General features: G+C 41.8%; 3 protein-coding genes across 9 annotated transcripts; 2 read left to right on the forward strand and 1 right to left on the reverse strand.

Annotated features, from left to right (window-relative positions):
* Positions 1-29621: 29621 nt before the first annotated feature.
* Positions 29622-43968, reverse strand: LOC111592597 (homeotic protein spalt-major). 6 transcript variants are annotated; one of them, XM_023304919.2, is made up of 7 exons: positions 43770-43968; positions 34361-37215; positions 33708-33865; positions 31234-31486; positions 30934-31166; positions 30656-30853; positions 29622-30497 (listed from the first exon to the last, which is right to left on the reverse strand). In XM_023304919.2, exons 2-7 carry the CDS (start codon positions 37101-37103, stop codon positions 30072-30074), a joined length of 4011 nt encoding a protein of 1336 aa, XP_023160687.2. In that variant the 5' UTR covers positions 37104-37215; positions 43770-43968; the 3' UTR covers positions 29622-30071. The 6 variants fall into 6 exon arrangements, with proteins under 6 accessions (XP_023160687.2, XP_023160682.2, XP_023160686.2 ...); XM_023304914.2 differs by having other exon boundaries at positions 34361-37218; XM_023304918.2 differs by lacking the exon at positions 43770-43968 and adding an exon at positions 37876-37922.
* On the forward strand, positions 39649-40354 carry LOC111592598. Its single transcript, XM_023304922.2, has 2 exons — positions 39649-39832; positions 39924-40354. Exons 1-2 carry the CDS (start codon positions 39791-39793, stop codon positions 40254-40256), a joined length of 375 nt encoding a protein of 124 aa, XP_023160690.2. The 5' UTR covers positions 39649-39790; the 3' UTR covers positions 40257-40354.
* Positions 43969-63521: 19553 nt separating the features above from the next.
* On the forward strand, positions 63522-64358 carry LOC111592629 (RNA-binding protein FUS). 2 transcript variants are annotated; one of them, XM_023304965.2, is made up of 3 exons: positions 63522-63745; positions 63807-64083; positions 64143-64358. In XM_023304965.2, the coding sequence occupies exons 1-3, from the start codon at positions 63656-63658 to the stop codon at positions 64202-64204; spliced, it is 429 nt and encodes a 142-aa protein (XP_023160733.1). In that variant the 5' UTR covers positions 63522-63655; the 3' UTR covers positions 64205-64358. The 2 variants fall into 2 exon arrangements, with proteins under 2 accessions (XP_023160733.1, XP_023160734.1); XM_023304966.2 differs by having other exon boundaries at positions 63810-64083.
* Positions 64359-72089: the final 7731 nt, after the last annotated feature.

A 72089-nucleotide genomic window follows, 5' to 3' on the forward strand; every position in this document is an offset into this window, starting at 1 on the left:
ATCATTTTAATCGCAATTTATGTGTCGTCGACGTCGTCAACACCACTCGACACGATAACGATGGTAGCAGCACCAGCAGCAGCAGCAGCAGCCACAACAACAACAACTTCAGCGTTGCCTCGCCATTTTGGCCACAAATGAGCACTAAACGAGTAACGGCCTCAAGATTGGAATCGAATTTGGAATCGGACAGAAGAAAGCCAATTTTTGAATTGAGTTTTTCGGGGCACACTCGGGCGGTCTTTCAAAAGCTCAACACCGTACCGCACCGCAATGCACATTCTACCACGCCCCTTCCCCTCCCCACTCCTCCCATTTCCATTTCCACAGGCTGCCGCAGCCATTCATCGTCTCGTCGGTGTCAACGTCAAAGTCGTCAGTGAGGCATTTGCTCCGATCAAATTATGTTTCATAAACGCTCGCTTTTATGGTGTCGGCAAATGGCAACGGGAACGGCAATGTCCAAAGATTTGTTACATTTCTCGGGTTATTTGAACTTTTTGAAGTTTTTCTGAGTGATTGCCAGGCTCTTAAGGCCATATTGGTATTTGGCCATGATTGCCATTAGGGCTCAGTCAAAACTTTGGGTAATTGGCGTTTGGGACATAATCAATGGAAATATGGAAGCAAATTGTAATGCAACATAGAAAGAAAGGAATACATTTATACAAATGTATGTATGTATATATTGACTACAACAGCGAGAGAGAAAGAATATACATATGAATAACTAGATTGGATTCACATTCTGAATATGTGTACACACAATTGTTTATTTTTGTCCATACAAAGTAATTAAAATACAGTTTTATGACTCACGTTAAAAACGAACTGTTCCTTGCGAAAACAATCGGAATCAGAATCAGAATCACATACTTTTCAAGACAGTCAACGCGGACAAGCTGGTGCTCTCGACAGCTGGCTTCACACTAAAAGTAGCGAGGAGAGACTTAGCACTGACTTAGTTATGATTCTTACTATCTCTTTCTTACTTTAATTCAACATGCATCCACTTGTTCTAGACGTTGCATTATGTCCAACAAATATGAGAGCAAAGAAAAGCGCCAAAAAGCATGTTGTGAAATGGCACTTTCGAATTCGAAATATTTAGCAAGTAACTGTGCTATGTACTGTATATGATTTGGTTGTTGTTCTTGCTGTTGTTGTACAGCTCTTACGTTACAAAGTAGCTATAGTTTTCGAAAAGTCAGCGTAGTGATGTTGTTGTTATTGACGGCCATGGCGTTGCGACAAGTTCGATATCGAAATAAAGAGGAAATAATTTGTTGTTGCTGCTGATATACAATGTATTTATTGACGTCACAAAGGAGCGCGAGTAGTCCGAAAAGACATTTGTTGCTGTGCTATGTTAAGCTCCGACTAGAGATACTCTCGCTACATGTTTAGCAGTAGTTGTTTTTGTTGTCGCTGCTTAGCCAAGCAACATATACGAAAATTTATTATCACAATAACAGCAAAATTGAACAATAATATTTGTTAACGCTTGAATAGCGACGCACCCAATAATTTTATTGAATCTGAAATGCAAACACTCGCGTACACAAGCCAACCCTAATTTCAAAAACAAAAAACAAAACAAAATCAAAATAAAATGAGAAAAAAACACAACAAAAGTTGCAGCTACCGCTCACAACAAGATACACAGATACAGATACACATATACAGTAGCGTTGAGAGAGCGAAATTGCTTAGATTTGCTTCGCATGAATTTCGATTTATATAAAATTAATGAATATTTAAATTGTGGGCGCTGTTTCATGCAAAATGCCGCCGGAAACGCGCTTTGCTGGAGCCACCTGTATTTGTGTTTAGGTTTTTTTGTATTTATAGTTTTTATTGCTATTGTTATTGTTGTTGTTGTTGTAGTTATAGTTGTTGTACATGCTGCTGCCGCTGCTGTTGACTGGCCGGATATTCAAGCACTCCCACACCCTGATTGAGGCACGTTCTGATTTGCCATATAAGTATTTTGACCATGGTTTATGCTCTCAGGTAAATTTCGATAATTTTTCTAAACTTCAAGTTGACTGTGCTTGAGTTTCGATTAGTGCAAATAAGGAATACGCTTCTTCATAATTTGAGATATTACAGGTACGCATCAGGTTTACATAGACTTTCGACAAATTTACAAACGGATATTTCAATCATTTGGTGCAGCCCACCCAGATCCCAAAGTAACACTTCGCCTCGTCAGCGTCCCCCTGCACCTGTGTCTGTGACGTCAGCTTCGAGCGGCAGGTGCGTGGCATCCGGGCGCCTGGACAGGGGATGTAGATGGGGCATGGGCATGGGGCATGAGCAGGTATGATGGCATAGATCAATTGTTGTTGTCAGTTGTTGCTCGGTCCGATTTGTTTGTTTACATATTACCCCGTATTGCTCGATCTCTTTATGAATGAATGAAACAAGTGCCGACGGCACAGTCTGCTTTTTAGCAATTTGATGAATTAATGCCTAGACATGCTTCTGCTCTGCACCTGCTGAAGGTGTTCTTCTTTTATCATCACTAAAAAATTTAATTTAGTCTTAAGACTTTACTACCTCAAATGCCAATTGCTTCAAATCTCTTTTACTTAGAAAGCAATTGTGGATGCAGTTTGTGAAGATCTTAATAAGATTAACAGAATATATAACTTCAATATATATGATATATTAGTTGGCAATACTCTTGAATATATTTTAAATGTGATGCTATAAGTTCTTAGATCTTTTCTGCTTTATAAATCAGCTTTGTTGAATGGCATATTATAAATAGTTTAAGAAATTAAGCAATTGCCTAGGTGTGGACCTACATCAGCAGTTAATATGCCAACAATCAAGCGTCTTATATACATAAATATCATATATCGAGCCCATAGATATAGCTACATATCCTTTATATCGTACATGTTAGATGAGACCTACGAGAATATTTTCAAATAACAAACTTTAGTGCTGCAAAGCCCATTTACTTGTTTTTCCCTCCATGAACCACTATGAAAATGTACTGACTATTCGACCATAGGAACTATTAAAGAAGCTTAAGAAATGGCTCTACATCTTACAGGTGAATGAAATTTCCTCATCAAGTGTATCACAGACTTCGAATATGCGAACTGCCCCACCCTTACTCAAACAGTCCACTGGGGCTTCATGGCTGGAGTCAGGTTAGCAAGTCGGCTGCTTAGGTAACTTCCTAAGGACCTCCCAAAAACAATCCTTCAGTGACAGTAAGTCTACTTTTCCACATTCTTAGTCCTGATTAAGAATCAAATATACTCCAAAGCCTCCTTTTGCCTGTTACAAAAATTTTAACTCTGAATTCTCAAGTCTCTTAAGCTCAGTGGGTATTAATTATACGAGCTTAAGCAGAGATTGAATAAGTCTTCATAACTTTACACACTTTACACACTTTATAACATTTATGAAACATGCAGACACTGAGAGAAAAACGTAAATTTCACAAAATTTTAACTCTGAATTCTCAAGTCTGTTAAGCTCAGTGGGTATTAATTATACGAGCTTAAGCAGAGACTGAATAAGTCTTCATAACTTTACATACTTTATAAACTTTATCTAACATTTATGAAACATGCAGACACTGAGAGAAAAACGTAAATTTCACAAAATTTTAACTCTGAATTCTCAAGTCTGTTAAGCTCAGTGGGTATTAATTATCCGAGCTTAAGCAGTTACTGAATAAGTCTTCATAACTTTACATACTTTATAAACTTTATCTAACATTTATGAAACATGCAGACACTGAGAGAAAAAGCTACATTTCACAAAATTTGCTGCTCATATTGCTAGGAGCATTACTAATTCCCAATGCCCGTTGGTCGTGTTGCAACAATAATTGCTAAGCTGCAATTGTTTCACCTTCAGCGCTCCTCCCACTTGCTGTGCCTCTGCCTAGAGACATAAACTTTTTGTTGCCGAACTGCAGCTGTAGAGGAATAGAATTGCTGTTGAGCCTGGACGATTGTTGTTGTTGTTGTTGCAGATCCGTCGCTCCAAAAATGTGTGCAGTTGCTGCTGTTGCCGTTGCCGTTGCCGTTGCCGTTGCCGTTGGTTGGGGCGACGTAGTCCGTGTCGCCAATGTCGCTTAGAGTCGCCTTCGATTGTCTTGTAGACGATGTTGTTCGAATGCAATTCACGGCTTGTATTTTGTTACGTTTCGTATCGCTGGCAACTTTTTGCTTTGTTGCATTTCTTGCTGTTTGGTATTGTTCTGTGGGCCTGGATAATAGTCGCCTACTAATGACAATCTCAAAGAGGTTTCCACAGTTTGTCCAAACTGTTTGTAGCCTGTCCAAACGAACATGATTTGAACACACAATTTTTTCATTTCATTTCCTTTTCTTCTTGCTTTTGTTTTTCTTCTTATTTACTGTGTAATAGAAGCTGCTCAACCTTTTAACCCACTATCTTTGGCCACTAGAGACTAGCGATAATACTGCTTGATCATGTCCTACCCTCGCACTAGCGCCAACTTGGCCAAGCTCTAGCCGTTGCTGTGGCCGAGCATTTAAGGAATTTACACGAGCCGTGTACCACTGACAACAACTTCGCAGCAGCAGCAGCAGCAGCAACTGTCAGCACCACTGGTAACGGCAACCTGCTGACCTGCTGCAGCAGCGCCAATCGTCGCCGTTGGTCAACTTCAAAGCGCCCCGAGTGCCTAAGGCAAAGACCATGCCCTTGCCCTTGGGCTACGCACACTGGGATCAAATCGATTGGCGAACAGTAGCCAAAAGTTGTCGCCGTCGCCGTCGCCGTTGCTGTTGCTGTTGTTGTCTTTGTCGCTTGCTGCACTTTGATTTGAGCCTATTTAAAATAGCTTCTCTAGTGGGCAGTGTGCGACTTGTAGATACCCTGACCTGTTTCAGCAGATATGTTGCTACAATTATTCTAGACTATAGTATATATACACACACATACACACACACACTATATAGTTCTGTATCTGACATAGACATATGTTTAGTTAATATTTGAAAGTTCAAGCTTCTGCTAGAGAGCTAATAATAAGTTCTTATGCAGCTCGTGCTTCTGCTCATAAGTAGACATACTTAAGCTGTCGACCACGCCTACTTCTACATATGTCTTATCTACTACCTCACCATTTTTAAGCACTTTCAAAGGGCCAACGATGTCTTGTGCTATAAACTAAGCTGTATATGGTCTGATCTGTTCAGGCTGGAACAAATTTCATTTGCTAATCATAAATTCGGGTTAATTGTGCTGCTTGAATGCAGTAAAGATTTCGGCCTTTTTATGCATGTTCTGGCCAATACCAATGTAAGATTTCAACCATATTTAAATTATGGAAAACATAAACGAACATTTCTTAAGCGACAAACATGAACAAAATCAAAAATTCCAACAAGTTACAGAAATAACTCGTTGCAGTATCCACTTAAAGCCAAAAGGAGCTGCTATAAAGTGCAACATCAACAACAACAACAACAACCAGTTGCTGTGGGTCTGCGTATTGACCGAACAGGCAGACAGAAATGCAGAAGAATTCGCGCTCATTGGACAACTACAATGGACAACAGTCAGCAGAAGAGAGTAGAGTAGGCATTGGATGGGCTTAAGACTAAGTCTGCGGCCTCTGTCCCTGTCTCTGCCTCTGACTCTGCCTCTGCCTCCGCTGTATCTGTATCCTTTTGGCTGACTGGCCGCGACAAATGAAGCTAACAACTCGGACGGCGTCTGGCTGTCGTTGTTGGCGTTTGCGATTGGCTTTGGGTCGCAACAGCAATTGCACATAGCAGCGACCACGACAACATCGACCCAACAAGAACGGCAACAGCAACAGCAACAAAAACAACAAGAAGAACTCCGGCAAAACAGCTTACAACGACAATTATAAAATGATGACAATAAGAACAACATGCGATGATGCTGGCTAGAGGCATCCTGGACGAGCCAAATGCAATTGCGAATCACTAAGCTTGGATTTCAGCTACAGCTCGATACTCTCACGATCTAGCCGATTGCCAGTGCTGTTTTGGTCCCAAGGTCCCTGGTAATGCCGAGAATTTGCCGAAACAGCCCACGAACTGATCCCAGTCGCCGGAGATGTCGTCGTCGCCGTCGTCGTTGTTGTTGCTGTTGTTGTTGTTGTTGTTTCTTTCCAGCCAGCGACAAATGTGTTTTCGATTGGTGGCCCTCGAACGCACACCGGCGCCAAGAGGCGGCAAGTTTGTTCACAGCCAGCCGGTTTCATCTGAAGCCCTCTGGCCCAAAAATTAAAATTATTCTAGGCTCCAAAGAAGCCAACGATGCTCCCGCCATGCTTTTATCCCAAAGCCACATTCACTTGTCGCGATTTATCGCACAGATCGACGCTTTAGTTAATTTCAGTGTGTGGGTGGCTCCTACTGCAGCTCCAGCTCCAGCTCCAATGCTGCTTCGGCATGATCTGGTTTTTCTTAATTGACGCAACTTTTATGAATTGTCACTGCACCGAGGGCGGAGCTACTGAATTTACATAAGTCGCTGTTAGTAGCCGACTCAGAAATGGAGTAAGAGCCGTTTGCTCTATAATTGGGTAGTTTGTCACCAAAGTAAGCCTGGAAGGATCACTGCTTACAAGCGGGGCTCTTTCAAATGCGAGTTGATAATATAAAGTTTCCTGCTCTGCGGTGCATTGAACTGTCACAATTGTGAAAGAGAATACGTCTTGCAGCCGAGTTGTCTTTCGGCTTATAATAAATAAGCCAACATGCAGAGCGAAGCCTGTCTGGCAGCTACTCTAAGTATCCTTGGTCATTGATTGTTGTTTCGTATGTATAATATTTTTGGTTTATTTAGCATGTTTTTTATCAACCCGATCCCGACGACGAAAACAGCAGTTGAGATCAGTGGGGGGCTGGTGCGGCAAGGCAACGTTCGACGTTGTCGAATGCTATGTTGTCACGATATCAAAGCATTTTAATTGGCCGATTTATAGATTTAATTACGTATTCATGCGAAACATCGAATCCGTGATTCGTAAAAACACACACCGCGCAACGGGCGGAAAGAGAGAGAGAGAGCGAGAGCGAGAGCGAGAGAGTGAGAGTGGAAGAGAACACGCCAGAGATCTTGGGCTGATCAGTGGCACAGCCAACGCAGTAGATCTTAACGATCTTGGAATCTCCTGGCTTGGTTAGAGCTGTCTGGAGACGAGTGCACTGGGGTGGAAGCAACAAGCCAGCGCGAACCAGCAACAAGATCTTCTGGCCACAATCATTACCTGCCTGCCTGCCTGCCTGCCTACCTGCCCCCAGACCAGTCGCAGCTGCAGTTGAGCGCCACACGCCGCCAGAGACGTCCGAAATTTGTACCGAACTGGGGAAAGGGCCGTCGAATGTGACTACGTATACGCATACATATGTATATGTACATACATATTCATTCCGGTTAGCTGTAGTTGTAGTGCATTACGTATTCGAGGCATATGCGGGGGAAAGCCCAAAGGCCATCCTATACGCCGGACGACGAGGCGTGCGCAGTGCCATTTGTAAAACGATTTCGGGGGCACATTTCGTGCAACGTTTTAATATCTTTATTGGTCATCATCGTTGTCATTAAAACTGAGAATAATAAAATCATAAGCAACAGTCCATCGCAGCTTTCTGATGTCGTTGTGCAAAAAGCGAAATTATTAAATTTTTCTGCGCCTGCCTCGCATTTGAAATGAGCAAACGCATTTCATTTTGGTTTGTGTTTTAGTTATTTTTTCGCTCAGCTCACGTAGCATAGCTGGGTTATAGGCCCCAAGACCGGAGGCAGAGGCACACTTAATTAGAATGAGTTCACTTTGCCGGACAGTAGAAGAAACAGTTGCCATCAAGCAGCCGCCATAAATTATGCATAGCAAGTGCGATCCGCGATCCGCGATCCGCGATCTGCGAGCCACAAGTCCAGTCCAGTACAAGCCCGTGGCGAAACTCGGGCCCATAAAGCCGCCGAAATTATTCAATATGACAGCCGTACATGACAGTTGCTTTCAGAAATTTCATCATAAATGTCAAAACTGAATTGTTTGGCTCGTAGATCTTATCCGTGTGTTTGTTTCGCTGATTTCTGCCGCTCTTTTCCGTTTCTGGGACAGGGCAATTGCCAAATGACAGCACACACGCCTCACTACACACATATGCTTATGAGCGAAAATAACGCAGTGATGGTGCCAAATTATAATATAAACAAAAACAGAAACAGAGCGACGCAGTCGGAACTGACGAACTATCAGATACCGAATATCAAGCAGAGTCTATGAGCCAAAGCAGAGCTAAATATGTAATGCGAATGGCTTAACAAAAATGATAATATCTGATCAATAGATCAATAGATCAATAGATCAGATATTATCATTTTTGTTAAGCCATTGATAATATTTGATCAGTAGATCAATAGATCAATAGATCAGATATTATCATTTTTGTTAAGCCATTGATAATATTTGATCAGTAGATCAATTGATCAATAGATCAATAGATGTTAATGGCTTAACAAAAATGATAATATCTGATCAGTAGATCAATAGATCAATAGATCAGATATTATCATTTTTGTTAAGCCAATGCTTTGGCTCATAGACTCAGCTTGATATTCGGGTTTTTCAGTGCAATCAAATAATAATCGATTGCTTGAAACAAATCTGATTTGTGTGTGCTATAGAATGATCTATAATTTTCGAAGTTTCTCACACAAACTGAGTACGAATTGAGGCGCATTTAGCTGAAGGGGTCAGCCACGTTTCCTGCTGTCAGTTGCATACGCCTCAGCAAAACACACATGCCCTGTCTACACAATAGATTCCAGGGTATAAAAACATTCGAGATATATATATATATTTTATTTTATGCATAAAAAGTGTCAACTCGATAATTGTCTTAATAATTTCTCGGCCAATATCGAAAAACACATTTCAACGCGATAAGAGTTATGAAAATTATTTCTGCTCTTTTGTTTTGTGAAAGAGCTGTATTCTTTTCTTATTTGATCAAGGCAACAGGTGCTAGTATTGAGTGTTTGTAGATGAAATAAAACATTCTTTTTGCTACTTGTGCGATGTTTGCTCGTGGAAAGTTGTTTGCTAGTCGTTGGAATTTCTTGTAAATTCTTGAAAAATTTTAAGTTTTTCTAATTATTTTCAATTTGTGAGGTAAAAATGAATCAATTTAACTGCATTGAGGTGCAAAATAATCAAATGTTGTGCCTTTCTCTTATCTTATTTTTATTTTTTTGTAGTGGTTATTTCATGCAGATATAGTTTATAGATTAAGTAAACTTCAAACACAATGAGTCCGCAGTGCACTCTATATTATATGCAAATCTTAACTGAATAGTAGTTATATTTTGATGAACTTAAGATGCAGTTTAAAGAGCTTGTTTGCGAAGCACATTGAGAGCCCATGGAGTTAGTGAAGTTTTTTAATTTTAATATCTCTGACAGGCATCACTAAAGACAAAACTAAATTCATTAAAGTGATACTTTTTGGCAGCGCCTTAAAGAAGCAGTCGAGCTCTCTGTCAGCACCTCTGAGTGAATTTGCGTATCATATGACAGCAGGGAGGAAGGCTGCTAAAGTTGTATTTCCATAACCACAAGCTGCCATCCGAAGCGCTGGGAATTTCGGCAAGTTGTGGCTTCACGAGTTAAGCTGCGTTTAGGCCAATCGACCGCAAACGGGGGCATGCGAGGCTGCCGTAAAGGCATTTAGTTATGCACTCATATTAATAATGATATAATGTAATATATAGTCGACACAGGAAGAGAGCGACAGGGCGAGGGAGGCCTGCAGAGAGGTGAAGCCACACGCATTGCAATGAGCTCATTATACAATAATTACAGTTCAACTTATGTGATTCGCAGTCAATTCTCACCGTTGCGATCGATTTCAGGTGCATCCGGTACGCATCGCCCCCTTTTCGAACCGCAGCGAGTCCAAAAGCTCGTACCCGGTCAGCGGTCAGATATATTTACAATATGCGAGTGTTGAATAGTGTTTTGTTTTTCTTTTACGATACGGATATGAATGCAATTGTTGCCCTGTTGCCCTGTTGCCCTTTTGTTGTCGTTGTTGTTCTTAATGCTTGTCGCTGCTATTGTGAATGAATATATCATATGCATCTATATAAATGCTGGGTGCGGCCTTTAATGTAAATCAGAGCATACATTAATTTCACAACTTGGCCCTAGAAGGAAGTTAAAGACTGGATGGCCTGTAATTGAATATGATATGCGGAAACACACACACGAACACACTCAAGCAGACGCACACTCTGCGAACTGGTAATGGACTCTTGGACATTGGGTTATATGAAAGGTCAACTGCTGGCAGACAATTGGATTTCGCACTGCGAATGGGTTAAGTATAGTTAAGCAGGGCGCGACAATTCCCAACGGAAATCAACGTCTTTGATTTCAGCATATCAATTTCGTATTGTAACCATTTGTGAATTACATGTCTGTGACAGAGAGGGCGTGGTACACTCACACACACACACACAGATGGCTTGAACAACAGACAATGTCAAATGTTTGCATTGCGAATGTCTTATGTTATTTGTCAGCTACGCCGACTGGCTTTATGTCTGTTTAATCAACGACGTCAATTGTAAACAACGGCCAACAACAGTTCTAAGAGGCCAACAGCTACAGCTAAGGAAGAGTGTCACAGCTACAAATATATATATATAAATATATATTTATGTATATTTACTTGCTAGACATTTGCTCATAAGGAGTACGCTTTGGTTCATTTTGGCTGCAACAAACATCTTGGCTTTTTGAGGTTTACTAGGCACAAATATTTGTGCTCAAACAGATGAAGAAATCCAAAGTTTACAACATATGCATAAATGTGCATCAGCATCTTGAAATAAATGGCTTTGTGCATGGCTAAGACCTGCTTGGAAAAGTGGAAGAGTATATTGGGCTTGTGCAGTGTTCATCTTCATGTCAGACTGAGCCTCTGAATGCAAAAGCATTTGACTGGTATCGAAGACTGACATAAAATATTATAACTACATTTTTGACAACATAAGAGAGAGAGAGAGATAGATAGGCAGTATATACTGTACTTTTGTCACATCAAATTAATAAGGGTTTCAAGCATTTGGTCAAAAGCAATCAGTTACTTCTAGAGCTCTCAAATTTTGCAAGTGAATTACCTTTGAGCGCGTCTAATAAACTATATCTATAATATTTTGAGAAAAAAATATTATCAGATTGACTTAGATAGGGCCGGGTATTGCATAGTCGGTTGCGCTCGACTACAATGAAAATAAAATTGTCGAATTCAGCATCTTCAGTTTTTATGGTTTTTATTTTGTAGTTCTTTTCCTGTCACATTTAAAGCTCGAAAGTTATTTTTGAATGCAAATTTATGCAACATTTTAGATTATATGCTGCAACGCAAACAAATGGAAAGTTAAAAATATATATTGCTTTGAAATGCAACTATGATTGAACACCATTTGATATCACTGGCATTTCGAGCAATATGAGTATCAGTCATAAAAACGAGAACGAATAATATTAGATTCACACTCGTTCGACAATTGCAGCAATTGTTGGGCTATTACTACTGATTGCTCCATTGTGGTCTCTGTGTGTGTGTGTTAGATATCCACACAAAGCACAATAACAACAACGGCAAGCAACAGCAATAACAATAACAACACGCACGACACAAGAAGTAGAATATTATTTGCTGGCAATAACTAATAGACACATGCAACATGTCCATGTCGATGTCCATGTCCATGGCCATGTCCGCATCGAGGCCAACAGACGGCGAGCAGCCCAGCCTGAATTTAATGATAAACATCACAAAGGCCAATTTCAATAGTCGTCCAATCGGTTTGTAGGTAGTTAGGCCTCCTGCCACTTCCAGCATGACATTTGCATATCGAGGCATAAGCAAATACGATACTCACTCATTTGTGTCTCTGCAATAGAGAGCTAGTTTGCGGCTCTCGAAATGTAAATTTTGATATTGACGCATTGATATAACAATCAATATTTAATTTGCCGGCCTTTGTCCAGCCTTTGATACGAAATGAACGCCAAAGCGCACGGAGTCAACTTAATATATTAAATATCTACACAGGATTTTGGGTTAAAGCAAGGGAAAACATTTGTAATAGGAAATATTTCAATGAAAATGACAATTCTTATGAGCGCATGAGACAAGTCAGTCTGTCTGCCTGTCCGTCTGTATATTTTGGCAATCTCAAAAGCTACGATTAAGTTAAGATTTGAATTTCAAATTCATACGCACCCGTTTCCCCACCATCCCAGTTCTCTAGCTTTCGAATACCCTGTATAGGTATGTGTATCTGCAAATAGGACTCCGGGTATCTGCTAGTCGGGCATTCTTCACTTGTTGCTATTTTCAAAAAATATTAATTTGACTTTGAAGTCCTTTAAAAAATAAAAAGTTTTAAGTAGCTCAGAGCCCTTGGGCTAAACGCTTGTATAATTGGCAAAAAAAAAAACTGTCAATGTCATCGATATGCTTTGGCTTTGCTGGTAGCAAAGTTGCATGGGCAACTGTCAACAGGCAACTGAGTGTAACAAGCCAATTATGAGAGCTGCGTCTAATAGGCTTAAAAACGTTAAAGACCAGGCGGGGTCTTGGTTGAGCAGCCAAGTCCGTAGGCAACTGCAAATGGAGAAGACAACGTGGAAGCAAAAAGAAAATAACTCGGCAGACAGAAGGGTTAATTAGAAGGATAATTAGTGCGTAATCCGATATGTCAACAACGGCGAAGTGAGTAAAACAGTTTTGGGTTGAGGCGGACGCCTAATGAAATTTGGCTGCCGAGCGAAAAGTTATTACACGGACCAGGCTAAAGGCCAAGTAGCGACTGAGTGCAAATACCTAGAAAATTATGATGTAAGTTCTGTGTCGGGCTCTTGCCTTCAGCCGTGGGCCTCGAAGCACGACGGCGTCTTTAATTTAAAGCTCATATCAAATTGCATAAGCATTTCGCTTGGCCAGCAAAATATGAATAACCTGGCGCCGCAGGTGGAACTCCCAGTCGAAGATGGAGAGCAGCCAGAGAGCTTCAACATTTATGGCAATGGGCGCCACCCAATTAAAAGGCACTTGAAAGCCATTAAATATCGCTGGTGCTCGTAGCCTTCTTCAATCCTCAGCGCAATTATAGAATTATTAAAGTGTCATTACACTGCAGGAGCTCTGCATATGAATCATGGCGTCTTTTTATGACGTCTGCCAATGCTCGTGAGTATTTATGACTTTATGACTTGGCTGGCTATAGCCACAGAGCAGAGAGAGGACACCGAGCGCGGCACGAAGGATACCTTATTGAAAGGCCTTTTGCTGCTCAAGGGTAATCCCATAGTTATGCCCAAAGTATTTGGACAAATCGTGATTTACGTTTATTTTCATCAAATATTGAAATATTATATCCATATACCATCAAGAAGCACACGCAAAGCTAGCGAGGAAATTGAATCAATGAATTTAGTGCGACCATCAGCAGAAAAAATTACTTTTATGATAAAAAAGATACTAAAACCGGGACAAAAAGCAAAAGACGAAGAAGTGGCTGACCCAAGCGCATACGAACAACCCCCAAGGAGCAAGGCAGAGCAACTGCTACGGCTCCTGCTGCTGCTGACCAGTGCGGCTATCTCATATCATAATAAGCGCTCATCAATTTCCATTAAATTTAATATGTCACTTTTGGCTCAATGGGACGTGGCACAAAGGCAAGGACATTTGGCAAACAAAGTCAGAGTCCTGCTCCTGCTCAGCTCTGCTCTTCGGCGCTCTCGTCATCATCATCATCATCATCATCATCATTCTCGTAAAAAGCGTATGTGGCCATAAAAAAGCTTTTTCATAATTTCCTTGGTAGCTAGTGCTCAGAACGAAGGAAGCGGAAATAAAATATGATATGAGCTTGTAATAGATTTCTATCACATTTTAAGTGCACAGCGAACAGCGCCTGGACACGACTCCAGAGTCCGAGCTGTGGGCGGGTGTGTTTCAGGTCATTGAAACAAATGAACGTGCTAAGTGAAAGTTTTGATTTATGCTGAAATAATATACGCTTGGGACTCCAAACTGCGACTCTCGGCTTGAGTCTTTGTCTGGTCTAATGCGCTCCACAAGCAAATTTCAGCACAAATATTAGCTAAACATGCAACCGTAAAGCTCGAGGACTCAACTTTTATTGACTGACCCGCCCAGCCAGTGGCCACTGGAAAATGTGCTGTAAACTCTACTGACAACGCTTCAGGCTTCAAATTGGTTATTAAAGAAGGCCATTGAACACTTGATTGGAGCTTGGCTTAGCCGCCTGTGACTCAGCCTTTGGTGGTGCAGAGAGCTGAGGCTTGTCCTCTGGGTGGGCTATCAGTTTATAAATCAAAATTAATTAGGCCCGCTCAAAACACAGCGAAGACATCCAGCTGAGTTTAACTTTTGTCTCCGCGAACTTTTTGCTTTTCTCTGTTGATTTCCATACATCAATGATTGAGGAATATTGACGCTCTGTCCGCCTTTCTTTAGCAGCCGGCACTCAATAAAATTTTTATTACACAGCACAGAAACAACAACGTCTAGCTCGAATAAACGTTGCAGATTTCCAAAGAATCAGCGATGAGTTTCGCCAGCAACTTTAATGGGTGATAAGGCGGGCGGGTTGCCATTGGTGGTGCTGGTGGTGGTGCAGGTGGCCACCGTTGCGAATGTGTTTTTCATAATTGATTAATTAATTAATTTTTGAGGCCAACTTGCGATACGCAAAGCATGAGTCAAACAAAGTCATTCGTTCGCTCTTTTATGACTGCAAACAAACCATAAAAATTTGCTCAAAACCTTTAGAGCTTAATCAGAGAAGCATAGGAAGTTAGAGATGTTGTAACACAAAATTAAAATTTAGTTTCTTATTAACAGACTGTAAACTTGTTATGTGCATACTTATCAAAATGGAATCATGCTAAATTATTGCATCTTGTCAGTGACAAAGACTAAGTTTCGTGTTTATTTGAGGTGCTGCTACATAAAGACATATTTTTTCAATAAATTAATTAGAGTATTTAAATGTATTATTCCCTCAGTTAAAACTCTTTTCAAGTTAGAAAATATATATTTTTCAGTCAATTAAATATGGCCCAAGAAGGAGATTTGCCAATAAGGAGACGATGAAGGTGAATAGCTGATTATGAATTTACCTCGATGAAAAATTAAGATTTTTGAAACAGTGTTAAGCTATTGAAGAGGCAAGAATTCATATTCTTCAGTTTCCGTGAAGTTATTTTAGGCAAAGCAACAATTTTATAGGCGTATTAAGCACAACAAAAATCTTGGGGAAAGTCAACTCCGACTTATGATTACTAAATTCAGTAGGCGTGTGTTAAAACGGTGTCAGTGTTGAGCCATGTTTATATTAGCTGCAGCTGGCAAAGAACTTTTTGAATAGATATTGATGCTTTCCGTTTAGAAGCAATGCTTGGCGAAACTATAACCAACTAGATTTCCCCCTGGGAAATCAATGGCCAGTTCTATGCAGTTGCCACTGCGAAGACAATGCCGCAGACAAAGATGAATCTACGTGTGCTAAAATTGTGGCACTTGATATCCATAAATACGTCACAATGTGAAAGTCGTTGCGACATGCAAAGCAGTCTCAGTTTTTGCTTTTGCCATTTATGTAGAAGTCGAAGTCAAAGTGCTGCCGCATCTGCAAGCAGCAATTGTTGCTGCGACTGCTGCAAGTGTTGCCGCGTTGCCGCGTTGCCAGCAGTTGCAAAATTGACGGCAGCAACTGCAACTTGGCGTTGTTTGTTGCCTTGAGCGGCATTCATTCTCTTATGAAATGGATTTTGTCATTTATTTATCGCTTTTTCACATACGAATGAAATCTGATTGAAATGTGTCCCGTGTCTGTGCCTCGGCATTAGCTGCTGGCTGTGGGTGCACGTCAGTGGCCGGTTTTTGAATGTTCATAGAGAGACGAGCCAACGCGGATGCCTAATTTGGTTGCGAAAGCAGGCAACATCAATTTGGCCAATTATATTGACACTTTCGCTCGGCCATTGGCTAGAGGACACGAAGCCGCAGCTTGACCATACGGCAATCGCATCAATTGACGGCCGCCTTTATTCTACACTCATAGCCAGAACAATGTCCGACAAGCTGTGAGCTGCCAAGGCCCAAATGGCGACAGAGAAATTGGCATATCTACGCTTGACAATCAAATCTCGGCCTTAAATAGACGCAGCTGGCGGCTCACTTACTCAAGACACAGAGTGTTCGGCGTTCGCTTCGGCCTCAGACTCGGACTCGTACTCGGACTCGGACTTGAACTCAAACTTCAGCTCCGTCTCCATTTCCATGTCAGCCTCCGAACCCCGGTCAACGCCTCCAGCTGGCAATGGTCATCAATTCGCTCGTCTGCCGATGATGTTGGCTATGATCGCAGCAGCAGCAGCGGCGCAGCAGCTCGTCCAGTCCCAAAAGTGCCGCGGCACAGATGCAATCTCTATGAGATCAACCGCAGCTTTTGTGCACGCCTGCTTAGATGCAACAATGGCAGCGACGCGACGTCGATCGTGACACAAGTGCGACGCTGTAAGCGACGCGTCGCAACGCTCAACACTCAACACAGCCCAATAGAGACGGGCGGCGGCGGCGGCGTGTCAGAGGTGCCGCCAATTTTTCAACACCAAGCGAAACACGCGGCTGCCTCCAACAACAGCCGAGATATCAGCAGATATTGCAATTCGGTTATAAAAATTCTAACTGGAGCAATTGAGACGCCGAGGCTCAGCAGCGACTGCAAACTTTGCTTACAAATTTGTATCAAGTGACACTTACTCTGTTTCCAGCTACAACTACTTATCCGCCATACCCTGCAGCCCAGCCCAAGATATCCCCTCTCTCTCTCTCTCTGTCTGTCTCTGCCTCATCCTGCTTAGCCGGATAATGATCGTGAGAGAATTCCTGATACGCTTTATACAACTAACCTGGAATTTCAATGCAATCAAAGTGCTAATTTGCGTTTGCTAATTAATGTCACAAAAAGACGAGCTACAACAAGGCGTGATCCAATTGCTGCATGCTTCAAGAAAAAATTACTTTTCTGCCTAGGCAAGTTTCTTCAAGAAAACATTATGCATTTTTAAAGCATATTTTTTCTCTTGTCAGCTTACAGATTTCTTTTTTGCTGGCCATTATGTATTGTATTATTTACATGTACATTGAAGCAGTCTACGTTGTTGTGACATTCAAACTGATAAGTGCGATTTGTTCTCTAAAGCGGTGTCTCCTCTAGCAGCTGATGGGTCTTGCATGTCTGTGGCAGAGAGGCGCTGCCACGGCAGGCGTTGCGCATAATAAAAGTTTGAAGTTGCGCTAAATTGGGTGATAAAGTTGATCCGAGCACGATAAGCCCATTATAAATGCATTTAATGGCTAAATATTAAATGTATCTTCGTTCGTTGTCGTGCTCGACTGCCTCTCCCCACACGCGCGCTCACTCACACACACGCTAGAAGTTAGCGGCGAGTGCCAGATCCCAGATCCCAGATCTCAGGTCCGGGTGTCAGGTGACTGTGAACCGACTGCGCCCCGACTTGAATTTATGAAGTTGTTTGCGCTTATTAAATTTTAAGTTGAACACTTTTCGCGCCTGGAGCGCTGCACAGCCACAGCCACAGCCACAGCCACATACAGAGCCACATACAGAGCCACAGACATGCAACTCCGCACTTGGCGACAACTTGGCGTTACCACGAGATGCACAGATAAGATTTTTTTGTGACTGGTGACTAGTGACTGGTTCCCAAACGGGGCACTGGACTTGGCAATTAGCGCAGGCGCTTGAAATGTGTTGAAAGATATTTGATGAATGGATAGCGTGCCGAGAGGCTTTGGTCATACGGAGTGAATATGAAACTCAAATTAACGAAATTGTATAACTTTTACATAAATAAAGTGACACGAAATGAAATTTATGCTGCCCATCCTTTTAGAAATTGAAAAGGAGGAAACTTGAAGATCTAGTTGGAAATAAGTATGACATCCTTTTACACACAACTCTTCATGAATGCTTCTATATATAGACGAAATTCAAATAAAGATGTCGGCCTGAATGAATTATGAATTATATCACACGGTGGCCGATGCCAAATTTGGGCAAATCCGCAACACAAATGCCCTGTGTAAGAGCCAGAGGCAGAGGCAGAGTCAGAGCCAGAGTCAGAGCCAGAGACACTTAGTGCAGGCGAAACAGGAAGACAATGCCTTGTGTTAGCCTGGCGCTGGCCAAAACAACAATAGCGCAGCTACCAGAAATATTTGTGAAGACAAACCCAGGGACAACTGCAGAACCAGCCGGCTCCCATGGAGCCAGGGGGTGGACCAAGTGGCGACGATATGCCAATGGCAACTGTGGCATTGTGTCGTCGTTTTGGATATCTTCATATGGCTATGTGGTGGCCGCCATGCCGAGCATTTAGTTACATTTATTTGTTGCTATTAACTGGCACGCTGACGCTTATCGACGCCAACTGGGCCCAAGCTTTTGACTAGACACGGAAAAGCCAAAGCGCACGCGGCGAGAACAATTGCCAAAGCAAACGATGCCAGCCAGCCAGCCAGCCAGCCAGCCGGACAACCAGACAGCCAGCCAGACAAGCAGCCAGCCTAACATCCGCCCCCGTCCGGGATGCTGAATATATGTCCAGTTGGTCGTGGCGCACGTAGTATTGTTATCGGCTAGCAGAGATGGGCCTGCAAGGCACAGAGCCAGACTTTGTGCATACTTATGCTATATTTCTGGTTCGATTCTAAGGCAACATGGACCATGGTGCGCAGTCGCTACTGCGCTTTTCATATGGCTTTCACAAAAGACAAAAAAGCAGCATGTTCATATCTCAGAATTGGTCTGCGGCCGTGGTTGGGTTTGACTGTAGCCAGTAGCCAGTAGCCAGTAGTCCATGGCCATGCTCATGCCCCATGCCCCATGTCCCATGCCCATTGCATTGTGACCCGGCCCTGCGCCAGTCTCTGTGGTTACCTTATAATGTGCCTGGTAATGCTCATCGTAATTTTTCCACATTGACGCTGGTTTTTTATTTTTATTTTTATTTTTTTGTGGTTTTGGCCATCTCGCTGCTTTAATCTGCATATCTTCATTTGAGTCTGCCGCTTTTGCTCTTAAATGCCCTGCGGTGTCCCTGGCACCAGTTGCTGGCCTCACATCCAGTTTATTCCCGTTCCTCTGTTTAGAGTAGCGTTTTTAGCAAAATAATGAGAATCATGATTTCTGCTACAGACTGCTGCCTTCTCGGGTTCTGCAGCTCTGCAGCGAAAATTTCAGTTTTTACGCCATTTTTGTTTTCTTTTACTTTTTTTTCATTCTGTGTACAAATTGATATGCAAATTTTTGAGTAGCACTACAGCGCCTAAATGCTGAGTCTCCTCCGATCGAGGCTTACAGCGCCTTACATTTATCGTAGCTAAAATGTTGCCCGAAACGAACGTTAATTAGTCCCAAAGTGTTTGCCAGCCACTGCCACTGCCACTGCCACTGCCACTGCCGTTGTCAAGCTAGACTGGAAGGGCTGAGTATATTTCAGAAAGCGTAAAGAGTTGGGTTAATGCAGAGGCTTATACAATTGAAATTGACATCTAGTCCATATGCCATTTCTTGGAAAATTGTTTGTCTTTGAGCTTGCCTAATTTGCAGCACTCACTCCATTTTGATAAATCCACTTTATGCGCTGCGGGCCATGCTATGACCCAGCTGTAGTCTCGGCCTCTCCGCCGTTCAAAAACATGGCCACAATAATCTTGACTTTGCCCGCACTGCGCTCTCCTCGAGGCTGGCAAACAAGTTTCTGCACTCGAATAATCTGCATGAACCATAATTTTATTGAGAGCACGCCTGCCAATAAATAACTCCAGTCCGCTGCACCCCACGCCCGCTTCCGCTGCACTCTGCCTCTCTCTCTTTCTTCTCTCTCTTTCTGGCCGTGGCCATTTATTAATATGGAAATCTACAGAGAAGCCGCTCTGGTTGCTAAAAGTGCTTCTGCTTCTGTTGTGTTCGCCGTTTGCCTCTCGCAGCCTAAACACATTACACGATAGCGTCAAATGGAAGCCGCTGGGGCACGCCACTTGGCGCTGCCTCTATCCTGGCACCCCTGCACAGGGGCCTATGTTTTTTTTAATGCTCGGTGCCGCCATCGTCATCATTGTGGTCGTCATCCGCCTTGTTCTCATTGTTATCGGAATTCTGCTGTGCCATAAGCAACCGGCGATGCTGCGAATGCGGCTGAGCTTGAGGATGAGAATGAAGATGGGGCCATGGGTCTCTGCATCAGCATCAGCATCAGCTTCAGCATGAGCGTCGACTTAAGCAGGCAGGCGGTCATCACAAAGAGCCGAACACAATTTCAATTTCGTGTTATCCGCAAAATATTCATTTTAATATCTCCTCAATCCAACGAGCGATGTGGCTGCTGGCCGCAGAGCCAAAGATAAACACGGCAGACACACGCATCGCCCGTACACAACAACGAATATTATATCATCCAGGTGTGTCGTTAATAACCAATCACAATTGCGTCCAAGTGCTCAAAATGCAAATTGCTTATGTCGCGCCGCACATAACTCATTGCCTCTGGCCAAGCTCTGTGGTTGGCTATATTGGTGGTTAGGCCGAGCTTCGTCGGTCGGAATGGTCGGCCGAAGTCTATGCCTCTCGACTCTGCAGCTTTGCATATGAAATGTTGCACACGGCTCTAACTGCAGTCGCCATAATCCCCAGCCTGGCGCACAAATAAAACACCCTGCAGAGGTACAACGGAGCCCAGTGCATGGCCAGACTGCGGGTATGGGGCTACTTCCATTTGGCACATTCTGGCATAATTATAATGCCTGGCTCCCCTTTTGCTGCCTGTGTATACCAATGGCAATTTCTGTGCTTACTGCAACAGTAATTCTCCTAGTCAGCCACCCCACCGAGCAGAGTGACCGCTGTGGTGCTAGCGGTTTTCATTTTAATTCAGCCAACGGATCGTCGAACATAGCCACCCTCAACATTGATGGACATAATCCAGCATTCGTTAAAGGGCCAAGTGTTCTAATCGGCACTGCTAGACTAGGTAATACTCTGAACGAGGCGAAACTAGTCAGTGACTAACTTCAATGACCAAATTGTGCTTGAGTAAGTGCTTAATGAAGCTATTATGGTGTAAGTATGTCATTCATACTTTACTAAAGGCCTTCACTTGATTTATATATATAAGTTAAGAACTAAGCTCTCAATAGTGCAACCCTGATTATCAGGTCTGATATCGCAGGAATAGAATAAGGAAGAAAAAACTTGGGCTAACTTTAGTTCTGATTTGAATAAAGACAGCACAAGACTTGGCCGACAACTTATTATTTAATATATTATTACTGAGCCACAAGGCCAGTGATTGCAATTAATTTGCCAACATAATCTTCTCTGAAGTCTGCCAAACACAGGAGGAAATATTATATATATATATAATCTTAATTGATTGATTATAAAATTTGTCTTTCTCGCTTTTATTGTATTCAAGTTGTGCCAAAGTGCTATTATTATCGAAAATATAAATAGAAAATAGTTCAGATATCAACTAAAAAGTTAAATAAAATTTGTATTCACGGTACACATATCAAGACTCCCGAGACATCTACTTGTTCTGCTCAAAAATCCATTTGGTATCTGTCACACCTTCCGCTGCTTGTTACATACATTAGCTAACAATCATGATGCCCTGCTTAGCCATTTCCAATATTCTTAGGGTATAAAACACAGACTCGATTCACTAAACGTTTCAGTCTCTCGATTTGAAAGAAACTGCTTTAAAGCTTAGCCAAATGGCAAGGAGCAAAGTCTTTAAGCGTTGACTGTGCAGGGCTGAGCGTAGCTTAAAATTGATAGAAATGAAATTTTAATTGCATAATAAAAACTCGTAGAACACATTTTGTAATTACCTCTAGCCAAATGGAACCTTTAAGTTAGTTAAGCAATAATGTAGCATTTGGTAACTAGCAATTTATTAAAACTAACGTTTACTTTGTCAAATTAGAATATTATTTATTTAGAATGTAAATATGAACATTTGACCACAGACAGTGTGCGTGTGTGTGTGTGTGTGTGTGCAAAGTGCAAACATTTAGCGACACGCACATTTATTTCCTTTTTAGGCCCTCACCAACTATGCCCCCATGCAGGATACGGGTTCGACGACGTCATTAATATTTATGCAATTCCATGGATGAGTCTGGCTGTGTGCACTTTTTGCACTAAACAGTGGAACACACACACACACACACACGCACACACAAATGGCAACTGTGAGTACATTAGAAACGTAATTATTATTTTAATTGCACTGCAATGCTCATTTTGTTTAGTGAGTGAAGTGGGATTGGGATTGGGGGAGCTGTGGCCTGGGGCTGGGCTTTGCCATTTGGCAGCGCCACAAATAATAAATGTCCGAAAATTTGCCTGGCTTTAACGTATCCATTTGATTTCGGTTAACCGAGTCACAGTAAATATGAATAATTTCGCATTGCCAGGCAGCCAAATTAGCATTCATCAGCAGCTTCGACTGCTGCCATTTCGCATGTGGCTGATCATCAAAATGTAATTGACAGACCTGCTGCAAACTGTCAACATATGGAGCGATTATTTACTTGGTCAGCTCACGCCCCTCCTTAAGCAATTGTCGATTAGCCAATCAGCGCCTGATGATCTGCTCAGCAGCATCCGCCTGCCACTTAAGCAGTTTCAAAAGCTTAAAAACTTAAAGACTTTTTTAAATAGTATTACTCATTGAAAATGTGTAAGTAGGGTATATAGTATGCTATATAAATAAGCAAAGAAAGGCAGCATGACTACATAAGAAACTATATTTTTGATGTGGATTAATGAGTCGTCCGTCCTGCTGCCCTGCCGTTCGTTTGTCCGACAGTTCGTTCGTGCCTTTACCTGCCTGTCTGCCTATCTATCTGTCAGTTAGTCTGTCTATTTATTTGTGTGTCCGTCCGAGATGAGAATCTTTAATAGCTAGAGAGCAACTTGCATATATATATTCTCTTATAGAACCACCGTGTCAAGTTTGTTTCAATCAGCATTGACTACTTTTTCCATTACCAATTATCAGTAAATTGAACTGTATAAATTGTGTTATACTCTTTCCTAATATTATAGTAATATTATAGCATAGTATAGTATTTCATCCTACGATTCTTAATAAAATAGAGCAAGCCCTAGTTGAGGGTATCTTCTAGTCAGGCACTCCCGACACTCATGTATTTCATGTGCTTTATTTATCGTCAGCTCAGACACTTTTCCATTGAAGTTTTTAGTTGATTTTAATGGTTATCTGTGTGCGAGTGCTCCAAGCCCAGACCCATGCCCAGCCTATAGAATTTAGTTGAGCTACAGCATCAGAAAATGCAGCAAGTGCACCGATTTGCAACCAAACTGTACAGCTCAATTGGACTTACAGCTCGCCACTCGAAGGCACAGAAGAGTCGCCATCTATAAATGGAATGCACAAACCCACACACACTCGTATATATAGACGTCTCTAGGTATACACTTGCTCAGATATGCGGACAGTGTAAAAATGAAACAAGAAACATAAATTCAATATGAACTTGTGAGTGGAGGAAATCCAAATCGGAGAACGAACAACTTAAAGCTGGACTTGGGAGTCCGGTTCGCTCCACTTGTCGCCATTTGTGCTGCGGCGCATCTCGTTGCTTATTCGTCGTTGCCATTCCTTTTAATTTCATTTATTTTGCAAAATACAATTTAATTTGATGTGAATGCAACTGACAACTGGCAGAGAAGACAGCAAAGGAAAAAACGAGCCAACGACAAAAACGGCAAGCAACTGTGATGGAGACGCCGCTTCCTCTCTATTGGCCCCGAGATGAGGCCTCCTACCATAAGGCAAATATTGAACTACAATAATCATCAACATCGATATCGACAACCGCGCAGCGGCCATATCAGCGAAGTCCCCAACATCGGTCGCCATTTCGTGCCGCCGTTCTCATCGTCATCATCATCTCCGTCGTCGTCGACGATGGTTAACTGTGGGCAGGTGGGTAGACAGCTGAGGACAATCAAGCGCAAAACGAACGAGCAATTGTGGCACACGGATGAGCCAGGCCAATGATTGTCATGAAGATAACAAAAGTTGCCTTTTTGCATACCAAAAACATAGCCAGCAACAACTGCTGCCGAGTAACCGCGCAGCCAAACAGCAACAGCAGCAACAACAACCTCCACAACAGCAACATGTTGCTCAAAACTAACAAAGTATTGATTGCGCCGATTGCCAATGGATGTGGATCACTCGTCGTTGTCGTCGACAGCAACATGGATTGTCATCCAACAACAGCAGCAGCAACCATCTGTTCAAGCTTCAGCTTCAGCTTCAGCTACAGCTTCAACTTCAGCTGCATCCTCATCCTTCGCCTCAAGCAAAACTCTTTTTAGTTACTGTTTTTGCTTTTGCTGCGATGTTAAGATACTCCAGTTGCTACCGACGACATTCTCATCCGCTTATCAAACTCCAAACAAATCATTTTGTTGGCGGCCTTGTAGGCCTTCTAGGTCACACTGAAAGCACGAAGCCAATAGTTAGCTACCCTAGAGTGAGTGGAAAGAGGGAATTCTTCCTAAGACTGAATATGCATATACATAAATATCTGACTGTACATAAATATCTACTCCACTTCAACATGCTGGCAACTTTTCTATATGGGAGCATTCTTTTAATACCCTGTATCAATTGAAGAGCGGCTAACCGAGTATATTGGGCTGCTTTAAATGTGAGCAGCAGACAGAGGTAGGTAAGCCGAACCCATTTAGTATATAATGAGCTTGATCGGTATGACAAACTGAGTCGAATATGGCGATATCGTAGGTTACGTAGTATAAAGAGTATATATATATATATGTGTACCCTGTATATATTATTATTAAAATATATATACATAAATATCGACATTTATTGATAGGGTGTAGGGTACTTTTTAGTCGATCACTACTACCTATTAAAATATATTATCACATTAAAATATATATACATAAATATCGATATTTATTGATAGGGTGTAGGGTACTTTCTAGTCGATCACTGCTACCTATTAAAATATATTATCACATTAAATTATATATACATAAATATCGACATTTATTGATAGGGTGTAGGGTACTTTCTAGTCGATCACTTCCTACCAGAACCCTCTTACTTGTTCAAGAAGACAGACAGTTGCGCTGCTCATAAACATTTGCCGTCTATATTTAAACGCATTGTGTCTTATGTACTTGCTGCAATCATCTTATAAAGCCTGATAATATAGTGGCATCTGAGTATGTGCACCAGTGCACCACTGCACCACCGAATCTGATTTTTAAGAAGAAGTAGAAAATGCTTGTGGCTTCTATGTAAACCATCATTTGTAATAATGAGCCTCTGCCTATGCTGCAGACTGAAGAATTTTGGGTTGAAATCAATTTATATAATTTGGTGAAAAATGATTAGCCCATCAGGTGTGAAAATACCTACAACAAAGCCTTAGATTAATGAAGGCGCTGAAAAACTGCTCTCTTAATCTTGCCTTCTCTCTCTGCGTCTCTCTCTCTCTCTCTTTCTGTCTATCATTCTGTGTTGCCACAATTTTAGATGCATCTGAGCTGCAACATGCCACCCAATATGTGGCAGCCAAGCTGTCATTAGCGGTATTCAAATCATAACATAAATATACTTGTCGTCTGCCGAGTGTCTGCTGCTGCTGCTACTGCTGCTGCTGCTGCCAAGCACTACGAGTTGAGAGAAAACTAGGGGCGCGTTTATATTATGACAGGCTGCTGGAAGTGGGTGGAGGAGGCTGTGCAAGTAGAGTCTGGCTGGAACTGGCTGACAGACGACGGCGCGACGTGTTGCCTGTTTGGCTGTGTGGCTGCCGTCTGTCTGAGCAACTTGTTGGCTACATTTCATTTTGATAACTTGTCAAAATAATCTGTCGTCTGCAGGGCCGCCGGGGCGTATGATAAATGCGGCCAGACACCGAGAAAGCCACTGAGTAAGTGTTGAATGTTATGCCACTTTATTATTGCCATTAAATGCCACTGCCACTGCCACTGCTGCCACACAGCCTCCACACACCTTGAATGTACTGAATTCGTTGCAAGGTTGTCTTTATGGCTGTGCTGGGGCAGCGTTGCTCGGGGTCGCATAAACTTGTCGAGCATTGTCATAAAACTCAACCCTCTGTCCGCCCAATATTGAACATTGAATATGGAAACACTTTTGGGACTCTCGAGTAATATCTAGCAAGTCCCAAGCGTGATTCGAGCAAAAATATTTTTCTCTTTGTAATAATTTAGCACTTACTGGACAACAAATGCCCTGCAGATCCAGTACAGTTCAATCTAAGCCGAAGCCATTGCCTTTCCCACTTGACTTTGACCTTTATTGATGCCAGTTGGTTTTATGTGCTTGGCTGATTGGAATACAATATCGAAATTGTGTTTTGCAATCGACTTGCAGCTTACTTCAACTTCAACTTCAACTTCAACTTGAGCCTCGACTAATAAAGTCTTCTGCGGGCTGCTTGGCAGGACATGGCTTAATTTGTTAAACGTTATCGCTTCCGCTTTCAACCAACTGCCGCCGTAGCGCGGCCAAACAAAATGCAAGCCAACAGCAGCCTAGCAGGCAACTTGTTTAGCCCGAGCAGCGGCACAGCGAGGCAGAGGAGAGAGGCAAGCCTTGGCTTGGCATGTGCAGAAGATGTTGCAGTCACGTGCATTGTGCAATAAGCCAAACTTATTTCGCATGCCATGCGATCACTTGCCTTATCGACGCTTGCGTGGCCTTGCAACAACTAAGAGGGGATCTAGTTCAACTTCGTGTAGTGTCGAGTGCCTGCTATGAATTATATATATATATATTTTGAATTCAATATATATAATATTGTTGATAAAAGTGAGTAGCGAAGTCGAGAAATATTTTATTTTTGCAGTCAGCAGAGCTGAGCACAAACTGCAAATATATGGACTAGGACTATTTCTCTGTAGATATTGCTTAATATGTGTATATATAAATTTTTGGTATTCAGTTTAAGTAGTATATATATTTAAGATATAGAAAAACAAGTTGATAATAGCAAAAAAGCATTTGAGCAATATTTTATTAAAGAATCTGCCATCAATATCCAAGAAACCAAACATAAATAATCAATTTTTTTGAGAACACTTGCGCCGCCAGGTCTTAGGGCTGCGACTGGAACTGGGACTGGGACTGCAGATGCGAGTGCGATGATCATATGTAGATATATAGAAAGACTGCCGCTGGGCTCTCAGCCCGGCAAGGTGTTGTCTAGATCGTGGCCACGCATGCGGCAACTGCAGAAGCCGCTGCTGCTAAAGTTGTAGGAGCATGCCGCAACGCGCCGACAACGTCAAGGTTGTCAGCGACACTAGCTCTAGAGATTAAAGATTCCACCATAAACAAACAAGCGAAATAATTGAGGCAAAATTGAAGCAAACTACTCGAACTCTTGCAGGCAACGGCAGCGACTTGGCGATCTTGGAATACGGATATGGCCATGGCAATGGGCAATGGATGCTGAGAGCTGGGCGCTGGCCGATGCTGCTGCTGCAAACCAGTTGCCGGTGCAACAATTAGCACGGAATTTGTGGGTGCCATTAAACGCGCAACACGATGGCCGCATGTTGCGTTTGCTCCCATTTCCATTTTTATTTACCATTTCGATGGCCATTGCCAAAGGTGGGCGATAAAACCGCAGAGTCTATGGTGGCTTCACTACTCTATGCTAACGGCTCCAAGTACTTCGAAATTGTTGCTCTTAGCGCCAGCTCGAATACTCACACTCAATTAGGCACACTTCAAAGTTGCCCCGACACTAGCTGCCGGGACTTTTATTTATGTGGCAGTCGTCTCTCATAATTTCGCATATGCAGACGAAAATTTAATTACTCGTTGAGATCAAACAAATTGCATGCAACATAAATATGAATCGTACATAGAGCACGACGTCGGGCCACTTGACGGAACTGGGTAAACGAAGGAAATCAGGTTATGAAATCGAGAGTCTAGCAGAGCCACAGCGCTATATGTATGCGTCATATGCTCTCTCCGCAAATCGTGATCTTGAAATCCCCGCCTGCGTGTGCTCCAGACATGTCACAATTTCTCATCGCTCATTTCGATGCAGGAGGCAACTCAGGCAGGCAGCTTCTAGCCATTCGCCATTCCCCACTCCACATTCCCCATTCCCCATTCCCCATTCCCCATTCTGTTGCGATTTAATAGCTTGCATTTGGCACATTATAGTCTAGGGGACTGATAATAGTTCTCTGCCATGTCAGCATTGCCCTTGCGAGCAGCCCCTCCCCGTCCGCCCGCCTACCAACTGTGGACATAGTCTGGCACTTTACGGCCCGGTCTGCTAACAGTGGCCGTGCAAAAGCCGCATATGAAATATGTGCGTCCGTGAAATGACTAAAATTTCTTTGGAAAAGCGCAACATTGTGGAAAATGGGAAATTGCAAACTGCATGAGAAATGCTGCATGCAGAGGTGTTTATAATAGTCGAAATAATCTTTTGCATGCTACGAAACTATAAACAGAGAAGACTACTCGCTCCATAACTCAGCTAAGTTAGCTATTATTCTGATGTTCCTGAACCCAATTGAAGGCGGCCAGAGGGAAATGCAATGTTCTTGTGCAAGGGCGTGGCACCAATAATATTAACTCTTGGTCAAGAAAACGAGCTAAGCTACGTGCAACAAATGTGGAAACTCAATATAAAAATTTTGATGAGACCTTAAAAATTGAAAAGAAAAAAAGAATAACCAAACACCAAGACATTTTTTTTGTAAAATAAAAGGGGTCTGTCTTGGTGTTTGGTCATTCATATATAAACATTTCAGTATATTAGAGTTAAGGAATTAAAAAGCACAGCTCTGTGAGCTGGTAATGGTATTTAACAATCGGGCACTCCCGACGAGCGCACACGTAACCTGTTGTCCGTAGTATAATGCCATAGAGTTGACTATAGCGAGACACTTGCTTTTGCTTTTTGTTCCACTCACAATATTTGTGGCACTTGCCACTTGTCATATTCAAAAATAAAAGGCGAATTATAATTGGCAGCGACATTAACTTGTTGCGGTCTAGAAATTATAATTTGTTACGACGTGGGCCAAAGGCGTTTGCCAAAAAATGACAAAAATTTAATTAACAAGATACGAAACATATATTTATTAGACATGCGTTAATAATTCAAATATGTTTTCAACAAGTCTAAGAATAAATTAAATTAAATTAAATACTCAAATGCGAAAAGTGAAGCTCAAGAAAAAGTTGTAATTCAAATATTTGAAGTAACAGAGAAAGCCCAAGTTGTACCCAATATATAGCAGTATAATTATATTAATATATATATATTTATATATATATATATATATATATATATATATTTATATATATATATATTTATATTGCTGAATGAAAAAACGTCATTTGAATTTTGCAATTTGCACGCACGACTTTATTTTTGATCATTCGATTTTCGATTTCGCTTTTATATGCAACTACCACAGTTTACATTAGGTGTATCTACTTTTTGTATTTGTATTGGTATTTGTTTAATGTTTAATGTGTGTAGCCATAAAGTTAATTGTGTATGTGTATGTGCATGTGTGTGTGTGTGGCTGTGTGTGAGTGTGTCGAATCTGATTTGTTTTTGCTCACGTTTTGCAGTTTATACAACTTATTGCTATACTTAATGCATTTAAATGCCTCAAAATCGCCATCAATTACTCGTACTTTAGTTTAAATATATATATATATGCATGTATATATATATAGACACAGAGGATATATTCGTATATATGTGTGCTAGATCAAGCTTAGCGTAGTGTTATGCTCAAGATATGTACTCCACAAAAAACCATGTGTATTCCAAACGGCTGTAAAACTAAATATATTACAGCTACTTCTCGCAGCCCTGGGAACCCGATTCGTCAGCTCCAGCTCCAGCTCCAGCCGCAGGCGCAGCTGCAGGCTCTGCTTCTGGTTCAGCATCCGCATCTGCAGCACCATTGTCCTCCTGCTCCAGTTCGCTCTGATTGCCAATATTCTCGTTTTGATTATTCTCCATCTTGATGCTGTTCAGCGGATGCCAAATGTTGCTGCTTAGAGCTCCGTCGTCCTCCCGGGAGGCAGGACTCTGCGCCGGCTCCGGTGTGGGAGACTTGCTGCTGCTTCTCTCCACGCCATGCGAATATTGGTGATGAGCTCCAGCACCACCCAAGAAACCGGGAAAGCCCAGCAGACCAGGCGGATACGGATATTTAGCTCCGTTTGCAAAGTGCGGCGGAGGTATGTTGGCAAATGCCCCAGGACTCAATTCTCCAGGCTAATATAGAGATTCATTTTGAAGAGAAATGACAATGTAAAGAATTTCACTTTAGGTTAACCTATCTATATTATCTGAGAGCTTATGGAGAGTTGTCATTAGCAAAAGGGCAAGGCTCAAGCAGATGTTCATAGATCTTAAAGTAGTTGAGGACCTACCTTAGGCGGAATTCCGTTGAAGAAAGGTGGCAAGTAAGGAAAAAAGAGTTCCGGTCGACGTTGCATGAACTCCTGCTCAGCCGAGGGCGCGCCGTGTGCCGTGCCCGGGCCAGGTGCGGGGCGCATTGGCAGTTCCAAGGACATTCGCCGGCCACGACGAGATGTAGGATTCGTCCACATGTGCGTGCCCATATGAACCTACAGAGAGAAAACGAACAGGCAGACAGAAAAGACAATATAAGCTCCAGTGATTCGAAAACACTCCAGCTTTAATGCACCTTCAGGTTGCCCTTAGTGGTGAAGGCCTTTTGACAGACGTTGCACTGGAAGGGCTTGTCTCCGGTGTGCGTGCGCATGTGAATCTGCAGAGCTGAGCTCGAGCTGAAGTTGCGCCGGCAGACGTGGCAGAAGTGCTTGTTGTTCACCGGCGGATCTAGACTGGAGCTGGGTGGACCGGCTGACATCAAGGCCTGCTGAAAGTCCAGCGGACTAGCTGGAAAACGATGAGCATCTGCGAATGTGATCAGCGCCAATTGAATGGAAGTGTTGGGCGACGGAGCTCAGGAGATATCACTTACGCAACTGCATCTTCATCAGCGACTGCTCCGCATCGCCGGCTGCCTCGTGCTGATAGCCAGTAGCTGCTGGAGCTGCACCACTGTCGCAACCACCCTCATCGACCAGCAGCTGGTCGGAGTCAGGCTCCTCTTTAATGGATGCCGCCGATGGCGTGACTGACTCCGCTGGCGCCAACTCCTGCGGCTGCTGCGACTGCTGCGACTGCTGCGGCAGCTTCGGCTTCTTGGCAAATAGATTGGGATTGAGAGTGAGCTGAAAGACATATTCGGACTTTGAATAAGGGGCGCTAATTTCTTCGCATTTGCCCGTTAATGTGGCGTTCAAATCTCACTTCGAGAAGCTCGGGCCAGACGCGATTCTTAATTATCTTATTTTGAGCAGAAGCCACCGAGAGGCAAAAACATAATTTACAATTATTCTATGCCAGCACGAGTGCAATAATGCCAACTAATTATCTCGCACAGACAAAACCGCCGGGTCTCATATTTTTATGGCAAAACAATTGTTTTTTGTGGACGCGTTCTGGTTGACGTTGGCTGCCTGGGGGCTGGTGGCTGGTGGCTGCCGGCTGACACCCAGCCCTAGCTGCCCCACAGAATCTGATGCTGAGGCTGGTGCCGATGCCGATGCCGATGCCGATGCCGCTGCCGACCGAGGCGCGACAAACAAAAGATTAAATAATTTTGCATAAAGCGTAACATAATTTATTTGCATTGAATGCATCGCACACACCGCCACCGATCCGGCACACAAAGCGCCCCCCACTCTCCCCGCTCCACATTCCCTTACCCATTTGCAGGGAGACGGCACGCGAGGCGCGCGTTGACATTCGAAGGCGAGGGCAGCTGGCAGTTGTCTGGGACCAGACCAACTCGTAAATTTCGCATCATCATAATGCATTCTCGTAATTACTTACAATTTTTGAATCATTTAAAAATTTCCAAGACCAAACCAAAAAGATAATGCGCAGCTCTGTCTCGTGTCTGTCGTAGATCATCAACAATGTGTTAAGCGACCAAAACGAAGCACGGAGTACACTCAGTACACACAGTCTGGCCAGGCAGCCTAACAGGGCTGATTACTACTCGAAAATGTTATGACATTTACACCGCATTCGCATTTGAGCCAAAATAACGCAAGCGACAGGAGCGCAGCGAGGTTGCAAAGGCGCCCACAGGCAAAAGGGTAAGTGGCAAGTGGATGTGGCCAAAAGAGCCTAGCAGCTTAGGTGCGCTCTTGCTCTGCTCAACAGCTTGATTTTGTTTTGATTTATATGAACTTTAGATCCGTCACTGTATTCAAATATTCGCTTAGAACTTTGGAGTTACTCCAAGAATTTAAAATATAATGAACGATGTCATTAGTCATATAGCCAATGCCAGCAGCCAGAACCAACACAACATGAAAATGTGAACAAAACATTCTTAAATATTAATTCTTGCATTTGTGTTTAAGTTATGGGCAGACACATGGCATAGAGACACACGCACACACGCACACACGCACACACGCACACACGGACGGGCAGACCTTACTTGAGTTGCTGCTCCCCTCGCTCCGGCTCTCCGTCTTTGCGGTATTTCTACTAGCTTCGAAGGCGAACGCACTTTAATAAATTATTGGCATTGTTGTGTGGTGTAATCCCAGCGCTTTAAGTCATGCGCAATGCTGCTGTTCTATGCGAGTCTCAATGCTTCTGCTGCTTTAGATGCGACCGCCGCCGAGCGGAACGCCAACAATTAAGGCAAACTATGGCCACTTGGCCACAATTTCTTCATAATAATGCCAAAGTCGTGAACAACGAGCGAGATGAGCAATTAATAATAAGCTCATAATTTGTATGGTCCTGCCTAAACGGGAGCCAGCCCAGTTTCCCAGTTTCCCAGTTTCCGCACTTTCTGGCCATATTCGGCTTGCCTCAGCCATGGCAATTTCATTAATGATGCCAAGACCAGGCTTGAGGTATTTCGCAGTAAGCAACTTATGTGCACAGCTGGCACTAGTTCTCATCATTAGAGCTGCATTTGCTTTGAGCTAAACAGCGTGATCGAGTCGGAAGTACTCGACTAGGAAATACCCTGAACCTTGTCTTTGCACATTGTATTCAAAGTGCTGTGATTCTAGCTCTGCCTAGTTTTATTACTGTCGATTAGATGCTTAAGTATTGAGGCTTTGCACTAATTCAGATAAACTAGACATGCTCGAGGAGTAGGACGTCTTACATAGGACGGACGCACAGTCGACTGCTCATCATAAATATATATACTTTAAAGGCCTAGCCACGCCTACTCTTAGCTATTTTATACATTCTAAGTAAATCAGTATACCCTGTACACACTATCAATTGGCTGCAGGGTATAAAGATCATAAATTATTAAAGGCAGATAAAGTTAGGAGTGTGCTTCATATTTCTCTAAGCAGCTAGTCCAGGCAACTCATATGCCGATATTAGTTATGGCGGAAGAGTACTTACCTTTGCTCCGTATGGTGTTACAGTTTCGTTGCAGTGGGCTCGGGCGGAAGGAGCCGTCATTTCTTTGGCATGTTCGCTCTGCAGATGGCTTTCCAAGGCGGCCAGGCTGGGTAGCATCTTGAAGCACAAGTTGCACACATTTGGGGGCGGCTGCAAGCCTAAAGATAGACGGACAAGGAAACAACAAATTACTCAGAAAGCCGACATAACTTTGGACGCGTGCTGCTGCTGCCGCTGCTGCTGCTGCTGCTGCTGCTGCTGCTCGACGGAACCGAAAATTCGATATAATAAATTTCAATCAGTATAAAAATGTTGTGACATAATGACGGCGCGATCATGAAGCGGCGCGTAATTCATTGAGAGTGCCTCCTGCCGCCGCCGATCACGATGTATTGGTATTGAAAATGTGCGAAAAGTTTATAAATAAATTTTGGAATTTGGCATAGGCAGACGTGGCACATATATTCTCGAATGGGCTGCGGATGGGGCTGTGTCTGTAAATGCTTTGTCTTGGTCCAATTGAGTTATGTCGCGGCAAGAACGCGAGATTTATCGCACAGCTACTGCCTCATGGCAAACAGCGCTTGGGTCAAAGGTGACAGACAAAGAAGCTTTGTCATCTCGCAACAGGCAGCCGAGGGCTGCGCACTTACCCATTAGGCCGAGCGGTCCGAAGGGCAGCAATGGAAACTTGGCATGCGTCTGGCCTAGCGCATGCATCTCCTCGCGCGCCGCGGCCATCAGTAACAGATTCGGCGGCATGGGCATGCCGAGCATCGGCAAAGCTCCAGCACCAGCAGCGCCTGCTGCCGCAGTGTTGCCGACACCGAAGAGTCGCGCCGCAGCCGCGGCTGCCGCTGCCGCTGCGGCTGATGCTGACGACGAGGACGGCGATGAAAGATCCATTGCGGGCATTTCGCCGCTGTTGCTTTCACGCCCACCGCCATCCAGATCCGATCTGGAGCGCTCGTCATCGTGGCTCGTCATCGGCCGTCTGTCTCTGTCAAGAAGTGTAGCTGTGGCCGCGCTCGAGTTGTCGCGGGAATCGTCAGTGCTGTCCATGGTCATGAACTCATCGAAATCGCCTCCCTGCGACGACTCCGATCTCTGGCCGGAGTGATCCGAAATGGTTGTCGAGAAGTCCAGAGTGTCTGAGGTACCCATTGACTTGTTGGAGTTCTGGTCCTCAATGCCCAAGCGTTCAGCCTCACCAGCGCCAAGACTTTGCCCCTGGCCCTGGCCCTGGCCATGCACCTGATTGCCGCTTCCATCGTCCATGGTATGGATGCGAATGTGCTGCTGCAGGATGATGCCGTTGGAGAACTTCTGGTGGCACACGGGGCACTTGAACTGACTGCGCATGGGCGGCTTAATCTTGTGTATGCTCATGTGCGCCTTCAAGTTGCCCTTGGTGGCAAAGGCGCGTCCGCAGATCTTGCAGCGGAAGGGTCGCTCGCCCGTGTGGGTGCGTATGTGCATCTGCAGAGAGCTCCGGCAGGACATGACCTTCTGGCAGAAAATGCACTGATTCGGATCGGTCAACTTGTTCTCAATGTTGTCCACCAGCTGCTGCAGCTTTGACGTTTCCGATGTCTTGTCGATCTCGATCAGATCCTCCCACGACTTGTCTATGATGCGCTCCATCTGAGCGAGTGAGTACTCACCTGGCAGAGCAACAGCGCCGTCGCGACTGGCCGAAGAGCGACGCACGAGCTTGACTAACTGCAGATGCTCGGATTGCTCGCGCTCCTCACCTGGCGAACTACCTCCATTGCTGGACTGACGCTTGCGCACGCTGCCATTGCGACGACTCGCCACTGCAGCTGGTGGCGTCGTTGACTTGGGACTGTCCTTCTCCAGAGCCAGCCCTGGCTGAGCAGCATCCGTTGCAGTTTGACTTCTGCTACGCTCGGGCAGGGACTTGGGTGTCTGCGCGGGTTGCATGGGTGAATGCGCCAACTCCCTGGTTGGCTTGCTCAGATCCTCAGCTTGCTGCAGTTGCTGTCCGGGCATGGCCAACGCTTGCTGCTGCTCTAATGCCGCGTGCTCGCCACTGAGCTGACCCACAATCGGCGGCGGCGGTGGTGCCAGAGGCGCTGGCGCTGCAAAGGGCAGGCGTATGGGTGCCAGAGAGCCGAACTGCTCGGAGGCTGACGCCGAGGGCTGTGCCCCATTGACCACAGGCGGCAATAGCATGGGAGGAAAGATCTGCGTATGGCGCTGATAGTGCACCTTCAGATTGCCTTTGGTGGTAAACTTGCTGCCACAGACATTGCAGTGGAAGGGTCGTTCGCCGGTATGGGAACGCAGGTGTATTTGCAGCGCCGAATAGCTGCCGAAGATCTTGCCACAGTACTTGCAGCGATGCTTGAAGATCTCGCCGCGACTCTGCGCCTCCTTTGAGGCGTACTCCGAGTATTCCTCCTGCATTTGGGCCGCATGCAAGCTCTGCGAGGCCGAGTCCAGCACCTCCTCGGTTCGGCGCTGGAGCATCTCGAGGCAGTTGGGCTCATTGGGCGCCGGCGGTGGGTCGTGATTGGTGATTATACTTGAGGCCAGACTAGAGCTGATGTCGCACATAATCGGCTTGTAGTCACACTCCAGCTCCTGCTCGACTTCAGCCTCCATCTCACGCGCCCCTTCTGACTTAGCCGATGCCACAACTCGTTCCCTATTGCACTCAGTCGCTATTGCCTCCGCTTCCTTGCACATGTCCTGTTCCTCAGTCTTTGAACTCTCCTGCAGCCTGTCGTGATCGCTCTGAGCTGCCTCGCCATTAACTCGCGCCTGCTCTTTGGAGGGATGTGGCTGGTCCGAGTGTTCCGGCTGCTCCTCCTCCTCCTCATCCTCGTCCTCTTCTGGCTCAGCATAGTTGGGCCCTTGCCTGCTCAGCGCAGCTACCACGCCACCCGCGCGTTTCAATTGACTCTGTAGGTGCTGGATGAGCTGTAGCTGCATCAGGTGCTGGCGCTGCACATTGAAGATCGTCGACTGGACCATGGCCAGATCGTTTGGATCGGACACGGATCCCGCCAGCGCAGTGGCCGCAAATTGTGCCACCGCCACTTTGGTATGTTGTAAAGCTTCTAGTGCCACATGCCCGCTCGTGGGCAAACGGCTGCCGGAGATTACCGACAAGTCCAGCGCCTCATTGCTGTTCTCCGGCTGATCCGTGCAGGGCAGCGACTGCTCCGCTTCGAGCTGTAGCTCCATCTCTGCGTCTGGCGTTCCGTCTGCCGCGCTGCCATTGTTGTTGCTATCCGCACTGAGCTCCTTGGCTAGCAAACTGTCCCTGTCGCTGGTGGGATCGGCCACCGACGAGCTGCCTGCATTGGATGAGCCACTGCGCGTGCCTGTGCTCCGGTAATTAATGCGATTGCGAAATATTGAACACATTCTCCTCTGGAACGGCCGATGCCGAACGCTCCACTTCCTTTGGCTCGCAACAATTGCTTGATTCGATCTCTATCTGGGACTCTGGCTCTGGCTGTGGATGCTGCTGCGGCTGCTGCTGTGGATGGAACGACAAAGTTTTGGAGTCAAATAAAGGGAGCACACAAATTTACGCACATATTCCTGGCAAATTATTTGCTATAACCGACGAGCTAGGCGTCGACGCCTATGCCTATGCCGTCACGTAAGGAGGCTCCGACCCGGTCAGACTTTATGATAAATTTTTGAATATATGAATAGCGTCATGTCGCAACTTTAGGCGATGAATAAATGAACGCATTGCATATTATTAGGGGCGTATAACTTAATTGTAACCTACCTAACCACCACGCCGGGCCATACATATCTATCTATCTATATATTTTTTCTTTTCTTTTTTTTTTTTTTTTGGTGGACTTTCTGTGTCCGTGTCTTGGGATTGTGAATTATTGTAAACTGAAACTGAAAACCTCAACGCGTTTTTGCGTTTTGCATGAGCCATTGGCTTGGGTAATTTATTGATATATTACTTGGAATCACTCAGCATAACTTTGTTTTGATCCCATTCGATTTATTCCGGCTATATCTAATTTACTTGATGCCAGCTCCCCACACGCCTAGTCCGAGCTATAGGCAACGCACACACATATATTTCTCTACATATATCTATATATATCACTGATTACGTTATGGGTCTCTTATAATACGGAAATGCTAAGAAGCCCTTTTTTCTCACATTCAAATGTGTTTCAGTACTTGTCGAGCAAATGTCGGTCAAACGGGTAATCGAACTCCTTTGAACGCCGAATACTTTCGAGACTGTTACAGAACACTTTTTTCTATATTCAGAGACTTGAAATTCAAAGCGTGCTTTGTCTCTGATAATAATTTGAGAAAGAGCTTATGCAATCCCCGTCTCCCACACGTATATAGACCCATATAGTCCAGCGAATCGATTTCAACATAATTCTATGTGTTCGCAAATAGTCTCAAGCATCTAGAGGAAAAGTAAAGCAAATATTTCACAATAATCGATGCGCACATGAGCATAGAGTTGCTATACGTATCGTTCGTATTACGTTCGATTGCTTTATGATTATTTCCCGGCAATTAAGTGAATTTATTGGCAAAGGTAAACACAAGGTGTGCCCCACACCCACCGCCCCTCCGACAAAGATTGTTTGGCTATCCACAATTCGTACTCAACATGCTCCACGCACATACATTATATCGATTGGACGCTCTCTTGAAATCGTCGAGGCGAACATATCGTATAGTATTTCCATCAATGCCGACGCAGGCGAATGGTCTCATCCGAAATCAATTTGTTTAATGCAGCAACAGCCTCCCATACTGAGACTGGGGAAAGGGATGGAAAGGGCAGCGAGGGGATTTGATGCTGTGGGTGGTTGGCTGATTGGCTTGGGCACCTACCTCTAGTCGAAAGTGTTGACCGAAGTTGGAGCGAAAGTCAGTAACCCTTGAATGGCCAGCCACAACTTATTCCACTTGAGCTGATTTCTTGAGCGATTTACGCACAGCTAAAAACATAAAACTTCCGCAATTGCTTCGCCTTCAATCTGGGCGGTGTCGAACGGTCATCACTTGACACTGAGATGCTGGCAAGCTTTTCTCTCTTGCCTTACATTTGTCATTCACTTCAATTCGTGTGCTGTGGCTGCTCCCGAAAAACTCACGCTTCCTGCCCAGCAGGTGGTCCGGCAGAGCGCCCAACTCGAGAGGAACTCTAAATCTTTCCATAGACATACATACATACCCATATGAATATGTAGTTGCTCTCGCTTCGATCAACTAGCTGGCGGGCATGCGTAAATATTGAATCTGCGAGATACAACAAACCGTCAATCATTTGGTAGAAACGTTAATTATGGATGTACAAGCAACTCAGGTACATTTGTTTCATTCACAGCGGATATGGATCAAAATTCTATGCAATTTGCTTGACTGATTGATGGCGCACCCAGCACACAGCACACAGCACACAGCAGAGATACGAGTACTTTCATACATCCGGATTGCATCCGAAAATTTTAGCTGAGCATGTGAAGAGCCAAATAAACAATTGATTGAGTGATTGCTATTGAGATATTGATTAAGCTTTGCTATTCCAAGCCAATCGAGCATTGGAATTGATTTCAATAAGCGCATGTGATGTGCCGAAGCTGAATAGACAGCGCTTCACAGTTATCTTCATAAATCTAAGAACTAATGTTATAACTTTAAAAAGTCTTAAATGTGCATATGCGATATATACGATGAGATACTAGAATAGTATTTAGTATTTCAACTATCGAAAGACATTTGAACTCCTAAAAATACACACATATCTTAGACAGCATTATCGAAGCTATATTCGACTGGAATATGCACACACGATATTCATACGATATTCACTGCTTACATGAAGATTGCATACGATAAGAACTGAGCAGAAAAAAGAAATGTTTGCGCCAAATTTAATGAGCTTTGTTTGAAATATGTTAAAGCAGGCAGAGAGAAAGGGAGAGAGCGGCGTGATAGAGAGAAGGCGATGCTTGGGAAATAAGCATGAGAAGTGGAAGGGGGCTCCAATAACTTGCAGTATTTAAAAGTCTAAAGACTGGAGCGCATACAATGAGTGGAACGGACCAATGAAGTTTCGACCGGACACAGAGCAGAGCAAAGAACAAAATGTCTGCAAATTTATTAAGCTGCAGAAAAAATTTTATGAGTTGAATTGGTATAATTTTCATATAATTTTTTTTTTTTTTCGAAAAGAAAAAGAAACCAAATGGAACGACGACGACTCTAAAGTGCAGACGCAGCGCCGGAAGGGGCTACGACGGGCCAGAGGGCAATCAACCAGTTGAGCAGCAGACGCCGCGGGTGCTGTCGGAGGTTGAGAACAGAGAGGAAGAGAGCGAAACGAAGTGGAGAGGAGCAACGGAACAAGCGCCACACACACCGTTCAAGCAATGGACGTTGTGCATGTGTGTGTGTGTGTGTATGGGAAATGCAAATGTCTGCGTGTCTAAAGACGAAGGACAGGACAGCAGTGTAAAGCGAAAGAAGAAGAAGAAGAAGAAGCAGCAGCTAAAGCAGACCAATGCCAAGTGACCAAGTGGCCGGAGCGTGTCACGAAGGGGAACTGGACAACACACACACACATGCACATACACACATAGTGATACATACATACACACATAAAGTTGCTCTGGGCCTTGTAGATGAATTTGTATTGTTTTGCATTTGCTTTTGGGGCGCTACTTTGTTTTTGCTTTAGCTTTCGTTTTTATGTTTTTTTTTTGCTGCTTGCTGTTGTTGTTTTTGTTCGAAAGGAATAATAAAGGCCAGTCATCCAAGCTGTAGCAGGGCGAAAACGGTAGAATAAAGGAGCGCGGGAGGGGGAGTTGGAGGGTGAAGCGGGCTAAGGAAGGCGAAGGAAGAGTTGTTAAGCTGCCATTGCAAACAATTAAAATCATAAGAGACGCACATAAATTATTCATGGCTTAATCTAAAGTGGACAATCTATGCAAAGTACACAGCACACACACACACCCCGCACACACACACACATATGTATATATATAAAAGCTGCTTTCTATTGGTAACTACTATGTTAGGTTCTGTATCAAAAAAACTCCATTTTAAATACTTTTCTTATTTTTTCTGATTCATCCAAAACTGAAATAATTAAAATTTCAAATTAATATAAAATTAATTCTAATTTAATTTTTTTTCCGTTAAATAAGTATATATATGTGTATTTTCTGCTTTTATATGATAAATATTCGAAATATGTAATAAACAATTGTAAAAATTTGTACGCATTTAATAAAAACAGCAACCGCAATAGACTGAAAAGCAAAACTCATCGACTTATTGAAATTTATTTCACGCTTTGACAACAACAACAAATGCATTTTGCTGTATATTTCTACACACGCACACACACATATCTATATAAAATGTGCAAAAAAATGTTCACCCGCATTACAAAATTTATATAAATTTATCGCTGAAAATAATAAAATTTTGTGGCTTTTTGGCAAATATTTGGACAGCGTTTGCATCTCGCAAGAAATCAAAATCAAAATGAAAATGAGAATGAAAATGATGAAAGCGCGCGCCAAGGAATTGTGTGTGTGTGTGTGAGTGTGTGTGTGTGACATATAGATATATAGCCAAGTGTCGACAGATCTTGCTGCCCCTTTCTATGGCTGCGCACATTTCTGTCATAACGAACAGAAAATTAGAAATATTTTTCTCAGTTTTTCCGTCTTTATGTTGACTTTATAAAAATGAAAATAAATAAATAATAAAACTAAAAAAAATGTTAAATGAAATCGCATGCCAATAAATACAAATAAATATGCGCTCGCTCAGGCAGCGGGCGAGGGCGGCGAGGTGGGCGGGGCAAAAATGAAAAATAGACTCGGACGCAGAAAACGTTTCGAATTTTATATAAAATGAAATAAATGAATTTATTGTCGGGCAGCATTCGCAGACTGAGGCACACAGATGATGATGATGATGATGATGACGGTGATGAAGTTGATGATGACGGTGACTGAAGATCTTCATGATCATCAGTTCGCCGTAGAAATGAAATCGCGCAACTCATAAATTAATTAAGCCAATAAATGCATTAGGCAAATGCAATTGCATCTTTGTATCTTTGTATCTTTACGAGTGAAAATGTAACTGTATCTACTGTTAGTCGTTGTTGTTGTTGTCATGTTCAGCTACCCATCATATGCAGCTTTCATATCTAAGGCCTATGGCTGCTGCTGCTACCCTTTGTTTGTTGTTTGCATTTGTATCTAATAGATACTTTTGTATCTGAAAGGCGTGGCTAACTCAGGCTGTTCAGCAATATGGAAGAATACATGATAAAGAAGGTTCTCAACATGAAATTGAAGCACAAAATACATTTTTAGTAAAAGATATATGAGACATATGCAAATGTATCTTTGTATCTGCAACTGAAGATGCAATTGAGACTGCCTTTAGTTGTTGTTCTTCCTCTACTTAACTAGCTTGACTGATCAGCAGTCACCTCTTAAGTATTATTAGCAGTAGAGCTGCTGTACTTTGAGTGCTGTGCAACTACAAGATACTTTTGTATCTAATCAGATCTATAAAGTTGAAGATGAGGATGAGGATGCTGATGCTGCTAAGGCCTTCCATTAAACACAAGGAGTGAAATCATAAATTCATTAGGCCAACAAAGCCATTGGCCCTCTGCAAAAGTGTGGCAACTGCAATTGTATCTTTGTATCTATTGCTGCACAGATGCACATATATGTAGTTGTTGTTGCTGTCGTGACTAATTGCTCATCATTCAAATCTTAAGCGCTCTCAAAGCGGCTGCTGCCATTTGACTGCTGTGTGTATCTGCAAGATACTCTTGTATCTGACACCTGTCATCTTTTCGTTTAACCTACGCCCCCGAACCATCGATAGCTGCTGTGCTAATTTTACCCATCCGACATGCGTCTGCGTGTCCACATCTGTCTCTGTGTGTGTGTGTGTGTGTGTGTGTGGACCCTAGCATAACAAGCTCCCACTTGTAGTGCGTGCTGTCATCTTGAAGATGTATCTCGTGCCCATGCCGAGACGTCAATAATCTCACCTTTCGGCTCGTCTGTTGTATTTATGTTTAACTTTGACATAAGTCCGACATGCAACTTCTTGTTGCTGTTCTTCTTCTACTGCTTATTACTATACTCGTTCACGTATGTCAGAGCATATTGGTTTTCTGAAACACTTTCTGAGTTTTTGTTTAATCAAATATCAAAGAGCATCGAATATCGCTTTAAAATGTTTGTATATAAAATCTTTTGTATCTGAAGCGCCTTTTCAAGTTGAATATTTAGTGTGATATAATTAATAAATATATATTAAATATATAATATAATTATTGTATTATATGCGCCCTGATCAACGTCACAGTTTATAAAGCTAAGGTCATTCGAGGCATCAGTAAATAGCTCTGGGAATAACTCTTTAGCTCGGAATTTCTTTTGCATTCTTTTATGGTTTGTGCCACATGTCAATTAGAGGCGTGGCAAATCAATTAAAATTATATCTCTCACAGTTTTAAATCTAAAAACACACAGATTTGCAATTGGATCAGTGTTGAGCTGCTCCATAGTTAGATCTAATATCGACTTCGTTTACAAATCTAAATAATTGAGCTGGGAACGGGTGTCATTTAGTCGAGCATAGCCCACAGCATTGTTTTTAATTGTTTTTTCTTTCAGAACATTTCTGTTTGAGTTTTATAAAATTCTTCTTCATTGAATTTTGGTCCACTCTGAGCTCAAAATTTGAGCTGAATGCAGAAAACTTTTAGGTAACACTGAAAAAGTAAAACTAAAAATTGATTCTCAATTAATTCTGATTAAACAAAGTTGCTTAAAGTCTAGCTAAATTTATTTAACTAGTTTAAATGAAATTAAATTTATTTAACTTAACTACTTTATGTAATTATATGTGCATTCCGCTTGCTTAGACCGAATTCAGTTGTAAATTGAGCATAAAATTAATATTTTCCCTTTTGCTATTTAGCTTAACTTTTAGCTACTTTTCAGCCGTTAGTTTAGCCTTTTTTTGGTTCATACTCACTTCAGTTAATTCATTTCAGTTTTCAGATTTTATCCACTTTTGGTAAACATTTTCCAAACACTTTGTTTTTGCCGTCGGCAGGATTTGCTTGACGAATCTCTTCTGCTGCTCCTTCTTCGTCTTAGTCCCTTTTGCTGGACTTTATTTTGTTGTCTTTGCTTCACTTCACGTTTCGGGCGTTTTTCGCTTTTTATTCAACAAATTTTATTGCACATATTTAAATTGTTTTTGTTTTTGTTTTTGCTTTTGTTGTTGCTGCTGCGTTTGCCATTTGCATTTTGTTGTATTTTTGTATTTTTGTTTTGTTTTATTTTATTTTATGATTAATTAAACACACGCGACCACAAAACCTTCGACGGCGACCCCCCGCGCACTTTTGCCACATGACACGGCAGGGCGATGGAGCGCTCACACCCACACACGCACACACTCGCACTCACACTCACACAGGCACAAGCACACGCACACGCACTCACTCACACACACACGCACAGAGACGCAGGCTCACATACGCACACACACACACACACGCACACGCACTTAAGCTGGAGATGAGGCGGGAGAAGAAAATAAATAAGTAACGTGCGTGAGCTGCGTCGACGGCGACGACGGCGACGACGACGACGGCGGCGGCGGTAATAAAAACCGTTAACTAGCCAGTGGGCGGCTGGTGCTGCTGCTGCTGCGACTGCGACCGCTGCTGTAGCTGTCAAAAATTGTATTTTTGTTGTTGCTGCTGCTGCTGTTGTTGTTGTTGTTGTTGTTTTTTTTTTTGGCAACAATAATTTGTTGTGATTGTGTGAATGGCAAATTAGCTGTAAACTGGCCACGGGCCACGGGCAACGGGGCGACACTGTCAACTGGAGGCTCTAAGGCGGCTGACCAAAAGCCAAGAAGTGGCGGCTGTTGCCTGCTGCCTGCCTCGCTGGCTGCCTGAACTGAACGCTGAACTGGCGCTGTCGTTGGCGCTGCCGTTGGCCGTGGCGTTGGCCGTGACTGGAGCCGAAGCAGAGAATGTCCTTTATGGATTTAACGAGCGTGCGGCGCAGCAAGAAAAACGAGAAACGGCAACGAGACAACGCAGCAACGCAGCAGCAGCGCAGCAGCAGCGAATCGAAGTGTCGCTATCCGTTGGGGGCAGATTTTCGTGTTCGGCATTGCAAAAGCTTAGATGGCAGCAGCAACAACAGTGGCAGTAACAGCAGCGAGAGAGCGAGCAAGAGAGTGAGCATTGCATGTAAAAGTGCGTGCAACATTTTCGAAATGGCGGGGAATAGCCGTATAAGACTGTTAACACTCTGCTATTCTGCGTAGTTAACAGTGACTGCGGCTGTTAAGCTGGCAACACATTAGTTGTGCTCCTCTAACGCACGCATTGCTGCCATTTATGAAAGGTCTTGGATTGTATGCGAACGTGTGTGTGTGTAAATGCATGTGTATGTGCCTCAGCGAATGCCATAAATCAAAAAGAGACTCGCTTGCCAGTGTGTGTGTGTGCGTGTGTGACTGTATGAGTGTGTGAGTGTGGGCTCTTCTCTCTTGCCGGCTGCCGAGCACTCGCAAGAGCCGACGGCGCACAAATCGATACCCCCAAGCAGTGGGCAGCAAACGAAAAACTGTCCGACACCAGACAACGTCATCTTCGGGGCAGCGCAGCGCTAAGTTTGTTTTTGCGCAGCGTCATTGTCGTTGTTGCCGCTGAGCCATCGACAAATAAATAAAACGCAATGTAAAAGCAAAAACAAATTATGACAACTTTAGGCGGAGCATAACGGAAAATGTGAACGAAATGTGAAACGCTGCTATCGTCGCTGCGCGGCGCGTCGCAGCGAATCTCTCATTTCTTTTCTTATATTATTCTCAACGTTGGCAGCGCTCAATCATATTTTTGTGTGCGTCTGTGTGTGTAATATAGTGAGCTTGTGCATATGTGTATGTGTGTGTAGGTTATTCTTTATTTACTTATGTATTCTTAGGTTTTTTTTTCAGCTGCTTCTAATACTTTACCGTTGGTCCTTTAGCAGCCATTGCGAAAACAAAATGCCGTCGGTAATGAATGAATTTCAATTGGTGAATCTGAATCAAACCCAATTTAAACAGTTAGGAGCAGCCTTTAACAGTTATCTTTATTTGGGATTTTCATTTTAAGATTGTTTACTTATTTTATTACCATTTACAATTGAAGTTTATGTTTCGATCATCTAATTTCTTAATTTCAATTCGTTCGCATATTTAACAACTCGAATTCCATGCGGGAACCCCTTTGGCTCAAATGCCACACACTGATGCAGTTTGTGGCATGAATTATGCATGCCACCAATTGCATTTCATTTGTAGATAAATACGTGCGTATCTTCTAGATACATACATATACATAAGCGCATACATACATATGTATAGAGGCATACATAGTAGGCACAACCCTCTCCCATATAATCTGAAAGTATTCGTGCGGAACATCTGCCCGCTGCGTGAGTTTATGAATTACTAAAAAAAGAGAATACCTTATAAAAGCAACAACAACATCAACAGTTACACGACTTTAGACAAATTTCAAAATGGTTTCACATTGAATATAAAAAAATTGAAATGAAATGAAATGATAACAAACAACGAGAGCAAAAACAATAACAACAAAACTTCACCACCCCGAAAAATATATTTCAAAATCCCCGGCATTAGGGATCAACTAATAACTAACCCTCTCTCAGCTCAACTCATCTCTCCTTCTCGCGCGCCCCTTGAATCGAATGCTTTGTAGGCTGCAAGCTAAATTGGCGAACTGTATATAAATCCATATAAAATACCAACAAAATACCAACCGAAACGGGAAAAGTAAAAGAGCTTAGACGCTGCATCTCCTTATAGACACATCGTCTAGACCCCAACAAAATATTTCCCAGACCCAATGTCGTTTATCATCATGAAACGCATCCAATCAAAAAAACAATTTTCAAAACGTGGGCAATGATGATGGCCGCCAAAGAGTGAGAGAGAGAGAGAGAGGGAGAGGGAGATAACAAGTGGAATTTCTATGCAAATCGAAACACGTTTTCAAATTTTGATGACGCCGATTTGTCTCTCCACATTCATAAAATATAAAACGAAAGAGAAGGAAACTGTTTCAAGAAAAACCTCCGCAAGAAAATCAAAGTCAAAGCGAAGCCGACCAGAACGCAGTCAACAAAGCAATAATTAAAATCGGAATAAATTATTATACACCTTTTAAAGGTAAATGCGACAAATGCCCAAAGAACCGAAACACAAACTGAATCGATTCCAAATGTTGAACAACGTTTTTAATCATCATGAAAAACGTGAGTCGGAAACCACTCGAAATCCATTGATCACGAATGCCTAAGCTGCGCCAAAGTGAAGAAGAAGACGACAACATAGTTAAGCTCACAATTTAATAGATACTAATGCGATTAATCATAATATGCTGGCTTAGTTTTGAGGGCTTTCTAATAATAATACAATTAAATAAAAGTGCCAAGCGGCAAATCATTATCTGATAAAAAATACCATAATAATTATTAGAGTCAGGCGCACATAACTGGCAGATACTATGAACTGACTCGAAATGAAATACAAAAATATATAATTATGATAGCTAGATAGATTATGTATGCATGTATAGTCAAGCCAGGAATGATGCCCATGAAGAGGACCTTTCATCATCAGTATCATCTGAATGTCTCCTATGGTAATCCGAAAGTCTTTTTACTTTATGCGATTATATATGAATTTCTATTTCATTAAGGAATTTTCAGCATTCGTGTGCTTTTACAAAAACAATATTTATATATTTTAACTTAAGTTTTATTATTTAAAACTTTTAATTAATTTCAATCTGTTGAAAGAACTCTTCTCAGACTCCAAATGCAAAAAATTAAATTCAATGTGAATTTTCATTCATATCTTTAAATTGCGAAAGGTTCCTGATTTTAGAACTGTAAGTGCTATAGAAACCGCGTGCCAGCAGCTATGTCTCATAGATTACCAGGCGGGCGAGTGTAAACACAGACAGACAAAAGGGCAAAGGAGAGTCGAGCACTGCAACAAAGCCAAATCAAGTTGTCTCATGTTTTAGATCAAGAATATATACAGTTTATATATATATATATAACACGTCTTCTACGCTCAGCCTAACAACTGCATTTAGAGCTTAGAATTTACAGCTCAAAGCTATTTGATCGAAAAGTAATTTGAATATCGTTAAATTTGTAGTTTTCAATCAGAAAAGTTTTTATATTTATTTGGGGCTTTCATTTAGTTTGGCCTTTGATTGATTCATAACAAAGTCCAACATGCATCACAGAGCTGTGAGTTCCTTAAGCTGTTGACTAATTCAAATAGATGCAGCTCTTTAAATAGGTCTTCGACTGTTAATCGAATCCAAAGACTACATCAATTTCAAATAGATCGAGGATTCCATTTGAATCAACTGCGTGGAAGCGAACAACACATGAAACTCGAGCTCTGAAATGGGGTTTTTTTGGTACATCATAAAAATTAGGTACTTTAAACGTACGTTTTTCGGGAAGAGGAGACGAGACGAGACGAGACTTGATTTGTCTACAAAGTGATTTATGTGAACGAAACTCTTAGTTTATTACTTGAGGGACAAGACGTGGTAGACTTTTAGCTATTGTATTTCTAGTAAAATGTTTTGTTTATTTGCATTTAATGTGCTTAACAAGTTTAAGAGTCTTACGAGAATCGACCTTGGGCCTGGACATAAGGGCTGACTGGCTGGCTGGACGGCACTTTGGGTCATTTACTCGATTGCGTTTAATCGATTTCTTTGTAAACTCGAAACCAATGTCAACAGCCCAAGCACAGCCACAGCTAGAGCTACGGATACACAAATAAGCAAATTTCAAGTGGAAGCTAAAGAAATTTGTTTCTTTTTTTTTGTTTGGTCTCGAAGCGAAAAAACATTTACACACTTTAACGAAGCAAGAACATTTGAGCAAACGGCCAAAAAAGAAAGGAAAACAAGTGCGAGCATTCAGTACTGACTGCATAATACTCGCTCACAGCCGGAAAATCTATGGAGGAGTTGATATCCTGCGTATCAGCTTGTCCCAATAGATGTTCTTTCTGTAGCTCTACATCAGTTGTGATCCAACTGCAAGTCTTGTTGATGCCAAATCTAAAACTGCGCAAAATAAACCCAAGAGTTATATATATATATAAATATAATAAAATGGTCTATGAATAGAAAAGATTAACATTATTATAGACTTGATGGAGATCTAGCTCTCTAAGCCCACAGTATTTCCCGATTATAGACAAATTTTCCAATACGAATATATATAGCAGATTTGAAGTCTCTCTCTAGAAATTCCAATTCTGAAGTCTTTTGTTTCTATGCGTAACGATAAGCAGGCAACTGAATAAACTCCGTTGCACTATGTGAACGAGTATGAAGAGAGAAAAATATATAAATAGAATTCAGATTCTAGGACAAAGAGTGGAGAACGCGAAGCAAGCGTCAAGGATGCAGCTGGAGCCCAGAACAGGACAGGACAGGGAGCAGCCACGACGATGTTGGCTTAAATTTGCTGCCTGTCGCATAGGTAAATAAGCAACAGTTCCACACACACACACTCTATATCTATAGTAAGCATGTGTCCTTGTGGTCCTTGCTGCTGTTTGTGCCTGAGCAAAACTATGTCTAAGTCTGCGCTGCTGCCTTTTCCTGCTGCGCTTTAAGTTTCCAGCAGGCAAATTGAGTTCGAGTTCAGTTTCTCATCTTTGATCTGTGCGCCTTACGCACGCCCACTTCCATGCGACTGGGCGTCAGCTCAACTTGAGTCGAAATTTATGTGGCATTGCCTTTCCTATAATAAGACATTGTAAGTTCTCTGAATGGCCCATGGGCTGTACGGAATTTCGACTCGTGCCGCACACATGTGCCAGAAGAATTCCATTTTGGAGACGCAACAGTAAATCAACTCAGTGCTCTATGGAAATATCTTTAGAAATATATATTTTTTTAATTTGACTTTGACTCTTGACTCGTGCTTAATCATATTAATTTGAAGATACTTAAAGCTCAGTTTGCATCGAAATTTATTGACAATCTGATTTGAAGTAACTCAGTAATAGGCATAAAACTAACGAAGGTTTTTGACTTGTTAAAATTGATAAAATCCTGATGATTTGTATACGCTCTATATTATAGATATATATTATACATATTATATAATACATATTATATTATACACACCCTACATACCTCTTCAGAAAATTGTGTTTTTGTGAACAGTTTTAGGATTTTAGTTAGAAACTGTCCCGGGAGAGTTTAAATGAGCTGAGTTTAATTCTTGTTTTCTAAGAGCTCTTGGCCTAAGCACAAAGTTGAGCTACCCATAAAATTTAATATATTTGATAATCGAGTTGTTAAGTAAAAGACTTATATACTTTCCATTCCTCATTTTGAGGTATTTGAATTTAAGTAAATAAAAATATTTACTATATATATAGTATTCATATTATATATTATATTATGTTATTATATATTATATATTATTATTATATTATATTATGAATATTTACTATATATATTATATTATATATTTACTATATATATATTATATTATGCTTAGTATTATATGTATATTTAAAACTACTTATGCAGCTGTTATAGATTTCAGAAACTAAATCAAAAAATGACAATTCAGCTTAGGCTTGAAAAATAAAGTCAAGTTTGGGCTTGGACATTTTCTATTCGAGTTGATGAAGTTCTGTCGTGCTTCAAATCAATTTATTGAGATACCTGAATCCTACTTAAAGCAAAGATTTGATGGGATTTGTGCCTAGTTCAGAAAAGTTTAATTTCAAGAAGTTTGCTGCAATTTGAATTCAGTTTGCAATGCAAGATTGAAAAGTCGACTTTTGCATGTTTTCACTCGATGTGCTCATATGGCGCTTAAAGATACGTGAATCCGACTTTGAATGAAAATTTAATGACAATTGTTGCATTTAAATGCTGCCCAATTTCGGAGACGTCGCTTTCGAGGCCAATGCCATTTTTGGCTGGGTGCTGGTGCTGCTGTTCGAGTTTGGGTCTACTACGGGTTCCCGAAAAAAATCGATATGCTCCCAAATAGACATGTCTGTTGCGCTCTGCTTCTTCTTCACAGCAGCAACAACATAGATATGTGTGTGTGTGTGTGTGTTAGCTGACTTCATTATGGGGCAAGCAGTTAGGGGGTCTCTCCTGCTAGCGAAAGTGTTGCCACCAAAGTTCGTCCGCTTGTGTCGGCCCATCAATGGCCCAAATTACGTTGCAGCCAGCATAAGTATTTGTATATAGTCTATATATATGTGTCTATATGTATGTCTATGTCTATATATATGTATGTATGTATATAGTGTATATGTATGTGTGTGCATGTGTATGTGACACTGTTTTCGCATCGTCCTTGCCAATTTCTTCTTCTCCCACATCAAAGCCAACAGCTAACTTTGCTCTGACACGCCTTCTCTTTAGCTTACGCCCCCCTTTCGACTGTATCTGTCCGTCCGTCTGTCCCTCTGTCTGACTGTCTGTCTGGCTGGCTGGCTTTTTCTGTCGCCATCGTCTCGCAGTTTCACTTTTTGTATGTGGGCGACAATTTTCCACTTTTTGCTACTCAAATTTTCACTGGCTTTGTAGGCGAATCGGAGTCGCTGCTTTATGTACCAAATGTCTCTGGTTTCATTTGCTACTGTGTGTGTGCGAGTGTGTGTGTGTGTGGCTGTGTGTTTGTTCAAGCTTAAATATTCAGAAATTAGTTAAACTGTAACGATCTGTAAAAGAGAGAAAAAAACTGCGGGTTATTTTGTTTTATGCTAATCAGGTCAATGGCACGCCCTCATCTCGTACTGAACGTGTCGCCCTCTAGTGTGCACGCGGTGCACTAATTGCTCATAAGCAAGCGTGGCGCCATCTACAGTGTGGCTAGTGCACTAATTTCGAGATGTCGCACAAGGCTTTTAGCATTTCAGTTTTGTGTGCTGCTCCATGATCCAAAGTCCTTGCTTTATGTTTGTTAACAGTCAAAAAGTGGATATGGAAACAGCAAAACGTGAACTACAGACTTTTATATGAATGTATATGTGTGTATATGTATATATATCAGCACTTACATAAGCATTGTTGAGGTCTCTTTTCCGAGCGTGTTTATTTGTTTAGGCTACGCGACATACGAACGTAAACACAGATACGAAAACAAACACGCGTGTATGCACAGATTGCATTGTCGTGTATCTGTCATGGCGAATATCCTTTTATGAATCTAATGCGAATTTCATATCCTGCTGCGTGATCGACTGCTGCTGCTCCTGCTGTTGCTGTTGCTGTTGCCGCTGTTACCCCTGCCTCTGGCACTACCTCTTAGCTCTGCTTCGCTCGCTGTTGCTGCCTCAGTCCCTACTCCCGTCTGCGGCTGCTTGCTAGGCCAGGGTTTAAGGTTCTTTTGTCTCGCTTCGGTTTTGATTTCATCAAGTTGTCAATTTGAAATATATTTCTATATTTGTTTAAGGCATTTTTATGGTTTAGCAGCAATGGAAACATAGCATAATTAAATTATATGGATATGGAGTTTTTATGCCCGCACTAAGCTCCATTAAATAAACTTTAGATGACAATTTTCCGAAAGCTTGTGCAACCCCCAGTTCGTGGCGCTCGCTTCCTTGCGCACTCTATAATTATGTATTTATGCAAATTGTTCCGGCTGCCGTGTCGAATGTTGCCTTCCATATTGTCGCATCATTTAGCATTTACGAAATTGTTTAATTCAATTATATAATTATATGCATATGTTTTTCGTAACATGCATGACACCCTCGCACCAACGCCAACGCCAACGCCAACGCCGGGGCACGCACACACATTAAAAAAGTCGCCCTCTCAGCTTGCACCACCCGCAGCACCACCCAGTGCCAAATTACGAGCAACAATAAACTTTGTCAACATTGAGGTGGCAGCAAGTGTGTCTGTGTGTGTGGGTGTCTGGCGTGTGTGTGTGTGTGCAAGAAAGCCTTAAGCCTGCTCAGGGGAGTGTGTGCCGTCAGCTAATTCATAAGCACTGTATATATATACGTATATATCCATATATAACGCGAAATTCATTTGCGTAATGCAAGAGGGCTCAGGCACACTCTACTCTGTCTCTCTCTCCTGGCAAAAGGGAGCTTATATGAGCTGCGGGTCGCTAGATTTGACAAGCTCATATGAAACTTTATGCTTGGCTTTGCTGTGCATTTTTATCGTGGCATAACCAAAGGAGCAAAAAAAAAAATAAAATTCGATTCCGCATGCAAATCCTTTTATGGGCAATCGGGCGACTTCTTAAGGGAACCTTAAAAGATTTTCCGTCGTATTTATGGCCTGCCATTGGTAAATGGCTAAATGAAAGGAAGCCGCCCCACCCCCACCTAATAAATGTGAACTAGTTGATGTGCCGGTTCACACACCATTAGCTCAGGCCCCAACCTTTAGCACCCGGCGGGCCCCCCTCGCCCCCCCCCCCTTGCCCTGCCCACCTGAACTCCACATCATTTAAATGCATGGCAAGTAATTCTGTTTTTTTTTCTGTTCACATTTTTATTTGATTTTCATATAATTTGGATTTTGATTGAAATTAAAGTTTAGCTCACGTTTTGCATGCCTAATGAAAGAACAGCCAAACCAGCCAAAAGACACACGCGTTGCGTAGAGCCATCAAATTTTCCATTTTCCATTTCCCAGCGCCCACACCGAACGAGAAAACTCGAACGATTTGTTAGCTCTTTTTATTATTATTTAAATGTACTCATTATCATTAATGTGCTCCGTAGTGCCCGCTGCATATTTCATTGCAGTCGATCTTGACAGACCCTGGGGAAAATCGAAACGGGATGGGGCCTACCACATACTGCCTAAAAGTGTGTTCGATGAAGACGAATTGCTTAGACGACTTCGTCTGCATTAAGGGAATAAGCTCAGAACTTTAAGGCGCATTTTTCGATCTCTTGACTTAGTTTTCTAAGCATAACTCGAGAACTAATTAAGCTAGAGACATACAATTTTCAAACTTAATTCAGATAATGAGTGCATAGATTTTTTTTATTTAAGTATTTGAATAACTCGTGTTACTACCCAAAAAAACAAATTTAAAAAATCCATTTCAAATAGAAGAGGGTTAAGCTTTTGTATATACACATATTTATATATATAATTGTAATGTCTGAAATTTTCAATCAAGGACAAAGTTCCTAACCGTGAAAAGAAGAAGCGCTGCAATTACATAAAGTTCATTCTATGTTTGCCTGAAATATGTGCAGGGTATATGCAAGTCGTGCACTTCCAACAAGTGAAAAGTTCAGGTTCTAACTGCAATTCAAGCAGAAATATATCCCAATTGTTGTCTCATTTGTCAATTTTAGTGGGTGGAAATTGATATCGTGTCATTTAGCTTGAACTTTGATAGGGAAAACAATTTTCCCGCAGAGCAGCTATAAATTCAGTTGTAAAATATCAAATTTCCACGGCACTCGATCAAACCACAAGGAAACAAACAATTTTCAAGATCGATGCAACTGCAGCGATTTATGTGTAATGCAATTTTCCAAGTCTGCCGTCGATACACAGACTGAGAGATGGCGCTGATACTTAGAGGACAAGTAAGCCGAAAAGGTGGACATTTTCTGCAGAAAACAGAATGAAAATTAAATTGGATGAACAACGAGGCGAGGAACAAAGAAAATAATTGATATGTAAAATAATATTTGATAGAAGAGCGACAAATCTCTAATGATCCCCGTCTGCGTGGCTATTGTGCAGCTCTGCAAGGCTCTTAATATAATAATAATAATAATAATAAATCCTTAATAATTTCACAATGATCAAAAGACAGCGACAGGCAGGGACAGATTGGTATTTAATGGAGGGTAGAGTCCATCTTGGGACCGGCTTAATGAACTCGAGCCCAACAAAACGCCGGTTGACAAATTCCTTGCCAACGATCCTTGCTGATCCTTAGCGAATACAGGCACACACACACATAGGCACGAAATTTCATTAGGTTGCACAAACAACTCATCCGTCAGCTACTCAGGTCTTATGTCTTTCCCTCGCTTTGTTTAAGATATTGCGGTTGATTGCACACGATTTGAGCCTGAGCCAGAGCCAGAGACAGAGCCAGAGCCCGAGGCTGTGGCTGAGGCTGAGGAACTGTTCCAGATCCCAGGCACTTTTAGGTAACATTTCGAGATGAGTGCTCTCCAATTGTCTTGGCCAAGCTACTGTGTTCCATTGTTTCCAGTGCGAGGCAGCCAAGAGGAAAATTTGTCAACACATAAACGCTGCTTGGGACGGAATCAGTTTTGCGGAATCTTCTTAGATCTCTTCATCTGCAGCCAATCGACGTGTTTGCGCCATATGCGACTTGTAAATGGAATTCGAGTTCTGGGCTCGACCGCATTTTTTTTATTGATATTTAATTTATGTTCTCTATTTGCTTCCGCGTTGCTCGCACGCATTGTTGGTCTCATTGACGACACAAATTACATATTGACACGCTGATGGTTTTTTAATATGCACACACACACACAGAGCTATACACCACCTACATAGGGGGCGGTCATCTGCCGAGGCACAGCGAGCAAGAAAGAAAAAACAATAAAAATGAAATTCATTAAATGAAATTCATTTATACATTTAATTTATTGGCGCGGCTTTTTATCAAAAAATTTGATAAAGCAGACAGTTGGGGGTTGGGAACAAATTGTATATTCCGTTACGATCCAGAAACGCGGCCCTGAACCTACATACATAGCATACACATATATACCTACGACTCTAGCTTCACTGCACACAGCCAACGTCGACAACGCGTCGATATCGACATCAGCCTCGACGCTCCCTTTTCGCAGACATTAACAGATGCGGTTATGTTGGTTAGCAAACGTTTTATTGCCAGTTCAGTTTCGACTTTTAATTAAAGCCTAAAATATGTTCAGTGTTCAGCCAGATTGAGATACATTTTATAAATCATTTAAAGCATACGAAGACTGACGAAATCTTACATATATACAAGTAGAGCAGTATAGTTTTATATAAGCTGTTGCAACTTTATTTCATCAATATTATTAACGTAAGCCTACCAACCTTTTGGCCTACTAAGGCACGTCTTTCTTCTCCCAGATCCATCAAATTTTGGATTATATATATTTCGAATTTTATATTTCTTATCTTCACTCTCTCCTTTCTACACTTCGAAGTATTTTTTTCGTTTCAAGTTAACAATTAAATAGTCGTAATAAGCTGAGCAAATAAATGAATTTAGTTTTTTTTCACAAATTGATTTTTGTAGAACATTCATAAGCTGATACATATGTATATATAAGCATCTTAAATACCTGAGTGCATTCCACTAAAATCCCACGTTGTATAATAACACCCATTTGAGCACTTTTTATATAAGTGTTACGATATAAAGAATTTTAGCGTTTCAATTTAGGTTCTTTTCTTATTGTCTGAAGAATCAACACAAATCCAATTAAAGTGACGAATGCGGTTTTTTATATACCCGTTCGCCAATTGCACAAGAGTGTATTGGCTTCGTGCAAAGTGCTTAATATAATAAAAAAGTGCTAGGACTTTTCGATATATATTCTATAAATACTAAATAATAAACGGTCCTAAGTAATAAACGCTATTTACTTCTTCTAACTATTTTCTTATTAACTTATTTTCATTAATTTAGCTGTCTTAGAATCGCGAACGAGTATTACGCTGTTGGTTACGACCAACTGCAATGTGTTTACTCATTCGATTTTGCCTACAAACTATAAACACGAAACTAAATTACAGAAAAAATAAACAAAAAAATATATTGGATGACAAGAACCGCAACAATATCGATAACAACAAAAACGAATGCACATGCATATGTATGTATGCATGCATGTGTGTATGTATGCATATAAATTAAAAAAAGCCTCGGGTTGCATCTTTAGGGCTTCTCATAGATGTGGATTGGCTGGGGAAGTGCTCCATTTAAAATGGATACATATACATGCATCGTTCTCTATTATATATAACTATTTTTCTATGCCTTGCATTAAAATACGATATAAAAGGGGATTAAAAACAAAATACACTGAAATTAGTCAAATGAACAAATGGAAAAGCACAAACAAAGGCGTCGATACAAATACGATTAAATTACAAGCTCTCGATGCATTTGTTGTTCTTAAGAGTGACAGAGACAGCGACGGAGCAAACGAGACAGGAGAGAGAGGGAGAGAGAATGACCGAGAGAGTTAGAGAGGGACGTACTTAATGCACATTAAACCATAGAACACATACAGTTTTCAAAGTCTGCAAACTAAAAATAAAAAGGAAAATTAAAAATCAATAATATTAAATTCAGCCGATTCTCTGTGCTGGGCGCATTTTGTAAAACGGGGCGTGGCATTACATTATGCAGTGCAATTTTTTTTGTTTCGCTTTGCTAGTTCTTCTTATTGATGTGCTTCAGCAAAGAAAAGCAAAAAGTAAGAACTTAAGCGTATTAAATTGGATTTGCCGTTAAAGCTGCAGCAAAACATGCGACAAATGCGACACACACACATGGACAAGGATAAGTATTACTACATGTATGTGTGTGTGTGCATTTGCATTTGTTCAAAGCGTTTACATGTACAGTAAAGTGTGACAGGCAGGTCTCTCTCAAGTTCTTATTTGTCCGTTTCTGTTACTCTCTCGCGCTCTTTACAAAGCTAGAGCATCTCACAGCCTTAAGGCCATGTGTGATCGAGAGCAAGGTCCGATGCTTTTGTCAGTGTTGCCGCTTTTACTCCCTCTCTCTCTCTCCGTTAGATCTGGCTTTTCTAAGCTTATTTAAAATCGATTTAGCTTGCATCCGGCTATTTTTATTCTATGTAAAATTATTTTTGAACTTCTTTTGCCTAAGTAGTATTTCACTTAAGTATTAACATCTTTTAATATGAAAAGATATTCCAATCAATGTTTTGCAATCGAAGTTTCCATAGTTGTATATATGATGATCCGAATTGGTAGACTTAATAAATATTTTTCTATACACATTATACATATCACAAGGCAAATGATTTTTAAGAATTAGCCTTTTTCCCATTTTCTCCAATAGAGCTAGCTTTTTGGCTTTATTGCTTAGCTGAGCACTTCAGTGCACAGCACTGTACACGATACGCCATTTTTTTTTGCATACTCTTACTGCTTATAAGCATGAAAATATAAATTTGTATATTTACAGTTCCATGGCTTGCTTACTGAGTGAAGAGTATAGCAATATAATCAAAGGATTGCCGCGCTCATTTGTATGTCATTGTATATGTATCTATATACCTGTCAGCATCAGACTAGCTAGATTTGTGATTTAGCATCACATACAGACCCTAAGTACCATTGCATTGTGTAAATGTATTATTTAAAATATAATTGAACAGAGCTCAATCAATATGAAAATATGCAAAAACACACAGACATACCAAACAGTCAATTATATTTGAATAATATTCCGTAAGACCCACCCCCCAATGCCTAAATAACATCAGAATTGAGAACTGTATGACCCCAGCCACGGAACAATGGTGCCATCAATTTGCTGTTGACATTAGCCAAGAAAGAATTAATGGAAATGCATTAAAAATTGATTTACGATGCTATTTACGCTCATAAATTTGTAGCTATTTAGCGGTAACACACAAAAAACCTACAAATTGTCAACACAAACAAAACAGCAGCAGACGCTCCTCAAGAACAACAATAAGAGACGAAACCAAAAAAAAAAAACGAAAAAAAAACTGAAATATTACACTCAAATATTAAACAAACGAAGCGAAGCGGAAGCCAAGCAAAACATTTTCCAAAACAGACCAGAAAAAGGAAAGAACATAAATGAAAATAAAACATAAAAATAGAATTGACGATGCGTTGACAGTTGGAGTTGAAGGCAAAGCATGGCATCTGGAGAGGGAACGATGGATGACGCTCAGCCAGTGACTCGCCCGCAGGATATGTGCCCCCTATACCGGGATATTAATGTGCGTCAGGCAGCAGGAATATAAGATAAATGTTGCTTCGGCCAACAATGGAATTTCAATGCGCACTTCTGTCATCGATACGACTTTTATTATTTATAATTGTTAAATTTTTGATAATATAGGTTGACATACTTTGCTAACCTTGATTGTAAGGCTGTTAAGATTACTGAAAGTACAACTTTTCTATGCCAAACTCTTTTCTAGCATCGTTTATTGAAGTCGAAGGACTTGTGAGTAGAGGTGACGCAGTTGATAGGTATATAGAGAATGACGTAATAGAGCTATTCTAATTTCAGCTAAAAGAGAGTATGGTCTGATACTTGCTTATTAAATTTCAATACATCATATTGGCCCGTCTAAATGCAAGTCATAAGTTCTTTGCTTATAATAATAGCTTCGACTTGGAAGTATTTTTCAAATATTGACAGACATCTGTGGAAAGTAAACTATTTTTTTTTCGAGAAGTTCAAAGTTTTTGTCAAATGCAAGTCAGTCGCTGAGCCCGGGGGCTGTGTCCTGTGTCCTTTCACATATCATTGTAAAACCGAAACAAACAAAAGAATTTTTGAATCAGAAGCAATAAATTTGATGACATTTATTGGTTTTTGCCTGGGTGTCATGACCCGGCGTCAGGAACGGGGCATTCTTTGCATCATTGATAGCGGGGGATGACTGTTTGTTATGTCCATCTGTGCCTCATCTCTCTGTTCGGGTTTCAGTCTCGTGCGGGTGTCATTTTCGGACTTAGTGCCACCAGTGGAAGAGCCACTTGAAACTTTGGGCTTCCGTTGGGTCGAGCCTGATCATTAGCCTAAAGCAAAAGGCGGCAACAGCGGCGCGTGCCGGCGTTCAACCCTCCGACAACCGCCCACCCCTGCAAATGACCATAGAAGTGCAGCACAGTGCGAACATAAAGCCAAATAGTTCCGTTCGCCAGTTGCAGTTGACTGAAAACTCTCAGAATAATAACAATAACAATAAACCCAAAAATGCAGAACAATGCGTGGAGAGACCTTGCGACCTGGCGACCTCTGCGGCAGGCCAGCCTAATGGCACGGGGGTTGGGCCAACTGGACAAAGGTCAGCAGTTTAAATTGTGTCAATTTCTGACATCTCTTTCTCCCCAGCGTCCAGCATCCGGTTGCACATTCAAAAATTGAAATATTACACACATTTCACTTTCAAATAACAGTTATTGCCAAAAGACCGAGACAATAAACCAACATTGACAGATGAATGCTGACTATGCGTAGCACATGGAGCATCATATTCTTCCCTTTTCCCAAGCACCAGCTAATGTGCCAGCTATGAGTGGGTTCTGCCATATCCGAACTTAAACTCAACTCTAATGACATCAGCTCGATGCTGAAGCAAAGCAATAGCACCCCACGCACAGTTAAGACCAAATGAAAAATGCATTTTCCAATAATTCAGAAAAGTCTATAAAATATTAGCATTACCCTAAGCACATAAATATTTCGCGTACTATGTCAACTAATAATAAAGTAACAATTGTAAATAAAGATATCAGAGAGAGGAGCGTGCGAGATTAATTTGATTAATCAGCTGGGAGAATTAAATATTGCATTAAATATTGTTATATAATAAAAAGAAAATCAATTGGAATTCATATTCCCATGGCTTCAACTGAAAAATCAAATCATATTCATAGTAAATATTTTTAAAATTAATATAATAAAATATAAATCTATAAATAAATCAACTAAAATCAACTAAAAATTAAAATATTGATAAAAGGTACAGTCTGCGGAAGATCAATTAAAATCTATAGTTTCAAAACTAAACTTAAATATAATATTCAAAGATCATTTACTGAAATGTAAAATAAAAAAATACATGCATAATACAATATAGTTAAGATCAAAGAGAGTTCATATTAACAAATAACAGAAATTGTTTGTTTGTTTAACTTCAAGATCCATTAAAAATCATAAAAATAAATGGTTAACTCAATGTTTTATTTAAGGCCAACTGAAGGAAGACCAGAAAACGCTCGTCATTAACAGAATATAGTCAATATCAATTAGAATTAATTTTGTCATATAAGCGAGGGTCGCCTTAGAAGTAGCCAACTCAACAAAATAGTATTAATGAGAAGCTTTAGGATGATTTTAGTTCTCATTAAGTGATGAAATTCTTCAAGCTGGCAGAAAGAAAGTGAGCTAAGTTTGATGAATAATTCGAACACCCAAAGGAAATTTGAATTGCTCTCATCAGTTGAGAGCAAACGTAGTATTTCTAGTATTTCAGATCATAGACATAATGTCTGCCATCTCGAGTACACTCACATGACACTCACTGACTATCATCATCATTGATGACTTAGTTAATGCTGATTACAGACTGCTTAAATATTCATTTCAACAAATTCACTAATAGCGCTCGCTCCTGCTGTCCGTTAAACTTCCTTGAGTTCAAGCAACAATCACTGTGCGGCCCAATAGTTGTGGGGCGACCCTCGCATATCTTCAACTTTATATGGCACAATTCTAATCTTAATAAGAATTTTAGAGCCAAAGAAGAGCTCTTCGCCCACATGCCCATTACGATTTATTAAGCTGATTAAATTGTATGGCAATTCATATTTTAGCCAATTAGGGAGACGATCTCAATGGAGCATCGAACAGACGGCACTAATTGGCAGGCATTTAACACTTTCCCCATCCCGACAGCTCCGAGTCGAAATGGAAGGCTGGCACTCTCGTGCCTAATCGTTTGGCTGCCATATGATGTCTGCTGCTGATGCTGCTGCTGCTGCTGCTGCTGCCACTGGGCCATGGAGATCATCAGCAGACATTAAGAGACTGCTGTGATGAAAGGGGGGAATATATGAAGACTGGGGAAGCATGGCAAAGGCAATGTGATTCGCCCCCACGCGCCAAGCCATTGGCGATGATTAATCGCTTTGAAAATGTTTCTCTTTTCATAAACAATTTTTTAATAGGCCCGAGCATGTCTCTCAGCTTAACACACGATGTGCATTCGATTCCGGATTTTGGGGTCAAAACGTTTGTGGGCGGGGTTAAAGAGTTCAATTTGTTTCTGTAGAGTGTATCGCTTACGGTTGCTGGACGTTTGATGACTCGCTAGCTGCAAAAGATGTTGCCATGTTTGGAATTTAAAAAGAGTTGATAAATCAAAATGTTTTGGGAAAACAAACATTAGGACGTCGCCCCCTTCCCCTCCCCCTCCCTCACAAGCCAATTGATGAGGCACGCATAGCTTGTGGGCACTAGCATAGGTAGGTGTTAATTGTCAGCAATTTGAATGGGCTTTCTTCATTTCCCAGCCATTTCCCAGCTGCTCTAACTATTGCCAGAGCTTCATAACACTCAATGCTTCCAGAAAGACAGCCAGAGGAGACTAACACAGAAATCAGATCTGAACGTAAATAGAACTAGAAATACAAATATAGCAGACAAAGACAACGAGGAAGGGGGACGTTGCCGTGATACTGAAGTGGCACGCATGAGAAGGAAATTTATGAAATTCTCCACTTTTTCCACCAATAATTGAATATAAAAAATGCTCGCAACAGGTGAACGAAACAATTTTACGACTCAGAGACCGCCTTTAAAGTGTTTTTCAGCTTTTAAGATATATCCATATGTATTCACTAATTATATCTTCGGCATTTTATGGCATTTAAATAGCTGCCTCAAAAACGAAAAGAAAATCCAGTAAAGCATTATCGGCTCGACAGTAAATCATTGTCTAAGTAGAGCTGTTTAAATATTGTCGAGCATAAAAAACGAGCCAACTACCTGAGCGGCAGGTAGAGCTGCGTGAGTGCAGCTCAACCTTCAAGGACAACGAGGCATTGTCCTCTAAGGAAACGTGATTAGCTTTATGAATATGAAGCAATTATATATTTATGAAGATCATAACGAAACAACTTGATTTATGAGGTCATTTCTGTTCCTTTGTTCCGTTGAACTAGACGCACTCGAATCTCAATGCACGGCAATTGTTTCAGCCACTCCAAAGTGTGGCCGCTGACAAAAACTTGTTTTACTGCCAACTGGCACAGCGACAGCTGTGTTCTCTACAGGTGTAAAGAGTGTGCGAGACTCCTGCTAAATTATTAACAAAATATCCATGAGTAATGAAAGCCTTGTTTAACCGACATTAAAGCATTTGTTTAGTTGTTTTGCGATTGTCTGGAACATGACAATAGAAAAGCTCAGTTGGGACATTGTAGACGCGCTTCTACGACTGAAGAATACTCGCTTAAAAACAAATAAGTCTATTCAATTATCGATATATTATATGATTTTTTCAAATATAACACATTTAACTACAAATCTGTATAAAATATTGTTTAATTTCAGCTTGCCATGCACCCTAGAGGTGCACGTATAATACGTATTGGGGCAATCTGTAGAGAAGGGCGAGGCTATCTACTAACAACATGTATTGATGTAAATTTGGACTGTTTTTCAGATTTGGGAGGACTGCGAATTCAGTCTATATTCTTATAGCAGAATTTTAAAGCACCAACTATAAGAGATTTTTTATTAGAAAAGCTATTCCCAATTCGCCAAGCCACAAATCACTTAATCAGGCGAGAATTTGGAAACACATTGTTAGCAAGTCGAATCATGAACGAGTATATGAATAAATAGTATGCGGCGAATATAGTGCTCGATTTTTAAAAGAGTCGCAGGCTGGATAAGCTGGAAATATTCATTCGACTTCAAAGTTTCTGGTGGTAAACATATGGAATAGGAAAACTACAAAAATAATTTTCGAACCCAGAAATTGTTTAAATTTTTCGTTTGGCTAAATAATTGTGTGAGATGGATTACAACAGTGGTGCTGAATTCAACTGGAATTACGTGGGAGGTCAGGGCTCGGCCGGTAGCCAGGCCATGTCTAGTTATCCACAGGTAATAGCTTCGTATAGCTGCTATTAGTTAATGTGGTCGTCACATAATGCATCGCCAACAGCAGATGGGGCAGATGGGGCAGATGGGCCATGGCGGCTATGGTGGTAGTGGGGTCAGTGGTGGTGGTGGACAACATTGGCTGCACTCGAACCAGAGCAACCAGGCCTACCAGAACACGGTGCCAAACTCGACTCCTCCGGCTCCATTCGAGGCGTACAACCAATCGATGATGCGTTATGCAAACGTACACAAATCTGGAAACGGCGGAATGGGTCAGATGGGCATGGGTGGAGGAATGGGAGGCAATTACGGTGGCTACGGCGGAATGAATCGCAATGGTAAGACGAAATGCTAAATACTCTCGGTAGCTGATGCATCATGATCTGTGGTTAAATAGGACTTGGCAACGGTTTCGGTGGAATGGGACAAAATGCTAACAGCGGCTATTCCAGCTGGTAAAAGTGTCTTTGAAGTATAACTGCTTTCGCGTCTACTTGCATAATTATTTGAAATTTTCCCAATCAGTTCTTTGCCCTTCAAATGTTAACCAAACTACGACTTTTCCTGAGCTATACCGATTATGATATTTAATAAACTCGTTTTTTAGCATCAACTGCGAAACTTAATATTAATCTCGGCTCTGTCCGCTGTCCTTGCCCGTTTATTTTTCTGTTTACTCGTATCGCAGTCGATATTCAAATGCTGATCTAGCAACTGCCTGGGGTCAGCGACGTCTATTAACCTACGATTTGACGTGTGTTGTGACCTCTGTCAGCGCTTGGGATCGCTGTGCAACAAGGGGGTGGGCAGGCAGTCGGGCACTCGGGGTTTGCAGTGGCATAAATTACGCGCTCGTATGTGTATTTTGTATGTGTATGTATAAGTTATGAAGCCTACTATTAGTTAGCATGTCATTTGGCGGCGCTGCTATAAATTACGCCAGAGCAACAACTGTGCGAGTGCCACTTCCCGTGGCAAATGCAACTAGAATGGAATTATGGCATGGCCTGGTATGGGTAGCTGGATGTGTTATATGCGCTAGACACGTGTATGCTGCGTCGCTCCACATCCACTTATGTTTTTCTTTTTTCTATGCCCGCTCAGGAGCTGAACAGAGTATATTCGGTTTGTGATGAGATGAATAGAGATGAATGAAGTATTTCGATAATGAGGCTAGAGTTTTAAAGTTTATAGATTTTATAGCTGTAAGGACTTGTTGGAAATGCCCACTGGGAGCAGCCAAATGAGATTAACCCGTCCACAGTCAGAACCTCAAATTTAGCTCAGGTCGATCGTAGATGACTGACAAGGGAAAGCTCTTGAAATTTTGCTTTACATATTTTTTTAAACGAAACTTTTGCTGTGCCGTGCACGAGTATTATGCAGTGGTGCAGTGCCGCCTGCCACGTCTGAGATATGTTTTTTCAGCTTTTTGGGAGAGTTTTTATTAATAAATTTCCATAGTGAATTTTTTGGGGCTGGCGCGCGCGTGTGTAATGATCTGTCGCTCTGGATCAGGGTTGTGGATTAATGGTAAACCGAACGCATTTTTCATCGAACATACGTTGCATGCATTTGCTGCAGTTCGTTTTTTTGTTGTTTTTGGTTTCTTGTTTTTGTTTTTAGCGTGGAAATTTATGTCGTCGCCATTTGCCATGCGCCGAGTTTGCAGTTCAGTCAACTATCTAGTCGACTGCTCCAATTATGAGAGCATTCCAATTGTGCTCCAAATATTTGGACACCGTCGCCAGCCAGCAGTTGTTTCCGAAAAGCGTGTCTCACACCCGCAACGAACGTTGCTTCAAATTCCAGTCACGCTCAGCGCTCAGATGCGCAAGAGAGAATGGAGCTGCCTAACTCTTTAGTGAAATTTGATTAAGCTGACTCTTTAGATAATTTAAAAAATTAAAAATTATAAAAAAATTATAAATTTGTGCGTCTTTATTAAGATGCCCAACATTGTATCAGTAGCTGGAAATAGGACTAGCAGAGTAGTACGAGTAGTTGAAGTAACATTTTCCCAAGATATTTAACAATTTTGTGTTACAGACAGTTACTTAAGGCACTTTCATCTTTCATATATATATATATATATATATATATATATATAATATATAATATATATATAATATAATATTAAGGTAATTCAATAGAGTGAGACCTTATCACATTACTGTCCTTACACCTAGCTTGACGTTATCGCTACAGCTTTAAATAAGATTCTAAATTTTTGATACATTATAAATGAAATTGTTTTATAATTATTTGTGTTTAATTCTTAATTATAATATTATAATTCTTAAATATAATATTAGTAGCATAGTAGTGCTTAGTAGTGCAGCATTTTTCCATTGAAAGTAGTTTGATAGGCAAGAGCATAGGCTTAGCGCGCTGGCACTTCAGCGCTGCATAAACTTGATTCAGTATATTTGATCTTGATTTACTATATAAAAAGCTAGATACGCATATATGAATACTGTGATCAGAATGAGCAGAGTAGATATATAATCGAATTGAGCGAGCAGCGATTTTTCCAAGGCATTAAACTGTTTTGGATGTCGCTTAATGGGGAAGGGAACTCGTTGCTACGATCGTGCTGCCCTTTCACGTTGAGGTAATTGAAAATTTTTTGGTGTTGTTTTAATTTGTGTGTGTTTTTTTTTTATTTGAGTTTGTGTCTGTTGCTTTATACGCATTTGTTTTCTATGCACTTATTTAATTGTGTTTTTATATTTATTATGTGCTTTTCTCAAGCTGCCTTTAAAGTGCCACATTTACCTTAAAAATGTATTTTTAATTTATTTTTTTGTAGCTGCTTTATCGAGCAGCTCATCGGGTTCAGAGGCGGCATCGGCGATAAGCACGCACCATTTTTTTTTGGGGTTTTTGGCTTTTTTGAATTTAAATGAAGTTTTTTTCTATATTATTCGGTTTTAGTTTTAGTTGTCTTCATTGCGTTCGCTTTTAGTGCGATGTAATGAAGTTTTTTATGGGGCTTGGGGCACATTAACATTTCGTGTAAGTCAGCTATTACTCTACATAGTGTCGGGGGTATATATGTAAATACGAGTGAGTGGGAACCAACTATGGGACACCATTCGAGCGTTGTCCAGTGGGGTCCCCTGTGTCGGGCATAGCCATGGAGTGTGTATCTTTTTAAATGCCATATGACTGTGATTTCGTCGCTAAAAAACGGCGGTCGGCCATAAAATCAACACTTTGGTTAGCAAAACAAACCGTTTAATGCAAAACAAACGGTCAGCAACAACAACAACAACAACAATGACAGACTATGCCAGCACCTGTAGACAACTAGCGAGCAATGCATCTGTCTAGTTATAGTGTTGAAAGGGGCGTGGCACTCGTATCGGCTATCACTAAACTCACAAAGTGATTGCCAACACAAAAAATATCCACAATTTGTACAACATTTTTGCTGAAAACCGCAAAAATCAATTGCCAATTTAAGCGAACCACCTGGACGAGAGCGTGCGTGGGCGTGTGTGAAATTAATATGCAACGCTTTTTAGTGACTTTTCTATTTGAACGTAATTGAATCATAAAACACTCGATGGGCTGTCTATCGAATGGCTTTTCGTTTTTTAATACCCTGCAATGATGGTTCAACAGGGTATATGCCTTGTATTAACAATAATTTAACTGACAGAAGAAGGTGTGGATATATTAATTCTTGAACTTGATCCACAGACGAGTCGCCTCTATTGTATTGTCCGTCCCTCTGCCCATCTGTCTGTCTAGTATAACAGCTTGAGCATAGTTTTATTTATTTATTTTTTTTTTTATCTACATTGAAATCGATAAAAATCGATTTTAAAAATCAGTCTTTAAAGCAGATCTCACACGTTTCAATTACTCATTAATTCTAAAATTTGCCAGGATATATCTTTGCTCTCAGAGTTCAGGGTATCTGCCAGTCGAGCACTGCCTGCAGAGTTGTTTTAGTTTTCCGAATGTGTATTTTTAGCTGCAATGAACCAAACCGACAATTGAACATTTTTGACACCACTTCACTGCAGCACATTGACAACTCAATGCGCTGCTCCGCCGATGCATTTATCACTCGGCTGAAGAGGGCGGGTCCGGTCTAATCCAGCTGATAACAGCGGGTGGTGGCCCACCGACGCGTCGGTGCCAGCGATTAACCCACGACCACCAAGCCGAATGGTGTCATTTTAAAGTAGCCATTACCACGCTATTGTTTGGCTCTAATGGCGATTGCCAGGCCACACTGTGTCGGTCGGCCGGCCTCTGCCACCCGTTCCGATCCAATTTCTTAACGTCTGATTGATATGTCCGGTCGAGCAGTTTTTTCCCAAAAACTAGAGTCGTGTGTCAAGAGGGTTAGAGCTTGGTCAGCAATGGTGGACAGTGTCTGGGGTTGTGGTGTTTGTCTTTTGTGAATTATAAATTACGCACAGCGAAGCCAAGCGCAAGTTTCTCTAATTGTAAAATATCCCGTCAAAAGTTATTCAATCGGTGCTAAAGTAGGCATTAAACCCAGTTGAAATAAGGAAATTCTTTTAATATCTCGTATGAAGTGCATTGTCGGTCACGCGAATTCGCAGAAATAATCAAGAAATATTTTCAATCATTTGTGAAGGCGCATCCACAGACAGACAGACAGACAGACGGACGGACGGATGGACATACGTTAAGGGCATCAGTTTTATTTGTATTTTATATTGTCTTTTTCCCTTATTTGAGTTTTAACTCGAATGTGTACAAAGCAAAAAGGGAGCAATGCCAACAATTGCGCTAATTTCGAAATAAATTTTTAATCTCAACCGATGGACAATTGCAATCAGCAGACGCACATCCACCCACATGGGTCTCGTCTTGACGTGGTGACACGCCGTCTGCGGGCCACGCCGATCAGGGGTCAGCTGTTGACCGTTGGTCAGCAGCCAAGTGTCCAACCCCCAGCACTGTGAAGCTAAACAACAAAGGAAAATGTCAAAATTAACGAATGATTTTTGGCGATTTAACGCTCAAAAATTTCCTATACGAAGATGAAATTCGATGCTAGAAATTGGAATTGCCTGTGTGTGTGTGTGTGGTGTACGTGTGTGTGTGTGTGTGTGGAGCAAAGGCAAGTTGAGGTCGAATCGTAAGCGGATTTGTAACGCCCACAACAATTTGTAACAGGCCAGACAATACGAGCACACACACGCACACACATGAGCTCAGTGCGTGTGTGTCAAATTCCCTTTGCGAGCGTGTTTTAGGTGTCAAGGCTCGGGACCAACACCTACAACGGCAACAGTAGCAGCAGGCGGTCAGCGAAGGGTTCAATCCAGCAATTCATGTTTCCCAGTTTCACAGTTTTTCGCTTTGTTTGCCGCTTTTATTGGTGGCTGCTTTGATGCCTAAATCCAGTTGAAAGTCATCAGCCAGCCAGCCGGCCGGGCCTGGTCAGGCAGCCGGACAGTCAGGCAGTCCAGTGCCGCTCAGTCGACTCCTGCAAGGTGTTGCCTTTGTGCCAATTCATTAGTTGAGCCAGTCGTTGCACCTACGCCACATGAAGGGGATCACAGGAGCAGAGATCAGCGCCAGGCACACGGGTTTGTCACGCGCCAGACCTGAACGTCAGCAACTATTTTGATGTTTCCATTTCGAACAATTGGCCATTGTCTGTTGGTTTTACAGACTCTCGGCATCAATTGTGAATTGTTTTAATTGCTTCTGATTGAGTTTTATGCTGGCCAGCGCGCACACAATGAACAATAAATGGACCAACATTTAAGAGCTACTCATACAATGACTCAGGCTCAAGGATGTTCCCGGTTGCTGGAGTCGCTAGACGGAGTAGTTAATAATATAAAAATAAAGCTTAGTAATAATTATAATATGAATATTATAATGAATATTTCACTCTAGCTGTGAAGCTACGGACTTAGTTCGCATGCCCAAAAATAATATGGAAAAACCTTCCCCAAATCGCGTTTACTTGAGACCTGATATCGATCGTCGCTAGACGATAGTCAATAATATAAAAATAAAGCTTACCAATAATTTTAATACTCGTATCATGAATATTTCACTCTAGCTGTGAAGCTGCGGACTTAGTTCGCAGGCCCAAAAATAATATGGAAAAACCTTCCCCAAATCGCGTTTACTCGAGACCTGATATCGATCGTCGCTAGACGAAGTAGTCAATAGTATAAAAATAAAGCTTAGCAATAATTATAATATGAATATTATAATGAATATTTCACTCTAGCTGTGAAGCTACGGACTTAGTTCGCATGCCCAAAAATAATATGGAAAAACCTTCCCCAAATCGCGTTTACTTGAGACCTGATCTCAATCGTCGCTAGACGATAGTCAATAATATAAAAATAAAGCTTACCAATAATTATAATACTCGTATCATGAATATTTCACTCTAGCTGTGAAGCTGCGGACTTAGTTCGCATGCCCAAAAATAATATGGAAAAACCTTCCCCAAATCGCGTTTACTCGAGACCTGATCTCGTTCGTCGCTTTGGCAACCCTTTTCTTGTGCTTCTTATTTGACTTTTCCTTTGGCCATAAAGCAGAAAAGTGCATAAAAACGTCAGGCAATCTCATAAACAGAAAATAAAATTGAATTGAAAACATCTCGACTTTGCTTATATCTATGCATAACTCGTGCCAAGTGGCAAGGGAGCTGCCTGGGACACTGAAACGGGAGCGAGCAGAGTAACCGCAGACGCCGCGCCAGCTTGGAATATCTTATTTCATAAGCAAATAAGACATAAAGTAAACTCCAAGCTGAACCCTCCGAGCACGCACACGCACACACATATAATATCGCATCGCCCCCAAAAAGCAAATATAAATATACATAAGTATATACAGTAATATGTATGCAGACGTACAAGCAAAGTTTACGCAGATTTTGCCACAACATCCTTCGGCAGCGAAAAGCCAGAGCCCCAGACTCCATCAAAATTCTGGCCACAGAGCAAGCCGCACGGAGCCCCAACGCTGCCGAGGCACGTACATAGCCCTCGGGGGAGTTGCCGCAGCGAAAAGGGTTGCGGCTGCACCTTTATGTGGGGTTGGGCGGAGCTTTGCAGGGGTTCACCCCATAGGTTGAGTTGACAAAAGATTTTGACTTTCGCCTTGGCGCTAGTCGCGATAAACTTTGACCAAAAATATTTCAAACGGCGAAGCCGCCAAAACGGGGTGAGTGCGTGACGCCCACAAGGATTTTGGTTGCGCTGTAATAAATACACTGAGCAAAAATATTGACAATCAAACTGAAATGTACTTGGCAACAAATTGCAGAGAAAAAGAAAATTTCGCTGAGATTCAGACACAGACTCTAGCCCAGTCAGCTGATCGAATTTATTCTGTGATTTTTTCTCAGTGTATGTGAAAATATGTTGTTTTAGGTGGGGCCTGCTGCTTAAGTCCTGTGTGTACATGGCAGCCCACAAGTTAATAAACTTGTCAGAATCCACGAGTTCACGAGTCAGCGAAGCGAGCGCCGCTCAATTGGAACTGCTGGCAGTGTTTGGACTATGCTTGTGGATTGTCCTGTTACCTGGCTTTGACCTGGCGCGACTTTTAATCGATTTCCATGACCAGCGGCTGTCACCTGCGCAGTTAACAAAGGATTACACAGACAACGCCTGATGCATCTGCGCAAAAGGGGAACAACTGACCTCTGCCACTGCCGCTACCTCTGCCTCTGCCTCTGCCACTGCTCGAGGCGTTGGCTGTGACGCCTGCGCACAGTTGAGTCGCATAAAATTCAAATAAATTATCAACTCGTTCGTGCGAGTTCCATTTTTCATTTGTTACTTGGACATGGGCTTAGGTTTTTGTTTATTCCCAAATAGTAAGAGGGTGAGTGAGCAGAGTCACATTCAACACTCGTTGCCAGCCGTGGGCTGATCAACACTGTCTGCCCCTTCCTCTTCCTCTTCCTTGGCCTGTTATCCATTTCCATACGCAATTCACAATTTCATTTTCGTTTTATTACACGAAACAAAGACAAATTACATAAAATACTATATGTATGCCTCTATCCGAACATCAGGCCTATGCTCGCACACACTCAAGCAAGTATCTTGCAGATACACTCACTCATTTGGCCCACACCTTGAGCTGCATCTGCATTTTTATGTAAATTGCGCCCTGGCAAACATATCCATTAAACAAAACCGCCGTCAAGTTGAGCTGCGTTGAGTTCATCGCGCCTGAAATTGCTAAAGGAAGTTGTTACTTTGTAATTAAAATTTGAGATTGATTAACTTATTGTTCGTGTGAGTTTTACAACCCGAAACTATTACCGACAATTTGATGGTTTGATTTGGCTTTAGCTTTGATGGCC

Source organism: Drosophila hydei, unplaced genomic scaffold, assembly GCF_003285905.1.
Source record: "Drosophila hydei strain 15085-1641.00,03,60 unplaced genomic scaffold, DhydRS2 tig00000149-arrow-pilon, whole genome shotgun sequence".
Taxonomy (NCBI): domain Eukaryota; kingdom Metazoa; phylum Arthropoda; class Insecta; order Diptera; family Drosophilidae; genus Drosophila; species Drosophila hydei.

Excerpts from the sequence above, each read along its gene's own strand:
- LOC111592597 (XM_023304919.2), bottom strand. The coding sequence starts at position 37,103 with ATGTGTTCAATATTTCGCAATCGCATTAATTACCGGAGCACAGGCACG. Across the intron at positions 31,167-31,233 it reads GCTGATGAAGATGCAGTTGC|ATGCTCATCGTTTTCCAGCT; the intron begins GTAAGTGATATC and ends TCACATTCGCAG. Across the intron at positions 30,854-30,933 it reads CCACTAAGGGCAACCTGAAG|GTTCATATGGGCACGCACAT; the intron begins GTGCATTAAAGC and ends TTCTCTCTGTAG.
- LOC111592629 (XM_023304965.2), top strand. The coding sequence starts at position 63,656 with ATGGATTACAACAGTGGTGCTGAATTCAACTGGAATTACGTGGGAGGT. Across the intron at positions 63,746-63,806 it reads CCATGTCTAGTTATCCACAG|CAGATGGGGCAGATGGGGCA; the intron begins GTAATAGCTTCG and ends CATCGCCAACAG. Across the intron at positions 64,084-64,142 it reads CGGCGGAATGAATCGCAATG|GACTTGGCAACGGTTTCGGT; the intron begins GTAAGACGAAAT and ends GTGGTTAAATAG.
- LOC111592598 (XM_023304922.2), top strand. The coding sequence starts at position 39,791 with ATGAAGTTTCGACCGGACACAGAGCAGAGCAAAGAACAAAAT. Across the intron at positions 39,833-39,923 it reads AGCAGAGCAAAGAACAAAAT|AAACCAAATGGAACGACGAC; the intron begins GTCTGCAAATTT and ends GAAAAGAAAAAG.